Raw genomic sequence first — 67,184 nt, forward strand, 5'->3', positions numbered from 1 at the left:
TAGTGGTAATGGCTTTTTGAGGTGTGTTTGTTGAGATCCGATGAATTGTGAGTTTATGATCAGATCTATCCATGAATATTATTTAAGTTTCCTCTGAACTCTTTTATGCATGATTAATATAGCTTCGTATTTCTTCCCCGGTTTATTGGTTTGGTTTAGCCAACTAGATTGATTTATCTTGCCATGGGAGCGGTGCTTTGTAATAGGTTTGATATTGCAGTGCTCTATCCTAGTGACAGAAAGGGACATGACATGTATGTATCGTTGCTATTAAGGGTAAAAAGATGGGGTTTATTCATACGTGAGTTTATCTTGTCTACATCATGTCATCTTGCCTAATGCAGTACTCCGTTTTTTCATGAACTTAATACACTAGATGCATGCTGGACAGCGGTCGATGTGTGGAGTAATAGTACCAGATGCAGAATCGTTTTGGTCTACTAATCTTGGACGCGATGCCTATATGTTTGATCATTGCATTGGATATCGTCATAATTATTTGCTTTTCTATCAATTGCTCAACAGTAATTTGTTTACCCATGGTATGCTATTTTCTCTAGAGAAGCCTCTAGTGAAAACTATGGCCCCCGGGTCTATCTTTTATCGTATAAAAAACCTAAAAATATCTTGATGCAATTTTCTTTTATTTATTTTCTTTTGTATTTTTGTCAGATCTATCTATCAAATTCTATACAATTTAATCTTGCTCGTAACCATTGAGGGATTGACAACCCCTCTACGTGTTGAGTTGCAAGTATTTGTCATTTGTGTGCAGATGTTGTTTGCATAGTGTTGCTTGGTTCTCCTACTGGATTGATAACCTTGGTTTCATAACTGAGGGAGAAATCTTATCTCTATTGTACTGCATCATCCCCTCCTCTTCGGGGAAATCACAACGCAACTCATAAGTAGCAATGACTCAGGAGAATACCGATGCATCCCGGGTTTTGTGAAGTATCACGAAACAAAGGGAACGTCACATGATAACCAAAGCTTCACTCGAATATCATTCGTGTAATCATAGGGACCGATATGGATGTCCATGGTTCCGCTATCGGTCATTGAACAAAGGGTTTCGCTAGGGGGTGGGAGTCCAACTCCCCTCTAGGCCGGCGCACCAAGGGGGACTCCTTCCTCCTTGGTGGCTCCCCCTCCTCTCCCCTAAACCTATATATACTAGAGGATTTCCACCCTATGATGATACAAGTTTTGGAGCCTCCTCTAGTTGATCTAATTCTAGTTCTAGTTGGTCGTAGTTGACTAATTAGAGCTAGCCCTAGCCACCTCCAATCCTTATAATTATAAGCCTCGTGTGGTTCTAATCTCCTTCCTCTAATTCTCCGATGACGATTAGCTCTGGACGATGAAGCGCTGCTGGATCGTGAAGACCATATGCTTGCAACCAAGTAGAGAGGTCGTGCTTTCGTTCTTTGGTTCGAGGGCGGTTCGCTGGATCGACGTTCGAGGGACTCCAGGTATGATAGAAACCGACTCGTCTACTTCCGCTTCACTCCAGAGTCAGTAACGATAGTTGATCCCAACCTAATATGCATCTTCATATTGTTCCTAGGTGTTCGTAGGGTGAATTTTTTTGTTTTCTACTATGTTTCCCAACACACCTGGGTTGTGGGCCCATGGTTTCTCCCATGTGGTACATCTTTGCTTTAGTATTTTTTATTTATTCCATAAAAAATCACCGTAAAGTTTCGTCCAATTCCAGGAACTTTTATTTCTGCACAAAAATAATACCAATGTAGTTATGCTAAACCAACATTAGTCCGGTTTAGTTTCGCTCAAATCATACAAATTAGAGATAGAGTAAAGTGTTTGGAAAAGTAGATACGATGAAGATGTATCAGTGCGCGCGCTCTCTAATCGCACTATTCCAGTAGAGAAGAGACGGGTAGGACACTAGACGAGCAGAGCATGCATGTGCAAGCTTACGCTCAGGCAAGGCACCTCCGCGTCTAACCACGGCAGGCAAACTCCTTATCCAGGAAACATCCGACTTCCGACTCCATTGCCTGGGGCCGTTACTAGTCTAATCCGTTGAGCAAAGGCGTACTCCCATGCTAGTCAGTGTTGTGCCTTGCACAACAAGGAAATGATGCGAGCGACATGTGATATTCCTAACCACGACAATATATACAAACTATCCGTGAGTACACACATAAACAACCTGTGAAACCCAAATCATGCAGCAGGCTTGCAAAAAGCCCCGAACGATTAATGATACACATAGCAAAGGAGATCTACAACCACAAAGTTTCTTAAAGAAAAAACATCACATACCATTAAAAGCATTGAGAGCATCTAATGTATTGAGCGCCCACGAGAGGGCCCCACGGCATGCCGCCGCATGTTTGCTACTTATGGTATGCGTTGAGATTTACCCAAAGAGAAAGGGTGATGTAGTATAGTAGCAGATAGTATTTCTCTTAGTAGTGAACCAAGGTTAATCAAACCAGTAGGAGATTCACGCAAAAAATGTCAACGATACCTGCACAGACACAAACAAATACATGCAACCAACGCGGGCAAGACGAATGCCAATCCCATTGTACTCGTTAATTGCAAGGATTAATTCTGATAGTGGTACTCATATAAATTGCAAAACTAAATAAAAGTAAATAAATTGTAGCAAGGTATTTAGGGTTTTAGTAATATAAGATGAATGGGCCAGGGGGCCATAGCTTTCACTAGAGGCATCTCTCTCAAGAACATAGCAAACGGTGGGTACACAAATTAATTTTGGGCAATTAATAGAAAAGCGCATAATTATGATGTTATTCACGACATGACCAATACATACGTATTCCGTCCATCATAAGTAGACCGTTAAACTTACTGGCGCCTACTACTATTACTCCACTTCGGAGCGCTTCTATGCTTGCCTCTATACGTATTAAGCTCATGACAAACAGAGTAATACTTTTAAGTATGATGACATAATGTAGACAAAAAAAGATCAATCAATATGATCAAACCCCACCTGTCTGGGGTGTCGTGCGACATATGCCAATGGGTGGCTTATCATGGAGGGGGCTAATAATACGTCACCGGTGCCTGGAAACGGGATAAGGCGCAAACATGCCCGCCGACGAATCTTACCCAGGTTTGGGGCTCTCCTAGGAGATAACACCCCTACTCCTGCTCTGCGGGGTCTCCGCATGATCACTCAAGCAACAATGGTGGCTACAAGCTTGCTCCTTGAGCTGTTTCTCTAGAGGGGGAAGAAGAACAAGGCCAGCCCTAGCTTCCTCTCTCTATGTGTATGTATGGGTGGACTAAGGTCTGAACCCTTTGCATGGGAGCCCTGGGGGGTTTATATAGGCCTACCCCTAGGGATCCAATGGTAATCTGGCCGGGTGTAGGACCCGGCTGTCAGTGTCTACGATCGCCGGCTTCTTCGCCGGCCGCTGCGGCCCGCCGCCCGATGGGTCCCGCCGGCTGTCTCGTACTTGGCCGATAGACCGCGCTCGCCGCTGGTGGGTCCTGCCGGCTGCTTAGTACTGTGGCAATGCCACTGATGACGTGTGCTTTGTCGGGGAAAGCATGGCTATAGTACCACCACCTGGTGGGCGTTCACTGTAGCCACTCCCCGTCTCTTCTGATTAATGGCGCACAGACTTTGAGGGAGGGGGAGGGCCGCCTGCTGGGAGTCGGCCTCCCCCCGCGCCGACTGGTCGGGGCTTGCCGCCTTCTGGCTTCTCATGGACAGATAGGGCTTGCCGCCTGCGGGCCGTACCGACAGCCCGTAGTGGGAGCATGGCCTTCTCTGCTATGGGTGAGGTCAGGGGCTGCGTGGCAACAGTGCCGCGCCGGGCGAGGGACGTTCGCCCGGTACGTTGCACTGCGGCCATGCTCTGCCTGGGATTCAGGGGTGGCAGGCTGCACTGTAGCCACGCCCCGTCTCGTCGTAATTATGTGGGTGCTACTTTTGAGGGCGTGAGGGGCCGCCTGCTAGGAGCCGGTCTCTCTGGAGGCCGCCTGCTAGGAGTCGGCTCGTCTCATGGCTTTCTTCGGAGGACCGCCGCCCTCTGGCAGCCGGCCGCTTGGACCAGCCGGCCCCGAGAAGGCGGCTCTTCGGCCTTGAGGCTTGAGGGGCGCAGCTGGCCCCGATATCTTGAATCGCCATGGGGACCAGATGAGGCTACCCGTGATCGTTTACTCCGACGGTAGTCCCCGAAGCTGGTGGAGCGCCGCTGCTGAGAAGGCGAGAAGCCTCAGCAGCTTCCTACTCCGAGTGGTCTGATTTATCTTGCTCCGTCCGTCTTCTGAAGCGCCGACTGCTTGGAGCCGGCCGTGGCCAGGCAGGCCGCCTGATGATTTCGAAACGTCGTGGCGGGAGCCTGGTGGCGCGCCAGCCAGGCGCCAGGCTCGCCGCCTACTGCCTGCGTGCCACGCGGCGCCAGCCCACGCGCGCGACGGGACGTCGCCGCAGGCTGGGGCCCGCCACTACCGGGCCTCGGCGCGCGCGCGGATTTGGTGCGGCCGAGGCAAACAGTTAGGATTCCGTGGTGCAGTAACTACGCGCTGTTACTGCGCGGTAAATGCGGGGGCATGGGGTCATGGGCACAGTTAATCCCACGTTCTCGCCCACTCGGCTTCGCCGCCTAGGGCTATAAGTAGGGGGAGGGGGTAGCAGACGCACGCGCACCCTCCTCTCCCTTCGCCATTTCCTTCCCTCCTTTCTTCACTGCCGCAGCCCCCTGCCTCTTGCCGAAGCGCTGCCGCAGCTCATCGTCACCGAGCTTTCCCTTCCGCGGCGTTGCTGCTCCGCCGCGGGTTCGCTCTTTCTTCGCCGTGTCGTGCCTCCGTCGGCTCAAGTTCTCATGGCGCGCTTCGGTGACTAGGACGGCTCGAACGTCCACGATGATCACCTCTCCTTCCGCCACTAAACGCGGCGGCTGCCTGGTGAGGGCTACGTACAGGTACGCGCTCCGCCCGCGAGGGAGATCTCGCTGGCGCCGGAGGAAGGCGAACGCGTCATCTTCCGGTCACACTTCCTTCGCGGCTTCGGCCTGCCGGCAAGCGGCTTCCTCCAGTCCTTCCTTCAATTCTATCACCTCCAGCCGCACCACCTCACACCAAACACGGTGGTGCTGCTGTCCGCGTTCGTTACTCTCTGCGAGGGTTACCTTGGTGTTCTCCCCACCCTCGAGCTCTGGGGGAAGTTCTTCTACACCAAGCTCGGCGCCGTCGTCAAGGGGGAGGCGGCCCAGTGCGGATCCTTCATCGCAGTGCGACGTCCGAGCTCCGGGAATAGCTTCCCGTCCATCAGCTTGACACAGTCGGTCAAGCTGTGGGAAAAATCTTATTTCTATGTCAAGAATGTCCACCCGACGGCCGACTTCGTGAACCTGCCGGCTTATACAGCCGGCCCGCCGGCTGAACCTTGCACCAACTGGACTTTCAAGCCGAGGATGCTGTCGGCCGCCTCCAACGCCGCCATCGATCGGCTCAAGGAGATGACCGAGTCAGAGGGCCTCAAGGGGTCGGATTTGCAGACCGCCTTCGTGGTGCGCCGGGTGCTCCCTCTTCAAGGTCAGCCTCATCTGATCAGTCGAATGAGCGGGCATCAAGACCCGTGCTGGATGTGCACTAAGGAGATGCTGGACGCGGAAGTGGCCCGGCTGGTGAACTATATTTCGAACTGCAAGCTCTCGGAAGCGGAGTGGCAGTTTGGCAAACGACCCTACTCCCGCGCAGACCCGCCGTCCGCGGTGAGTCCTCAATTCTTTTCTCTTAGTTTGCCGGGTTCTGCTTTGCCACCTGATCAGTCGGTCACGATGCAGATCTTCACAACCCAGCTGGCAGACGACGCCCTAGAACAGGGTCAGGAGTACCAGCCAGACCGGTCAGTGAGTGATGTCGGTGTCAAAACCGGCGGATCTCGAGTAGGGGGTCCCGAACTGTGCATCTAGGATCGATGGTAACAGGAGACAGGGGACACGATGTTTACCCAGGTTCGGGCCCTCTCTATGGAGGTAATACCCTACTTCCTGTTTGATTGATCTTGATGAATATGAGTGTTACAAGAGTTGATCTACCACGAGATCATAATGGCTAAACCCTAGAAGTCCAGCCTATATGAATATGGTAATGAGTCTCTCTATCCAGACTATGATCTCCGGTTTATATAGGCACCAGAGAGATCTACGGTTACATGGGGTCGGTTACATAAGAGGGAATCTTCGGTCGCCAAGCTTGCCTTCCACGCCAAGTAGAGTCCAATTCGGACACGGGTACAGTCTTCGGCCTTCATGTCTTCACAGCCCATCAGTCCGGCCCATGGATAACAGGCCGCACGCCCGAGGACCCCTTAGTCCAGGACTCCCTCAAGTGATGCAGACGACCCCGACTTAGGGGCGGCCGCCCTGGAAGAAGACAACGCCACAGGTGGCGGTGGCAGAGCAGGCGGCTCGGGAGGAGGCGGCGTCGAGGACTGGCCCGACGACTACGAGGAGGAGGCCGAACCACGCCGCCCACAGGGCGTCGATAGGGTGGGCGCGAGCTCCTCAGCGGCGCGCCGAAGCGCTGAGCCGGCCCGCCGCTGTTCGGTAGCCGGCCGAAAAAGCTCAGGAACACGGCCGCTGTGACCAGGCGGCAGGAGGCCGCCGCCAAGGCGGCCCAGTTCCAGAGGGCCCTGAAGCAGCCGCCCACGGTGTCTTCGTTAGTGTTTGCTATCTCTTGCGCTTTCTTTTTCTTCTTTCTTGCAAACTCCTACTGAGTTTCTTCTTTTCCTTGTTTGAACAGGGCCCCGCTCTCTCTTGAGCAGTCGGACTCCGCCTCCGTGATTGGGGCGCCGGAAGGCTCCGCCAACACCCGCCGTGTTGACCCGCGCGCCGAGCTCCAGGCGACGACGGAGCGAAACGCGCAGGAGGCACGCGAGGAGCGGGAGGAGGTGGAGCGGCAGAAGGCGGCGACCACCAAGGCCGCATGGGATGAAGCTGACGCGGCTGCCAGAGCTCAGGCCGACGCCGTGGCCAAGGAGTGGGCGGACGCGGCCGCCAAGGAGCAGGAGGCGAAGGTGGCCCATAGCCGGGCTCCGCAACTCGTCGTCCCACTGCGCTCCGCGCCACCTGCGCCCGAGATCCCAGCGCCGACTGGGGGAGCCGGCAATGTCCAGACGGTCATGGAGAGGGGAGGGGCGACGCCATCATCTTGGGGGCGGAGGTGCCCCCGCAAGCGCCGACTACCGACGTGCAAGGCAGTCGACCTGAAGTGCCACTGGCGCCATCAGCTGACAACGAGTTGGTGGTGGGTTCGACTCAGGTGGTCCGCACTCCGGAGCGCCGTCGTTCGGAGAAGGCGGCGTCCGCGCCAAGGCCGCTGGACTTTGGAGCCGCAAGTTCTTCGGCCCCTGATGCCGAAGCCAGCAGCGCCGCCCCACCAGGGTGGACTCCTGGGGGCGGTACGGGCATGCTGAATCGGGCGGCGAATGACGTCCAGGCCCATCTTTAGGCCCAAGGCGCCGCCCTCCAACAGTACACAAAGGAGTTTTTGGCGACGCGTGCAGCCATCCGGGTATGTCTCTTGACTGCTTGTTTTTTATTCTTGCGATCTTCTCGAAATCTTCCGTGGGGGCGCGCCAGCGCACCCACTGGGTGTAGCCCCCGAGTTCCGGGCTGGCTGCTGAGCAGGCGGCTCGGAACTTAGAAGTAAGTTCCGGGCTGGCTGCTGAGCAGGCGGCTCGGAACTTAGAAGTAAGTTCCGAGTGCTAACCTTTTTCTTTTCTCTTCTGTTGTCTTCGGTGTAGGACTACCACAACAACCGCGCGACCGCCTTCAACTCCCATGTCCAGGAGCTGGCCAAGCGGACCGCCGACCTGTCCGACAGCCGGAGTGAGCACTCCGCCCTTATTCTCGCGGGGGCGCGCCAGCGCACCCGCGGGGTGTAGCCCCCGAGATTTGGGTCGACTGCTGAGCAATCGGGCCGGATCTTCCAGTAACTACTTTTTTCTTTTGTTGATCGCTGACTGTCTTTTCTTTCTTGTCTTCCGCAGGAGCCAACGCCGCCTTGCAGCAGCAGCTGGGCGAGGCCCAAACCGCGCTGCGTGCTAAGGAGGAGGAGTGTCGCAAGGTGGCCAAAGAGCGCGACCGTCTGGGCAAGAATCTGGCTGACCAGGCGGATCAGCACAAGGCAGCCCTCGAGGCAGCGAAGGACGGCGAGGCCAGCCTCCTGGCCGAGTTCGAGACTGAGCGTTCGAGCTGGGCCGAGAAGGAGAAGGCGTTGAGCGACGGCTATGGCTATATTGAGGACATGATTGACGGTGAGTTGCCTCTTCCTTTTGAACAGCCGCCGACTGCTGCAGAAGTCGGCTTCTGGTTTCTAATATTTTCTTCTCGTGCAGAATTCTTCCCTGGCTACGCCGTTGCCGCCGGTCAGGCCATCGAGGCACGCCGCGACGAGCGAAGGAGCGAAGGCGCAGAAATCGCGCCCAACGCGCCCCGGACCCTCAACGAGCAGCTTCTCGCCATCCGGGCGCGCCTTCAGCCGGCTCACCGAATGCTTCGCCGCCTGCAGCGCGTCGGAGCTCAGGTGATGTCCGCCCTCTGGCCAAAAGCCAATATTCTGCGCACTCCCCGTCGAACTGCCGACTGGCTGGAAGTGGCAGTTGGCTGTCTTGAGGCGTGGAAAGGCTCTTCGGCCCGGGCGGGTGCACACAGGGCCTTGGAATTCGTCAAGGCCTGGTATCCCGGGTTGAACCTCGACCAGTTGGCCACCTTCCGGCTGGAGGCTGCCGGGGAGTTGGCGGTGGTGGCAGCCAAGCTTACTCAGCGTGCGGCGGCGATCGCCGAGTACACCAACACCAATGACTTCATCCCCAAGCTGGACGAGGAGGGTGTCGAGCTGCCGCCCAACTGGTTAGGGCTGAACCCGGCCGATGGCAAGGACTCGATGGAGGAGATCGCCTCCAGCGACGAAGGTGAGGACGAGAAGGGCGAGGATGGTGAAGACGATGCGCCGGAGGACGGAGCGGATGGGGAAGTCGGAGCAGATGGCCAGCCTCAACTTGACCGCACCTCGAGCAACGAGCCGCGTGCGAGCACGTCGACTGCTGCTGAAGGCAACCAAGCCGAGACCCGCCAGCCAGCCGCTCCACCTGCCGGACCCGCCTACTGCTCCTCTGGCCTAGGCGGCCAGTTTTATCTTTAACTTTTCCTGCTTCGTAGTTTCTTTGAACAAAACTTGTCAAATTTGCGCAGTTCCACCCGTTGGGGGTGTATTCAAACTTTGTTGAATGCTGGCCAAGGGCCCTTTGATATGTAAATTAATGCTCGCACGAGTTGTGCTTTTGCCGAATTCCGACTTTTCTTGCTTTCTGTTCTTTGGCCTTTTTCCTTTGCCGCCCTCCCACGACTGCCGTCTTGCCAGGAAGACAGCCGCTCTGCGGACCGTGGCTAGGTCAAGTACTTAGTCATTTGGGAGGGCAAGTACTTTGGCCGATTAGAATGTAGTAAGCTAAGTAGGAAGCCGGTCGGCCGGCTGCTGCAGCAGCCAGTCGGTGAGGCGAGGAGCCGGCTTGGCCTATGTGAGTGCTTTGGTCCTTAGACATTTTTCATGTGGGCATCGTTTCTTGCCTTTAGCTCTTGCCAGCCGAACAGTCGCTCTGCGAACCGCGGCTTGTGGTAAGAGAGGGCTTAGATGCCGGCACATTACTTGTCTGACTGCAGGTAGCACCGGCATAGTACAAGGCGGCAAGCCCCCGGGCCGAATGGTCGAACCCGGTGCCAGGCAGAAGAATGAAATAACGCATTCATAGGCATAATATTTATCATATAGATAAAAAGGGTAGCCCCCGAGTGCTCCTCGAGGGACCCGATGTCTTGCGCTTAATACAAAAGGTAGCGTGGTACATACTGCATTAACTGTAAAATCTTCGGAGGAGATTTGCATTCCACGAGCGCTCTGATTCCTTGCCAGAGTCGTCTCTCTTGCGTGCCCTGGGCTTCTGTGCGTCGATCAGGTAGTAGGAGTCGTTGCCCAAGGCTTTGCTGATGATGAAGGGGCCTTCCCAAGGGGCCGAGAGCTTGTGCTGGCCGGCTGTTCGCTGGATCAGCCGAAGCACAAGGTCTCCCTCTTGGAAGGATCTTGGCTTGACCTTCCGACTGTAGTAGTGGCGCAGACTCTGCTGGTAGATGGCGGACCGGCTGAGTGCCAACAGCCGGCCCTCTTCCAGCAGATCGACGTCGTCTTCTCGTGCTTCCTTCGCCTCCGCCTCCGTGTACATGGTGACGCGAGGTGAGTCGAACTCGATGTCAGTTGGGATGACAACCTCGGCCTCGTACACGAGGAAGAAAGGAGTGAAGCCGGTTGACTTCTTTGGAGTGGTGCGCAGACTCCAGAGGATGGTCGGCAGCTTGTCGATCCAGCAGCCGGCCGAGCGCTCCAGAGGCTCGACCAGTCGGGGCTTGATGCCGGATAAGATGAGGCCGTTTGCTCACTCAACCTGGCCGTTTGACTGCGGATGGGCAACGGATGCTAAGTCCAGTCGGATGCCCTGCGTCGCGAAGAAATGGGCCAAGGTGCCTTTGGCAAATTTTGTGCCATTGTCGGTGATGATGCTGTGTGGTATACCGTACCGGACGGTGATATCTGCGATGAAGGTCACAGCAGTCGGACCATTGAGCTTCTTGATTGGCTTTGCTTCAATCCACTTGGTAAATTTGTCCACGGCGGCAAGCAGGTGGGTCATGCCTCCGCGCGCTGTCTTGAATGGTCCCACCATGTCCAGCCCCCACACGGCAAAGGGCCAAGTGAGGGGGATGGTCTTGAGTGCAGAAGCCGGTAGATGTTGCTTGGAGCTAAACTTCTGGCACCCTTTGCAATGCTTGACCAACTCCTTGGCGTCTTCCAAAGCAGTCGGCCAGAAGAAACCATGGCGGAAAGCTTTGGCGCCAAGGGATCTGGAGGCCGCGCGGTGGCCGCACTCGCCTTGGTGGATATCCTTGAGGATTGCTTGGCCCTTCTCTGGTTCTACGCAGCGCTGGAGACTCCAGTCACGCTGCATCTGACAAGCTCTCTGTTTATTATTGTGTAGGCTCCTGCTCGGCGCTGCACTTGCCGGGCTGAGTTCTCATCGGCCGGCAGCTCTCTGTTCACCAGAAACTTGAGGATGGGTTGTGCCCATGATGGTGCTTGAATTTCTTCTACTGCCAGTTGTACTAGGGCGGTTGGGTTGGGAGGCGGCGGGTTGGGGTTGGTTGTCGCTTGCTGCATTGTTGAAGTCCCCGGGCCGACTGCTGCAGCCCCCGGGCCGGGTTGTGAAGTCCCCGGACCGGGTGCGACTGCTGTAGTCCCCGAAACGCTTGGTGAAGTCCCCGGGCCGACTGCTGCAGCTCCCGGGACGGGTTGTGAAGTCCCCGGGCCGGGTGCGACTGCTGCAGTCCCCATGCCGCCTACCGAAGTCCCGGGGCTGGCTGCTGCAGCCCCCGAGTTGGATCTGACTGCTTCAGGAGGAGCCGGCACGAAGATGGACTCAGATTCTGGAGAAGGCTTGATTGACGGCTTGCAGAAGCACTGAAGGGAGACGCCGGCTGGTATTGCTTGACAGGTGGAGCCGATCCGTGCGAGAGCGTCAGCTGGCTCGTTTTCATTCCGTGGCACGTGAAGGAACTAGCACCCCTCAAAATATCCGCTGAGCTACTGAACGAGGAAGCGGTAACTTGCCATGTTTGCATCCTTGGCGTCCCAGTCACCAGACGACTATTGGACCACCAAGTCAGAGTCGCCGTAGCACAGGATCCGACGGATGCCGATCTCTTTGGCTAGCCGGAGGCCGTGTACTAGCGCCTCATACTCGGCCACGTTGTTGGAGGTGGCGAAGTGAATTTGCAATGTGTATCTGAGCTTGTCACCTTTGGGAGAGGTGAGGACAACGCCGGCTCCCAAGCCAGTGTGCATCTTCGAGCCAACAAAGTGCATTCGCCAATGAGTGGAGTCCGGAGCTGGCGGCAGGTACTGGGTCTCGGCCCAGTCGACGAGGAAGTCGGCTAGTGCTTGGGACTTGATGGCGGTGCGTGGCTGGTAGAAGATGGTGTAGGGGGCCAACTCGATGGCCCATTTGGCCACCCGACCAGATGCATCTCTGTTGCCAATGATCTCAGCAAGCGGGGCAGTGCAGACAACCGTGATTGGGTGCTCTTGAAAGTATGGCTTCAGCTTCTTGGCGGCAAAGTGCATGCCGTAGCACATCTTTTGGTAGTGAGGGTAGTTCTGCTTTGAGGTTGACCTCACTCAAATAGTACACAGGCCTCTGGACCGGCTCTGCCATGCCGTCTTCTGGGTGCTCTACTACCATAACAGTGCTGACCACCCAGCCGGTGGCGGCGATGTAGAGGTACATGGGTTCTTTAGCAGTCGGAGCCGCCAAGACAAGCGGCGTGGTCAACATCTTTTTCAACTGGAGGAAAGCTTCGTCCGCCTTGTCATTCCACTCGAAATGAGTAGTCTTCTTCATGAGCTGGTACAGGGGAAGAGCCTTCTCGCCCAGCCGAATGATGAAACGGCTGATGGACGCCAAACAGCCGGTGAATTTCTAGACGTCTCTCAGTCGGGTGGGTCTCTCCATCCTCTCAATGGCCTTGATCTTCACAGGGTTGCACTCAATGCCGCGTTCTGAGACCAGGAAGCCAAGGAGCTGGCCGACTGGTACTCCGAAAACACACTTCTCTGGGTTGATCTTGATTTCAAACCAGCGCAGATTTTCAAAAGTTTCCTTGAGATCTTCCAAGAGGGTGTCGCGCTTCTCCATCTTCACCACAATATCGTCTACGTAGACGTGGGCATTCCTGCCGAGTTGCTTGAGGAGGCACTTCTGCATGCAACACTGAAACGTGGCACCAGCATTTCTCAAGCCGAATGTCATGGTCAGGTAGCAGAAGGCTCCGAATGGTGTGATGAAGGCGGTCTTCAGGCGGTTTGCCGGGTTCAACTTGATATGGTGGTACCTTGAGTAGGCATCCAAGAAACTCAACAGCCCGCATCCGGCTGTGGAGTCTATCACTTGGTCAATCCGAGGCAACGCAAGCGGATCATTGGGGCAGGCTTTGTTGAGACTGGTGTAATCAATGCACATGCGCCACTTGTTGTTTTTCTTCAGTACAAGGACAGGGTTGGCAAGCCACTTTGGAAAAAAAACACTTCCATGATGAAGCTGGCTGCTAGAAGCCGGGCTATTTCTTCACCAACATTTCTTCTCTTTTCTTCCGACAGTCGGCGGATGGGTTGTTTGACTGGTTTGGCATCTGCTCTGACATGTAGCTTGTGCTCGGCGAAATCCGTCAAAACACCCGGCATGTCCTTGGGAGACCATGCAAAGATGTCCCGATTCTCACGGAGGAAATCGACGAGCTCGCCTTCCTATTTGATGTCGAGGTGAGCACCTATGACAGCAAACTTCTCCGGGTGGTTCGGGTCCAAGGAATCTTCTTGGTTTCTTTGGCCGGCTGGAAAGAGCCCTAGGTCTCTGACTCTTTGGGATCTGGTGACAGGTCCGGCTGCTTGCTAGCCATGGCCACCACCCGGTCCAGGAGCTTCTTCTCGGCAGCAATCACAAGGGACTCGGCCAGCCGGCTGCTGGCAGCAGCACAGGCGACCGACTTCTTGTAGTCTCCAGCTATAGTGATAATGCCCTTGGTGCCCGGAATCTTCATCTTGAGGTAGGCGTAGTGTGGTACCACCATGAACTTGGCCAGAGCAGGCCGGCCAAGCAGCGCGTGGTAGGGGCTCTCCAGGTCAACCACCTCAAACCAAATTGCTTCGCGGCGGAAGTGATCTTTGTCTTCGAAGAGGACATCTATCTTGGTCTTGCCGATTGGTGAGCAGGAAAGGCCAAGTACAATGCCGTGGAAGACAGTCCGACTGGGCTGGAGTTGCTTCTCTTTGATGCACAACTTCTCCATGGTGTCGCGGTAAAGGATGTTGATGCTGCTACCGCAGTCTATCAGAACTCGGGAGAAATGAGCAGCTCGCCTCTATATTGTGAAGGTGGCATCCAACACCAGGGCATAGGAACCCGGGGAAGGCATCACCTCCGGGTGGTCAGCTCGGCTCTAACTAATGGGCTTCTCGGACCAGTGCATGAATTCCGGGCTTCTGAGGCGACACCGTTCACCTCTCGGTGTTGCTGGCGTCGGTTTTGCTTGTTGTCGGCCACACTGGTGAAGACAACGTAGGCTCCATGCTCCTCAGGGAATTCGTCTTGGATGGCGCCAAGTGCCGGACGGCCGCCGGCTGCTGAGGAGGCGGCGCTGGCGGGCTGGAAGGCAGAGGAGGCAGCAGTCCTTCGCCCTGGGAGATTCGGGTGAGCCAGTGGCACTTTCGGGTGGTGTGGTTGGACGGCTTCGCGCCGCTATGGAACTTGCAGGGAGCATCGAGGGTTTGCTCATAGGAGAAGGCAGGCAACCAAGCCGGCTTGCCGCCCTTCTGACGCTTGGGTAAGGGTTGTCCCTCCGGCTGCTGATCCTCAACTGTCGCCACCTGCCGGCTGGTGAAAGCCAACTGCGGGGCCTTGCACTTGTTGTCGTTCTGTTGCTGGCGCCGGCTGTTGTCTCCAAACGGCGTTCTAGGAGCCGGTGGGAGCACTTTTCCGGAAGCGTCCACTCGGAGCTCCGACTTCATGGAGGAATCGGTAGTGGTGTACTTGTCCGCTGTGATCAGCAGCTCGTCGAGGGTAGCCGGCTCGTCGTAGAGGAGTCGGTGCTTGAGTAAGGTGCCCTCTCGGCACCCGGCGGTGAAGTACTCTATGGCTTGTACTTCGTGCACCCCTTCGCAGGAGTTGCGCAGTTCAGCCCACCGCGTCAAGTAGTCGCGGGTGGACTCATCCGGGCCTTGAACGCACAGCGAGAGCTGGCGAGGCTTGGGCGGCCGCTTGTAGGTGCTAGTGAAGTTCCGGATGAACACTTCGGTGAAATCTACCCAGCTGTTGACGCTGTAAGGCTTCAGGTTGTTCAGCCATGTCCGGGCCGTGCCCTGGAGCATGAGCGGAACGTACTTTACGGCAACGCTATGTTGACGGCCGTGGAGTAGTCGACCAGCCAATCTTCCGGATTCACGGAACCGTTGTACTTGGGCGTGTCTCGTGGGAGCGAGAACCCCATCGGGAAGGGCTCGTCACGAAAGGCGGGGCCATCGTGTCTTCTTCTTCTAATGCCAAGGATCGAGCGAGGCGGTCGTTCCGGTGGCGGGCATCATTCCCTCCGACTCCTTCACGGCGGCCCAACCAGTCGCCGAGAGTCGGGTGCTCAACAGGCGGCAAGGAGGCGCACCTCTCCCTACGAGGAGGAGGAGGAGGCGGGCGATCGCCCTGTCGTTCCACTGCTCGTGGGCGGCCGTCTTGGGCGCGCTCGATGGTGATACACGTCCGGCTGCGGCTAGCAGCCGGCTCTCGGTCTCTCTGGTCGCGGGCGCCGCCTGTCGGTGTCCGGGAGATCGTGCCTTGATCTCAGCGGGGGGGTCTCATCGTGCGCGCCAGGCTCTGACACGCGGCGGCCGGCTTCTTGCTGCGCGGCAGCCGCGTCGATGAGCTGCTGGACGTGCTTCATCATGCAGCGACGCTCGTCTCCTTCCAGGCGGTCCAGCTCGTCTGCCGCCGCTTGGGCAGCACGTATGTTTTCCACGGTCATGGTGTAGATCGGGCGATCCACCCCAAACATGCTGGCGATGGCGCCCCCACGTTGCCGGACCATGCCCACGCAGCTGGGTTCTCCAACAGCCGGGTTGCCGCTGATGGCGCGGTCGACCTCGCGCTGATAGGCCTCGAAGAGGCGTCTCTAATGGCAACCAACTTCTTGGCGCTTTCAACGAGCGCGATGCGGCGAGCTTCCAAGGTCTCGGCGTCAGCGTCTGCCGCGATGGGTGCAGACAGATCTCGCACCGCCGCTTGCAACGGGTCCTGAGCGGCTCTGCCAGAGGCCCCGTCGTGGCTGATGACGAGCGCCTCCGTGACGGTGCTGCCGCTGCTATCCGCGCGAGGGAGTGGGTCGTCGATGACCACCACGTTGGTGGGGAAAGCATCGAGGGATGCCGTGTCGGAGTCGACAAGCATCGGGTCGGTGGAGCCGATCGACTCTAGGTCGGAGAAGGGCTCGTTGGTGATGTGGAGCTTGCCAAGGAGGTCGATGAGGCAGCTCTCGGAGCTGGCTGCTCCCGCGTCGGGCGCGGGCTCGTTGGAGAGTCGGATCTCGCCGACAAGATCGGCGAGGCAGCTCGCCGCGCAGGCGACTTCCACGCCATGCAGCGCGTTGGTGCAGACGCCATCGGGCGTGCCGGGTTGGTTGCGCTCGCCAGGAAGGAACAAGGTTCCCGTCCAGAACAGATCTCCGGACGACGGTGCACCTAGCCCCATGGTGGGCGCCAAATGTCGGGGGTGTCGTGCGACATATGCCAACGGGTAGCTTATCATGGAGGGGGCTAATAATACGTCGCAGGTGCCTGGAAACGGGATAAGGCGCAAACGTGCCCGCCGGCGAATCTTACCCAGGTTCGGGGCTCTCCTAGGAGATAACACCCCTACTCCTGCTCTGCGGGGTCTCCACATGATCACTCAAGCAACAATGGTGGCTACAAGCTTGCTTCTTGAGCTGTTTCTCTAGAGGGGGAAGAAGAATAAGGCTAGCCCTAACTTCCTCTCTCTATGTGTATGTATGGGTGGACTAAGATCTGAACCCTTTGCATGGGTGCCCTGGGGGTTTATATAGGCCTACCCCCCCAGGGGTACAATGGTAATCTGGCCGGGTGTAGGACCCGGCTGTCAGTGTCTACGGTCGCCGGCTTCTCCGCCGGCCGCTGGGGCCCGCTGCCCGGTGGGTCCCGCCGGCTGTCTCGTACTTGGCTGACAGGCCGCGCCCGCCGCTGGCGGGTCCTGCCGGCTGCTTAGTACTGTGGCAATGCCACTGATGACGTGTGCTTTGTCAGGGAAAGCTTGGCTACAGTACCGCCGCCTGGCGGGCGTTCACTGTAGCCACTCCCCGTCTCTTCTGATTAATGGCGCACAGACTTTGAGGGAGGGGGAGGGCCGCCTGCTGGGAGTCGGCCTCCCCCCGCGCCGACTGGTCGGGGCTCGCGGCCTTCTGGCTTCTCACGGACAGGTAGGGCCCGCCGCCTGCGGGCCGTATCGACAGCCCGTAGTGGGAGCATGGCCTTCTCTGCTATGGGTGAGGTCATGGGCTGCGTGGCAACAGTGCCGCGTTGGGTGAGGGACGTCCGCCCGGTATGCTGCACTGCGGCCACGCTCTGCCCAGGATTCGGGGGTGGCAGGCTGCACTGTAGCCACACCCAGTCTCGTCGTAATTATGTGGGTGCTAACTTTTGAGGGCGTGAGGGGCCACCTGCTAGGAGTCGGCCCGTCTCATGGCTTTCTTCTGAGGACCGCCGCCCTCTGGCAGCCGGCCGCTTGGACCAGCCGGCCCCAAGAAGGCGGATCTTCGGCCTTGAGGCTTGAGGGGCGCAGCTGGCCCCGATGTCTTGAATCTCCATGGGGAGCAGATGAGGCTACCCGTGGTCGTTTACTCTGACACCACCGTTTATCCTTGGTGGCAACAATATAAATATGTGCCTCGCTACCCCTTCTGTCACGAGGTGACGACACCGCAAGATTGAACCTAGTAATATGCACCACTTTCCACTGAAGATCTAATCATCAATTTTCCCAAAGATGACTCATATATCGGAAAGCATTACATAGCTATAACAATCACACATAATAAAGTTAAGAAAATACTTAATTACTTTCAATGAATAGTCTGATCATAAACCCACAATTCATCGGATCCCAACAAAACGCACCTCAAAAAGATTACACCGAATAGATTAGGGAGTTTTGGAATAATTGTTTCGGGTCTCTCTCTAGGATATTTGGGAATTTATAGCACTGGAATTAGGTCAAACGGAGCCACGCAGGGCCCACTAGGTGCACAACGCGCCTACCCCCCAGGGCGCATTGTGCCGCCTTGCCGTCTCCTCGTATGATCTCTGGACTCCCCCCAAAATTTCCTAGATCTCTTTTGGTCGAGAAAAAATCATTGAAAAGTTTCGGCGTGTTTTGACTTCGTTTGGTATGTATTTTATGTAAAACCAAAAACCTGCAGTAGTTCTAAAAAATGATATAAAATGATGTATAAAACATATAAGATTGATAATATAACAATATGAATAATAAAAAATTATAGATACATTGGAGACATGTTAGTGATGCACAACTCGAAGGCTCTCTCCGCTCGGGCCAATGTGAGAAAGGGGGCCGCGCCCACCGCTGCCCAATGACGGTGGCCCCAGGCGTGCCCTATGGTCCACCCTTCATGGACCTCCCGGCCAGGTCGCCTAGGTCTGAGCCGTCCGGGGAGATCGAACAATTCGGATCCGCCCTGAGAGGTCCTCACAGGACGAATGGCTTGGAAGCGCTCTTCACTCGCGAGGTACCTAGGGAGGCGGGTACTCTAGCATCTTTTATAGGAGTAATGATGTAATCATTATCTCACTTCATAATAAAGGTAGAGGAAAGTTATTTAAAAATGCATAGATATAAATAGTACTCCTCCGACTCAAAATAAGTGACTCAAGTTTGTACTAACTTTATACTAAAGTTAGTATAAAGTTGAGTAACTTATTTTTGGACGGAAGGAGTAGTTGAGATAAAAAGAAGGTTTGTTTCTCCAATTTTTCGTAACATCAGTTTTTTTCCGTATGTCGTCTGCCTCCTCGGAATTCTCTATTTGAGGAATTCTGCATCAAACAACCGAGGCATCACACACGAGGATCGCATCAGCGGGCGCAATGGGCCGGCCCATTCAGAGGCATTTTGTTCAGGTTTTCGTAACCTTGCAGAAGGTTCCAAGCCATTTTTTCACTGTTTTGGGAAGCTTCTAGAAAACCTCGTTGTTTTCTTCTTCTTTTTTGTTGTTGTTTTTACTGGTTTTTCCAATTTCCTTTTTTGATTTTGATTTTTTGTTTTCTCTTTTTTTGTTTCTTTTTCTTCATAAATTTTAAAATTGCTCAAAATTTCAAATATTATTTGATTTCTCAAAAAAATGAACTTTCAAATTTTTGTTCGTGTTATTCAAATTTGTTCCTATTTTGTTGGAATTACAATTATTTTCATGTTTTATTTTTCCATTTTTATTTTTCTTTAAAATTTTGAAGCATGTTTACAATTTTCATTAATAGTTCAAAAATTCAAAAAATGATCAGAATTTCAGTTTTATGTTTATATTCTCAGAAATTTACAAGTTTTCAATATTTCATTCAACTTTTCAAAATTTATTCAAAATTTTGAATTATGTTCAAACTTTTCAATAATTTTTCGAAAGTTCTAAGTTTGGAATTTCATTTTCTATATGTTTACCAATAATGAAAATTCAAAAAATAGTGTTCACTCATTTTTCCAATTTCGTTTGCAATTTTGAGGGATACGTGGAATTACTTTTTTTAGGGATGCGTGACATAATTGGCTTGCGGCCAATAGGCCGGCCTAGTTTGCTGCCCGCTTGTAGCCTTGTGCTATACACAGCAGAATGCGTCATATAGGACGTCCCCGCCTCCTCTTCTGTGGAGCTCCTATATGGCGACTAACGCGCTGGTTATCGTCCAAGCGCGTACCCCCCTGCTCCCCGCGCACCCTCATGGGCCGACTCATGTGCGGGGCGGAAAGCCTCTTTGTTTTTTTTCTGTTTTCAATTTTTCCTTTTTTAATAATGATTCGGGATAACAAAAAATTGTGAATTGTGAAAAGAAGTTTGTCAATTCAAAAAATGATCATGATTTGAAAAAATGTTTGGGAAATGATAAATGCTCACGATTCAAGAAAATATTCATGATTTCAAAAAAATGTTAGGTTATTCAAAAAATGTTTTCAATTTCTTTAAGAAATGTTCATGAATTCTAGAAAAATGTTTGTGAGGTTTTAGAAAATATTTATAATATTAAAAATATGTACAATTTAAAATATTTTAGGAAATTCAATAAGATGTACAAGACTTTAAAAAGTGCTCACGAATTTGTAAAAAAAATATTACGATTTTCAAAAAAAGTACTGAATTTATAAAAATGTTCATCATTTGAAAAACTGTTCGCGGTTTCAAAAAGTGTTCACAAATTAACTAAATGTTCATCATTTTGAATTCGTTGAATAAATTTTGGATTAAAAAAGTTCACCCCGATTTGAAAAAACGATGTTCGAATTTCAAAAAATATTCACCAATTTGGAAAAATTGTGCTGGATTTCATAAAATGTTCTGGAAATTTGGGGAAAAATAAAAAAGGAAGAAAAAGAAAACTAAAAGTTAAACGGAAAAAGAAAAATTAAAGGAGTAAATCTGGAACGAAGTAAGACAATGAGAAAACCGGTTTGGAAAGGTTCAACCTTCCCAAAACCGGCCATTCGTGAGTTTGATCGGCCCGCATGTACACCAGCGGGGGGGGGGGGGGGGGGGGGGGGAGCCGGGTGGTACGCGCGCGGCGTGCGCGCCCTACGTGTTGTATAGGAAAGGCAAAAGTCTAAAATAAACCTTGAATTTGTATCTCGAGTCTGAATCAAACACTGAATTCAAAATCCTTGAAACTGGCACCCTGTACTCACTAATCCCGGTCTATCCCGGTTGATTTCTGCTAAATGCTTGTTTGGCGCACTGGAAAAAGAACGATCTTGATCACCACTCCCGCTGACTACACGGGCCCATGTGTCGTATTCATCTTTCCCTGCCCGGACTCTCTCCGCCAATCCTTCTCCTCTCAGATCCACTCTGCCGCCACATCTTCTCCTCACCTCGAAGTCACACCCATCGGGTCAAGGTCTCGGAAGAGGCCCGTCATCGCCACCATGGTCAACGGGAAGAGACCGGAGGTGGTCGCCGGTGGGAATGAACGCGCCGACGCATATACTCGTCGCCCTCGAAATCCTCTGCCATACCAAGGGCCACGATCATGGATGATGCCACATTGGATCCGCCTCGCCGTGAGCCCGTTGGCTTGTCGCCCTCGCCGCCGACCTGCCACCCTCGCCGTGGTTGATGGGGGTGCCGGAGCCCGTGATTAGATGCGGCAAACTGTCAGCGCTTTGCTGGGAGCAGCACGACCTGATGTGCGTGACGCGGCCGCGTGCGACACCTACTTCCGAGTGCTCCCATGTGTAGCCGATGCGCTCGTGCAGTTCGTAGCACCTCACCGCTAGAGTCTCCGTGCTCATGCTGCCCCCAAAGCTCCACTCTACACACCGGTTGCACCTGCATGGCCGAGGTGATGGAGCCTTGGCGCCCACCACGCTGTAGGCGGAGTACACGCCTGTACGGATGCCCAAGATCCATCCATGTTGGGCTAGTTCCGATTCCAAATTCTTTTGTCTCTTCTTTTTCCCGTTATCTGCATTAGCATGTTGTGATGATGGATCTGGACAGAAGAAAGATAAAGCAGAAAGAAAGAGAGTGTGTGGAAGAAGATGGATATGACTTGTAGGCCCTTGTAATCAGTGAGAGAAGCGGGTAATCCTGACCGGGATTGTTTCTTTCCCGGTTTGACGAAAGTATAGCATAAATCAACTGGAAACGACCGGGATTAGATAATACAGGGTGACAATTTCAAGGATTTTTAGTTTAGGGTTTGATTCAGACTTGGCTTATAAAATCAAGGTTCATTTCAGACTTTTCTCTATGGAAAAACCCCCTATTCTGACCGTTGGTGCGTGGCCTCCACTTACCAAAGTTGTTCTTCAACAAGAAAGAGAAAAAAAAAAACCCAGCCCAGTCGCCCACGAAGCAGAAAAACCAATCCACCGCCGCTGTCTTTTCCCTCTCTCACATCCCGTCGCTTCCGCCGCCGGCCGGTTACCGTTTCTTCGTCCGTCGCACGCACGCACGCACGCGCATACCTCCTCTCATCCCCGTCTGACGAGGAGCAGGGGATCGATGGATGTAAGGTTCGGCTTCCAATCCATCCAGGACGCCGGCCAGTCCACCGGGGGAGAGTCCAAATTGTGCACGCGAAAGCCCTAGGCGCCGCGCATACCATCTTCGCCGCCTCGCCCAGCTCTTGCTCGCCTTAGCTCGCGGAGATGGAGCAGGACGCGCCGCCCGTGCCGCACCAGGCCCAGGACGACGGCGCCGTGGACGGCTGGGCGCGCGACGACACGGAGCCCTCCCCTACGGCGTCCCGGCGGAGTGCTCCGAGGCGTAGATCCTCCTCCTTGCCGCCGCCTCCGTGCAGCCGCTCGTCCGCACCCTCAACTACGACTGTGCGTGCTCTTCAACCCTTTGTCTCGAATCCATGGATTGTATTGTCATTTGTTTCTGATTTGAGCGTCCATGGGTGGTGGCAGCGGTGGGGAGGAGCCCTGGGACGACCTCGACGCCTGTTCCCGCGACCACAACCACTGCGTCCGCCCCGCAAGAAAGGTACTAAACCAACCACACATCCCCCCTCAGGAATCAGAAACAACCATACATGCTGCCATGAACAGCCCAAACATTACATTGCGTTGTTAGGACCAGCGAATTCACATGGTAGGAACGGTTAATAAGATGAGCAGCCGTGGATACAGGGAAGTGGCTACAGAATTTCAGAATCCAGACTGTTTGCTGCTAGCTCTACTCTGCTCCACCATTTGGTAACTGATGGCAATGCAGCAGCTGTGTGGTTCCCACTTTATGCGGCAGCTGTTCTTCTACCAATCTGTTGCTCGGTGATCAATTGTGTGTGGTTGGTTAATTTACTGGGTAAACTGCACAGCTCAGTAGCATGCAATGCGCTGGGATGACCGGACAAGTCACATGTTCCGTCAGCCATTCCCTGCCTGCCTATGGCTGTGTGTTCCAGCGATTTCCTTCTAAATTCCACTTGTTATGTGCAGCCGCATGGATTGGGGATATGTACTTCGGTTTGGGTTCATCAAAAGGGGCAATTGTTGAGCATTTGTATCAACTATCGAGGATCTCAAGTTCACATGGATCACACTATGATCAAGTGCATTCTGGTGCTGTGATGATTGTGACGGAAAATGTTAGCAGCAGAAGCAATCGCTACGTAAGTGATAGCCTGTATGACGTCTCTTTTGATCCTGCTTTGTTTATTTTTCAAATCATTAATATTTCCATTGCTTTTCTTCTTGCATAATTGCTCTAATCTCCAGCAATTTTCTGTTGTTGATAAAAATTGGTAGTATATGCAGCTGTGATCATGAAATTGTATTGGGCAGAATAGGGAAAAGGTCATTTGATTAATGGAATAGATGATGCCTTAACTCTGTTCAAGATAGGTCTCAGCTGTTCAAGATAGGTCTCAGCTGTGATCATGAAATTGTATTGGGCAGAATAGGGAAAAGGTCATTTCATTAATGGAATAGATGATGCCTAACTCTGTTCAAGATAGGTCTCAGCTGTGATAATGAAATTGTATTGAGCAAAACAAGGAAAATGTTATTTGTTTAATGGAATAGACTATGCCCTCGTGGCAGGTCTCAGCTCCAATATTAAAAATCAGTGCACCTGAATTGCGACACAATTTTTCTCATTTGGAACTGTGGTTATAAGGTGTTTAATCTGAAAGCTATGCGTTCATGAAATCATCAAGTATGGAAATGCTTGACCATTTCTGTAAATTACATAGTACAACATTATCAGTTTGTTTTTTGCATCATTTCCCAGTTCTCTTGCGGTACTATTCAACAACCTATCTTCCTGTCTACTAGATGAAAGAGGGTTTTTGTTTACTTAACATGGTTGCCTTATTAACAAAGTCATGGTTTCTGTCAGTTATTTTTTATACACTACCTAAGGAACAACTCATCTTCCTGCCTACCAGATATACTACTGCTTGATTGCGTAGCTCCCTGCTTAAGAAGCTCCACCGTTCTTCTATATGTAAAAAATTGAGTTCTAATTTTGTGGAAAGACACGCACAGTGCTGATGTTCTGAGGGCCGGTGTTCATTTCTAGTGGCAAATAATCTCAGATTTCTATGTGAACTATAATCCCATCTAGATAATCCCTCTCGATAAAGCTCCCTTCATTTGAACAGCACAATCTAGCATACAACGGTTCTGATTTGGATTATGGGTGTTTCTCCAAAAACTAAGATTATATGCCTGAGAACAAACAAATAACATTATAAACTTACCTCAAAGCCTATGGGATGACTGAAGCTTGATAAATAGTTTAATATGCACTGTGGTCTTGTAACAGTAGAAATAACCTTCGAGGGAAAGAGAACCATAAGTATAGGTCACTGCATAGTAGAAGGCCTGTAATCGTGTCGTTCGTATGCACTATAGTCTCTTTATAGAAGCCGACAAAAACAGGGACATCCTAAATTTGGTTTTCTGCTCTTTCTCGTCAGTTAAGAAAAGAAACATTAACTCTTGGATTATCAGTAAGGGAATATGCCTTATTAGAATACTCTTATGGTGGTTATTATTGCTCAACGTTGTGAGGAAAAAGAAGAATATCACGTTTTTGTCTTAGAAAAGGGTTGTGGCAATCTTTTCATAAGCGCACCCTGTTATAAGAAATGGAAGTATAGACAATTAGATCAGCTGCATATTTCCTTTGTTATTATATATGTAATCCAGAAGTGCAGGTTCGTGAACTGAAAAAATGGTGGCTCCATGCAGGATCTTGACCTCCATACGAAATCTGCAAGGGTATCAACAACAAAGGAAACTGGTGTAAGATTGAGTACTAAGACTTGAAGATGAGCTACCATCAAGATTATGTCTCGACAATCAAGTATAGTGTGAGCACTTATTTTTCTTTTATACATCAATTAAAATTATCAATTAACTACAAAGTTATCAACATATTTGTCTTAGATATTAAGAAAACTTAGTAATGTCATGTGCTGTATGGACTTAACTTTGTGTCATCTAGTTAATCAGAGCACAAAGAGTGAATATCAAGTTGTCTAACTTGAATTATCTGGAACTTTCACCATACCACCTGTACAGTATCCATTAAAATCTGAAATTGGCTCAGTAGTGGCCTTCCCTACTGATTTTCAGTTTAAAAAAAAAATCTCAAACTTAAGACTGCAATGCAATATGGGTGCATGTCATTTTTATGATGCCCGAGTAACTGAGAAAGAATTCATATATAGTTCTGTTGTGAGTAAACTAAGAAGGGTAAAGTTGCGAAGAAGAAACACAACGATCAACAGTAGTCATATCTTTATTGTTGAATTATAAACTAAAGTTGCCATGGTAGCAATATTTAGAAAAATCTGATTTTGTAGCAGGGCGCTAAGTTTGACTTAACCTGCAAAAAGTTAAATAAGATTCTAGCATATTCTGATGGCCAGCAGATATGAATGTTTCTAGAATAATTATATTTGATAAACTTACACACTTTACTGGCTTGATTGATCTAAAAAATTATTGTTATGCAACCAAATTATATTTCTAAAGTTGGTACTATATATAAATTTGAGAAGTGATATAAACAAAGCAGTACGTAAACATGCAAAAAATGTCAGAAGAACTTTAAGGTATCATATTAGTTTAATAATCACAGTTATGCAAGAGAATACAGAAATAAAGTGGACTATTGCTTGAATCTCGAAATAACGCATGATCCATATTAAGTTAATTACCAATACGGTGTCACTTACATAAAAGATCTTATATTAGTTTACAGAGGGAGTACTTAAGATAATATTCCTCCAAACCTGATGAAAGTTCTTTTACAGTTAAGATCTTTGTTAAAAGGAAATACAAATTCAGTATTTTTGCAATATAACTGGTGTTGGCTGTTCTGCAGGAATTTTTTTACTGAACTCACAGAAGTAGATTGCGTACCCCATCCAGCGTTCAACCCAATGGACATCGAGGGAACCACTTTGAGTAGGCAATTGTTTGTGTGGAGGAAAATGCATGGTACTAAAACTAACCTTCCTCTGGTCCAGATGAAATCAAGGCAACTGGGTTTCTATCTTCAAACATCAATTTGTTAGTTCTTCTTGGCTTCAGTGTGTCCCCTCATATTACTGTGTTTAAACTACAATGCAGTGTGCTAATTATTTTCTAAAAAATTTAGAGTGTATTAATTAAGTAAAACTTATTTGAAGTAGATGTAGCACGGCCTTTAGGATTTTGCACATTTACCACACCAATTTCGAGTAGTCGTACTTCTACATACATATCTGCTCACCAAATAGCTGCATGATTATTATGAACGTGGTAAACTCTAAAGCTATTTTCTTTAGTAGTCCTAAAAGAAACTGAACTATTTGCGTGGGGCCAGAGAAGCGTACTTTCAATACAAACTGCAATTGCTTGGGCAAGAGAAATCAACTCAATACTGCAATTTTCCATATGAAGTAGTAAGAGGAGGCGTACCATTGCAAACCAATGTAGGCTGAAGGCTAGCTGCATCTTTGGCGTGTGGTCAAACCCGGCAAGCTGCAACTATGTGGAGCATCCACACTACTGCCACCACATGCTTGCTAAAACGCTTAATCTGACTGTCCCTGTACATCAGCCAAATCTTCGGCGAGCATGTTTGATGGCAAGCTCGGGCAACTGTTGTTGTATTGAGTATCCTGATGATAACCGTCATGAAAATCACTATATGGATCGATGTGCCCATCATGTCTGGTAGTAGCCCACTTTGGAGAAGAATACACCAACCATTTTGGTAGTGGGCATCTCAACACTTCTATTTGGGCCTCATTCCCCTAATACGCTAGTAATTGTCTCCTTTCCCGTATTTCTATTAGTCTCACTCCCATACACTTCATGATCCGAGAGAGGGAATGCTAGCAGCCATGGTGTCAGTGTCCCCTCCGGCCGTTCATGCAACTTGAGAGGATGAAGTCTCTAGCGATGTCGCGCGAAAGGCATCGGCGCTAGTGAGTTTGCTACCATCCTAGCCGCGACGACAATGCGGCAGAGCATATAATGGAGGGCAGAGCAAGACGGTCGAGGGAGATGGCTCATCAGAAGAATCCACAACATGTGGACGACCAGTGTAGTAGAGAAGGGAAGCCTCAGGGGATGAGCCAAGTGAGGTAATCTTAGGTAATGAACGAGGCGGGAAAGCCGCATGTGATGATGAGCTTGATAAGAAGCCATTAGAGGTAGAAGAAATCTCAATCCCTAGGAAGTGGCAAAGAGGACCAAGATCAGACATAAGAAACCCACTATGATGAGCCTTCACAAAGGCAATGTACTTAAGAGTCATCGCAGTGATGATCGACATATAGAAGAAGAGTTTGACCATGAGTTGAAAGGTGGGTAAGAAGTGTAGGATCATGAGCACTCGCCGAAAACTAGCCACAATCACCACTGAGACAAAACTCCAACTAGGCACGAGGGGTTTGCTTATGGCCATAAAAGAGCCATCTCCGGTGGTGGCTATATGTAGACCTCATGCAACAGGGAGGAAGAGAAATGATATCCCACATGCCTATGCATGCAAGAGCAACAATCTTCTCTACAATCGCATGCTGTAATTCATGATGAACAAATTCGTCATAGTAAGAAGTCGTCTCGAGAAAAGCGACGCCAGAATAACCAATAACCATAGCGGTCAATAGGCAGAAGCGAGCGAGCTCGGAAGCCATAAGTAGGCTGAGCTTTAGGTGGTGCGTTGCCACCAGGAAAGGCCATAGTAGTCGAGGGAGATGGCTCATTAGAAGGATCCACAACACGTGGACCACAAGTTTAGTGAAGATGATAAGGGGGACTCATCGGGGAAACCTCATGGATGAGCGAGGTGAGGTAGCCTCAGGTAATGAACGAGGTGGGGAAGCCGCAGGTGGCGACGTGTGGGATCTATAACAGTAGTACGGGAGGATAAGCTGGGATAGGTGGGCGAGGGCAATAAATGAGTGATAAGTGTATCAAGAAAATTGAGGGAAGAAATATCCTCAATGGGGGAGGCTGAAGGAGAGTATGGACGTGGATAGAAAGGAGGAGACTCAATCGAAAGTCACATCTCAAGAAATGCGCAATCGACGACTAACAAGATCCCAACACCGATAGCCCTTGTGCTCATCACTTTAAACTAAGAAGACACATTCAACAGATTGATCAAACAGTTTGGTGCGTGAAGAACATAGCAAACACAACCAAACAAATGAAGTTGACGCTCAACCAAATAGTTAGGAGAATGCTCAGAAAGATGCTCGAGAGGAATGTCACTCTGTAGAGTTGAGGAGGATGAATGTTGATGAGATAGGTGGCTATGATCATCAACGCGCTAGTTGCCTCACAAAGGTGACGATGCTTGCGCTCAACAACCCCATTCTAAGCATGAGCACCGGGACAAGAGAACCGAGCAAGTGTGCTTTGCTCAACAAGGAATCTGCGCAGCAAATGAGAGAGATACACACAAGCTGTATCTGCACGAAAGACAGATAGTAGTGGAAAACTGGGTATGAACCAAGGCGGCAAACTTCTTATAGATAGATAAGACTTCACTACAAGAAGGCATAAAATATATCGACTTGTGTCGAGAGAAATAATTGTAAAGATAATATAGTGGCGATGGCCTCCTTTCGAGGCAAAGGGAGCTGGGTCCCAAACATCATAGTGAATAGGATTGAAAGGACGCTGAGGCAGTCTTGCTATGAAGATATGGTAACTGAACGTGTTTACCCAGCCAACAAACTTGACTGTCTAAAGTTACATTGCGAGAGACAAATCCTAGAAGACGACATCGTTCTAAGGATGAGAGACGAGAGCCACACATGTAACTGAGATGATGATGCCACAAAGAGTCGGTAGACAAGGTAAGAGAGTTGAAGAGATTGGTGGATGTGGTAGCGGAGGGAAGGCGACGCCCGGCAAGCTTCGGAGGCCGTGCGAATCACAGCGTCGAGGGCCAACACAAAGTAGAGCACTAGTGTGCCGATCCTAAATCAGAACAAGAGTCAATGTCAAGAATATTGGAGTAATAGAAATATTGTTTGTGTTAGGTTCAATGATATATTTGCTTGGATTCTAGGTCGGAGTTAAACTTGAGAATGGGCACTTGGATTTGTGATATTTTGACATGAGCTTGAAACTGGAGAACTTGAAGGTGTAGCATGATGAACCTGAGATGTATTTGATTTATATAGGTATAGTATGATTAGCATGAATGTGGTATTAATTGACTATTGGATGGTCTTGGATATTACTAGTTGGATTCTAGGTTGGAGATAACTTGAGCACTTGGATTTGTGATATTTTGACCAAAGCTTAGTAGCTTGTATGTGCCCCATATGGTATGAGCATGGAGATGATACAAACGGATCGTAGTTGGTAGACTTTGATGATTTTGCTAGCCCTCCCCAAGAATGTTACGAGTACAGGATCATGGGAGGATGATTTGGATTACTTAGAATGGATGACAATTTCAGTGGTATGAGTCTTGTTGGAGCAGCTGATCTTGCTTTTATTATGTGTTTGTGCTCCTTTAAACGCAGTAATAGGAGGAGGGTAGTACTTATCAAGTGATATTATGTTCGTGGATAAATAGATCTTTAATAACCTTAGAACAGTTCTAATTTATTTAGATGATTCTGATCTTGAAAAAAATTCTGGTGGATAAGTACCTTCTAATTTTTGGATCTATAGTAATCAGGTGCAAGCTTGCTTTATACTGGACTTAGCTAACCATGATAGTGAGCTTGATTGTATCATAGTCATGATTTGTACTAGATGCACACCTTTAGAGATTGAAACTTGAGAACTTTAGGGTCTAGTATGATCAATCAGAGATATATTTGATTTAAATGTGTAACATGATCAGCTTGGTTGTGAAAATTGATGGACTATTACATCATCTTGGATTGAATTAGTACGAAGAAAACAAAGATATTGGCGTAATAGAAATGTTGTTTGTGTTAGGTTCAATGATGCATCTGCTTGGATTCTAGTTCGGAGTTAAACTTGAGATTGGGCGCTTGGATTTGTGATATTTTCACATGAGCTTGAAACTAGAAAACTTTAGGGTGTAGCATGATCAACCTGAGATGTATTGAATTTATATTGGTATAGTATGATTACGATGAATGCGGTATTGGTGGACTATTGGATCATCTTGGATATTACTAGTTGGTTTCGAGGTTAAAGATAACTTAATTACTTGGATTTGTGATATTTTGACCTATGCTTAGTAGCTTGTATGTGTCCCATATGGATATGAGCATGGAGATGATACAAATGGATCGTAGTTGGTAAACTTTGATTTTGCTAGCCCTCCCCAAGAATGTTACGAGTACAAGATCATCATGGGAGGATGATTTGGATTAATTAGAATAGAGGACAATTTCAGTATTATGAGCCTTGTTGGAGCAGCTGATCTTGCTTTTATTACGTGTTTGTGCTCCTTTAGATGCAGTAGAAGGAGGAGGGCAGGAGTTATGAAGTGATATTATATTGGTAGATAAATAGATCTTTAATAACCTTGGAACAATTTGGTTTACTTAGATGATTGTGAGCTTGAAAAAATTCTGGTGGACAAATAACTTCTAATTTTTGGATCTATAGTCATCCAATGGAAGCTTGTTTCATATTGGACTTAGATAACCATGACAGTGGGCTTGGTTACATCATAGTTATGATTTGTACTAGATGCACACCTTTAGAGATTGAAATTAGAGAACTTTAGGGTGTAATATGATCAATCAGAGATATATTTGATTTATATGAACATAATATGATCAGCATGATTGTGAAAATTGATGGAAGAAAACAAAGATATTGGAATAATAGAAATGTTGTTTGTGTTAGGTTCAATGATATATCTGCTTGGATTCTAGGTCGGAGTTAAACTTGAGATTGGGCACTTGGATTTGTGATATTTTGACATGAGCTTGAAACTGGAGAACTTTAGGGTGTAGCATGATCAACTTGAGATGTATTGGATTTATATAGGTATAGTATGATTAGCATGAATGCGGTATTGGTGGACTATTGAATGATCTTGGATATTACTAGTTGGATTCTAGGTTGGAGATAACTGGAGCACGTGGATTTGTGATAGTTTGACCTAAGCATAATAGCTTGTATGTGCCCCATATGGATATGAGCATGGAGATGATACAAACGAATTGTAGTTGGTAGACTTTGATGATTTTGCTAGCCCTCCCTAAGAATGTTACGAGTACGAGATCATCACGGGAGGATGATTTGGATTAATTAGAGTAGATGATAATTTCAGTGGTATGAGCCTTTTTGGAGCAGCTGATCTTGCTTTTAATATGTGTTTGTGCTCCTTTAGATGTAGTAGGAGGGTAGTAGTTATGACGTGATATTGTATTGGTAGATAAATACATCTTTAATAATCTTGGAACAATTTGGATTTACTTAGATGATTGTGATCTTGAAAACAAATCTAGTGGATAAATAACTTCTAATTTTTGGATCTATAGTAATCAAGTGGAGGCTGAGGTAGTTGCAGAGGAGCAATGAGAAAGCGCATCAGAAGTATTACTCGATTGCTTGAAGATCGACATTGCAACAATGGCTTGGCGCAAAGGCCGATGCGGCTGACAGGGTTTACACCCTCTCCCACACCTCCCGTGCATTGTTCATTTCCCGCCAATTCGGCTTGATGTCCTTACCTTGTTACGGGTTCCGTGCCACTGACTTGATCCGACATCACACGTTCTCCCGCCGTGCGTCCTTGGCCTTGGTGGTAGGTAACGTCGTGCTCTCGGGCTGTGTCTCGTGGGTTAGCCATTGCGTTGCCGACTGCCTGTGTGGCTATGGTGGCGCCCAGCAGGGAAACACGGGATGTTGTTGGATTGAGGCATCGCACATCGCACCCCGAAGCCAGGCAAAGGATGCCGGTCGGACTGACATGGAGCGTATTGCACATGAGGTATGGTGGAAGGGATGAAATTGTTATTGGGAGCGGAGTGTCATTGCCGTCATTCATTGTACTAGGAGCCAAGCGTCGAGGGGATGACGATTGGGGAAGGTGGGAAGATGGTTGGATCATAGTTATGATTACTACTAGATTCACAGCTTTAGAGATTGAAACTTGAAAACTTTAGGGTGTAGTATGATAAATCGGAGATATATTGGATTTATATGTGTAATATGATCTGGATGATTTTGAAAATTGATTGACTATTACATCATCTTGGCATGAAATAGTAGTAAGTAAATAAAGATATTGGAGTAATAGAAATGTTGTATGTGTTAGGTTCAATTAGGATTCTAGGTCGGAGTTAAACTTGAGAATGGACATTTGGATTTGTGATATTTTGACATGAGCTTGAAACTGGGGAACTTTAGGGTATAGCATGATGAACCTGAGATGTATTTGATTCATATAGGTATATAGTATGATTAGCATGAATGCGGTATTGGTGGACTATTGGATGGTCTTGGATATTACTAGTTGGATTCTAGGTTGGAGATAACTTGAGCACTTGGATTTGTGATCTATTGACCAAAAGCTTAGTAGCTTGTATGTGCGCCATATGGATATGAGCATGGAGATGATACAAATGGATTGTAGTTGGTAGACTTTGATGATTTTGCTAGCCCTCCCAAAGAATGTTACGAGCAAAAGATCGTGGGAGGATGATTTGGATTACTTAGAATGGGTGACAATTTCAATGGTATGAGCCTTATTGGAGCAGCTGATCTTGCTTTTATTATGTGTTTGTGCTCCTTTAGATGCAGTAATAGGAGGAGGGTAATGCTTATCAAGTGATATTATGTTCGTGGATAAATAGGTCTTTAATAACCTTGGAACAGTTTGGATTCAATTAAGTGTTTGTGATCGTGAAAAAAAATCTGGTCGATAAATAACTCCTAATTTTTGGATCTATAGCCATCTAGTAGAAGCTTGCTTTATACTGGACTTAGATAACCATGATAGTGGGCTTGGTTGGATCATAGTTGTGATTTGTACTAGATGCACACCTTTAGAGATTGAAACTGGAGAACTTTAGGGTCTAGTATGATCAATCGGAGATATATTGGATTAAAATTTGTAACATGATCAGCTTGATTGTGAAAATTGATGGACTATTACATCATCTTGGATTGAATTAGTTGGAAGAAAACAAAAATATTGGTGTAATAGAAATGTTGTTTGTGTTTAATTCAATGATACATCTGCTTGGATTCTAGTTCGGAGTTAAACTTGAGATTGGGCACTTGGATTTGTGATATTTAAATATGAGCTTGAAACTTGAAAACTTTAGGGTGTAGCATGATCATTCATTGTAGTTGGAGCCAAGTGTCGAGGGGATGACGATTGGGGAAGGTGGGAATATGGTTGGATCATAGTTATGATTACTACTAGATTCACACATTTAGAAACTGAAAATGAAGAACTTTAGGGAGCAACCCGAAGCCAGGCAAAGGATGCCGGACGGACTGGCATGGAGCGGATTGCACATGAGGTATGGCAGAAGGGATGAAAACGTTGTTGGGAGCGGAGTGTCATTGACGTCATTCATTGTACTTGGAGCCAAGCGTTGAGGGGATGGCAGGAAGATGGTTGGATCATCGTTATGATTACTACCTTTAGAGATTGAAACTGGAGAACTTTAGGGTGTAGTATGATCAATCGGAGAAAATTTATATGAGTGTAATATATGGAGTAATAGAAATTTTGTTTGTGTTAGGTTCAATGATATATCTGCTTGGATTCTAGGTCGGAGTTAAACTTGAGAATGGGCACTTGGATTTGTGATATTTTGAGATGAGCTTGAAACTGAAGAACTTTAGGGTGTAGCATGATGAACCTGAGATGTAGGTTGGACTCTTGGTTGGAGATAACTTGAGCACTTGGATTTGTGATATTTTGACCTAAGCTTAGTAGCTTGTATGTGCCCCATATGGATATGAGCATGGAGATGATACGAACGGATTGTAGTTGGTAGACTTTGACGCTTTTGCTAGCCCTCCCCAAGAATTTTACGAGTACAAGATCATGGGAGGATGATTTGGATTAATTAGAATAGATGGCAATTTCAGTGGTATGAGCCTTGTTGGAGGAGTTGATCTTGCTTTTATTATGTGTTTGTGCTCCTTTTGATGCAGTAGTAGGAGGAGGGTAGTATTTATGAAGTGATAGTATATTGGTGGATAAACTGATCTTTAATAATCTTGGAACAATTTGGATTTATATAGGTGATTGTGATCTTGAAAAAAATCTGTGGATAAATAACTTCTAATTTTTGGATCTATAGTCATCCAATGGAAGCTTGCTTTATACTGGACTTACATAAACATGATATGGGCTTGGTTGGATCCTCGTTATGATTTGTACTTGATGCACTCCTTCAGAGATTGAAACTGGAGAACTTTAAGGTGTAGTATGATCAATCGGAGATATATTGGATTTATATGAGTATAATATGATCAACAAGATTGTGAAAATTGATGGACTCTAACATCATCTTGGATTGAAATAGTAGCAAGAAAACAAAGATATTGGAGTAATTAGAAATGTTGTTTGCGCTAGGTTCAGTGATATATCTGCTTGGATTCTAGGTCGGAGTTAAACTTGAGATTGGGCATTTGGATTTGTGATATTTTCACACGAGCTTAAAACCAGAGAACTTTAGGGTGTAGCTTGAAGAACCTGAGATATATTGGATTTATATAGGTATAGTATGATTAGCATGAATGTGGTATTGGTAGGATGTTGGATCATCTTGGATATTACTAGTTCGATTATAGGTTGGAGATACTTGAGCACTTGGATTTGTGATATTTTGACCTAAATTTAGTAGCTTGTATGTGCCCCATATGGAGCATGAAGATGATACAAATGGATCATAGTTGGTAGACTTTGATGATTTTGCTAGCCCTCCCGAAGAATGTTACGCGTACAAGATCATCATGGGAGGATGATTTGGATTAATTAGAATAGATGACAATTTCAGTGGTATGAGCCGAGTGAATTGCAAAAAACATCGACATTGAAGGCTAGGGTTGCAGAAATCACAAGTCTCTAGTTTTGTGCCCAAAAACACTAATTCCCAGGCTAATTTTTTGCAGAAACCACAAGTCGCTCGGTTCGCTCGTTTTAAGTGGGATTATGACAGGTGGGGCCCGCTTTTGTCGATGTGGCATAACTGTTCATCCGTTTCACTCGTTAGACGCCGTGCGCGGGCCGACTCAAGCCGGAACCCTTTTGACTGGTCCCTCCCCGCCAGCTCTTCTCCATCTCTCCATCTCTTTCCCTCCCCCACACCTAGGGGTGGGCGTTCGGTTACACCGAACCGTTCGGTTCGGTGCTTCGGCCGCTGGGAATATTCGGTTCTAGGAAATCAAGCACCGATCGGTCAATGGTAATTAGGCTAACCGAGGCTTCGGTCCACCGTTAGAATCGGTTCGGTGTCGGTTTGGACCGAACACACCCAAGAAAGCCCATGGGCTGGGGCGCTGCAGCGCTGCCCAATGGGCTGGTCGGCTGGAAAAGGAGCTTCCTCTTTTTTCATTTTTTCTAGCGACAGAGACATGTTCAGGCTGGGAAAGAACAAGCAAACAACGGCGTGTTTCTTCAGAGTAGTTTTCTGTGCGTCGGACCCTGCTGCTGCATCGTTTGTCCCCATGGTCTCCTCTGTCGTTGAAGACATCTAGAATACAACGCAAATGTCAATTACCAACGATTCAGAGAGGAAAACTAATCAAAGCACGTGTAACCATTGAACTGAACAGTACGCTAATCAAATCACCATTGAACTGAACATGTACGCTGTACACATGTTGGGTGAGGAATTCCGCTGCTGGGTTACCGTGCTTGCAGTAGCCGACCGCCGTTGTTCTTCCACAGTTCCGCTACCAATTTTCGTCGGACGGCGCCGTCACCTATGGCTAGAGTTCAGAGCTGCGGATGGGGATGGGGAAGCTGATGCAATCCCTATTATATATAGGGATTTCGGCAGGAAACAGATCGAGCGAGACTTGCGGTCTTCGGAGAGGAAGGTATCATCCACGCCGAGATTTTTGGAGACGAGATTTGGGAGGCGGCAAGGACGCATCCCTTCCGCGCTTCGTTGATTTTGGAGGAGGCACAGGCGGGGGGCGGCGACCAGTTTCAGTGCGTTGAGGGGCTTCGGTTGCTCGGTTAGTTCGGTTGACAGAGGGCCACGACCGAAGGTTTTCCACCAATGCTAACCGAGCATGGTACCGAGAATTTCGGTGTCGGTCAGTTCGGCTTCGGTGCAGGTTAATACGGTTCGGTTGATCGGTTCTCGGTTTATATGCCCACCCCTACCCACACCCTCTCCTCTCAGACATGGCGACGGCGAGTGGCGGCGGCGACTGCGGTGGGCCTGCCGGTGGCGGAGACGACAGGCCACTGGAGGCGGATCTCTGCGGTAGCTCAAACCCCGGCGCCCCTTCGGACAACAGCCCCAACACCAGCCCCCAGCACTCGCTGGAGTTCGCGGCGGCTAGATCTTGGGCCAGGCCGTGAAGGCGGATCCGACGGAAAGCCGGTGGGGCTTTTCATTCGGCGGCGTCTAGTAAGTTAACCTCATTTGTACAGATTCTAGGGTTAGGGTTAGGATTCGGCGGCTGGATCTTGGGATGTATGTATGTGTGGTTATTTTGATTTACAGTGTTAAACCCTAGCTTGTGTACTGAAACACTCAATTTGATTTTGGGGGAGGGGGCAGGGGAATAGCCCACTGTCATAGACTCATATAGTTGATATGTAGCAATGTGAACTGTTAATTAGAGCAGTGCCAATACAGAACACATTAGAGTAGCTTATATTGTTAATATGCTGTGTTAATTAGAGTACATTAGAGTATCTACATCTATAGTTATGCATTGTTAATAAGAGCAGTGCCAATAAAGGGCAAATTAGAGTACCTTATTTTGTAGTTATGCATTGTTAATTAGAGCAGTGCGAATAAAGGGCAAATTAGAGTAGCTTCTTTTGTAGTTATGCATTGTTAATTAGAGCAGTGGCAATAAGAGGAAAGTATAGTAGCTTCTTTTGTAGTTATGCATTGTTAATTAGAGCAGTGCCAATAAGAGCAAAGTATAGTATATTTTGTTAATATGCAGTGTTAATTATAGCATATTACTGTGAACTTTTTTATAGTAATTATGCAATGTTAATTAGAATTGTTGTTTTATTTTGTTGTCTAGTTTGGACGATGTTGTTTGGGAAGTTAGAATGCACTTTCATGAAAGAGACAACTTGAAGAGATCCCTCTGCATTTCAGACATCACATATCACAATTTGGTAGCATTAATAGAGACAGAGGGATATGGGCTGAATGATTACATTTACTTTGTGAGGGAGCCTGGTGTGGGTATTGAAGGATTGGTAGAAATTTCTGATGATGACAAGGTGGATGAAATGCTTGACCATATTGCTAATAAGGATCAGACTGTAGTGAATTTGACAGTGATTAGGGCCACTGATCCAAGACCTGCAGATTTGAATGCAGGATATTTGTATGAGGAGCGGGTTCCTTCGAGTCAATTAGGAGAAAAACTTGTCTATGAAGTCAATCCTTCTGGAGTTCTATTCAGATCACCTGAGAAATCAAATAAACAGAGGCAGTCAGAGCCACTTCAGTTCTTTTCCACACAGCAGAGCACAAACTTAGATATTGCTATGGAGCAAGATGAGCAGGAGACACTAATGGAGCTAAAGAGGAGAACCAAGATTGAGAACTTTAGGAAACATAAGGAGGCATCTGAGCATGTTCAAATGGTTAAGCAAAAACTACCAGTTCTTCTAACTGAAGATGACTCTGATCTGGATGCAGCAGATGAGGACTTTGTTAAAAGGCTTAATGATTTGAGGAGGCAGAGAGAGGATCCACTCCTTCATTTTGAAGGAGACACTGATGTGGATGAAGTGTATGGGGAAGATGAGCAAGTGGAGCAAGTGGAGGAGGATGAGCAGATGGAGCATGAGGAGGAGGAGCAGGTGGAGCAACAACAGGAGCCACCAAAGAAGAAGGAAAAAAGAAAAGGGCCAACCAAGAGGTCACATTCAAGCTTGGAGCAAAGATTTGAGGATGTGTAGGTACCATCATCAGATGAGGAGATAGATGTAGGTGATTTGAAGCAGGAATATGATGATGGAGCTGAGAATGCACCTTTTATTTTGCCCAATGGAAGGAAGAGCAGAGCATATAAAGCACAACCAAGGAAGTGGTACAGTAAAGAAAGAGAGAACCCAGAGGAGCAGTTATGTAGAAAGCTTTGTTTCCTTAATGTGTACCAATTTAGGAGAGCACTTCAGACATTTCACATAAGTCAGAATAGGAACTATGACTTCCACAGAAACTGCAATGACAGCATCATAGTTGTGTGCACTAATGTAAAATGTCCTTTCTACATTGCAGCTTCTGTTGTTGCAAATGAAACTACTTTTTGCATCAGAAAGGCTAATTTTCTGCACACATGCCCAGCACTAGCAGAGAATACAAAGGTCACAGGAAAATGGGTGGCACACCAGTGTGAGGATATGCTGAGAATTGATATTGGCACACCAATCACCACAATAATGCAGAATTTGAAGAAGAAATATGAAGTAGAGATCTCAACCCATATGGCCTATAGGGCTAGGAAACAAGCATTGAAGGTTGTCCAAGGAGACCAGAGAGGTCAATACACTAGGATTAGAGATTATTTGCAGGCTGTTTTGGACACAAACCCAGGAAGTAGATGTGTTGTGACCACTAAGCATTTGCCACAGCACCCAAGCAAGAACCCAAGGTTCCATGGCCTGTTCTACTGTCTTAATGCTTGCAAAGAAGGGTTTTTAAATGGATGTAGGCCATTCATAGGTACATTGTGTTGTAACTTGTGTAGTGTTTTTGTTATTTGACCATATTAAATACACTATCTTCTCACATTTGTCACTTTGCAGGGGTAGATGGTTGTTTTATCAAGCTGTCAACAGGTCAGCAGATCCTTGCTGCAACAGGAAGGGATGGAAACAACAACATATACCCTATAGCATTTGGAGTTGTTGACAAAGAGGACACAGACAGCTGGACCTGGTTCTTAACACAACTGAAAGATGCACTTGGTGGAGAAAGTGGAAAGTTTGGGTATTATACTATCATTTCTGATAGGCAGAAGGTAAACTTCTCTTCTCATATTTCTATTGTACTATTAATTTTTCATATGCACATTGCTTTGTGAACAATTCAAATGGACCAATATTTAGCTCTAGTTCTTATTGTGTCAACAGGGCCTTTTAAATGCAGTAAACCATGTTTTTCCCAATTGTCCACAAAGATTCTGCCTTAGACACATTTATCAGAATTTCCAAACTGCTGGTTTTAGAGGTGATGAGTTAAAGAAACACATGGATGCAGCTAGCTACTCTTATACTAAGAATGAACACCTAGTTGCAATGAATGATTTGAAAAGCGAGTGTAAGGCAGCTTGGGCATGGCTTAATAAAGTACCAGTTCATACATGGGCTAGACATGCAATGGATTTTACATGCAAGACTGACCTAGTTGTGAACAACATCAGTGAGGTGTTTAACAAAATGATCCTAGATGTTAGAGGGAAGCCAATAAAGACCATGCTGGAAGGAATTAGGACTAAATTGATGGTCAAATTTAACACCAATAGAACTAAGACAGAGACAGCAAATTGGGAGATTTGCCCAACATATGCAGAGATGTTAGAGGAGGCAAAGTACAACTCAAGGTGGTGCCAATCTTTGATGGCTGGTCCTAACATTTACCAAGTTAGTGTAGTGGAGATAACACCTACTTAGTGAACTTGCTGCACAGAACATGTGGATGTAGGAAATGGGATATGACTGCTATGCCTTGCAATCATGCAGTCTCTGCAATTGTGAAAGCTAAGTTGCAACCTGAAGACTTTGTTGATGATTTCTTCAAGAAGGCAATGTACAAAAAAGCATATGGCCATATCATATTTCCTGTCCTTGGTCCAAATCTGTGGCCAAGGTCAAGAACTCAGGACATAGAGCCTCCAGTTTTCAGAGACAAAGTTGGGAAGCAACAAACAAAGAGGAGGAAAAACCAATTTGAGAAGCCAGCACCAAGAGATACATCTAGGATGGCATCCATTACTTGTAGCAACTGCAAACTTGTAGGGCACAGATACACTGTGTGCTCCAAGCCCTTGAAACCAGCTCTTGCTATGAGACAAAACCAGCATCAGGTTAGCTTCATCTACAGCTCATGATATTCATAGCATCTTTGTTTCTGTTTTTGTAGTTATGTCTCAATTGATATTCATAGTTCATGATTGTTTCTGTTTTTTAAATGCAGCCAAACAGGTCACATGCTTCTGCTTCATCTACGGCTGCTGCACCAACAAGGAAGAGGCCATCTCCATGTACAGCAGATGTTGGGACTGCTCCTCCCAGGAAGAAAGCTGCACCTGCTGCAACTACACCTACTGCTCCTCCAAGGAGGAGAGCTGCACCTGCTGCTATTGCACCTACTGCTCCTCCCAGGAGGTCTCCCAGGAAGAATGCTACCCCAGCACCTACTGCTCCTCCAGGGAGGTCTCCCAGGAAGAAAACTACCCCAGCCGGTACATCTTCTACATCTGCTGCAGGCCATAGGGGAACATTTCATGCTCCAAGACAGACTGGAAGGAAGAGGACAGTTTCCTACAAGATGAAAGAGTACCTATATGCTTATGGTAACTAGATGTTGCCTTTGTTGGCTGTTGAACTAGATGCCTTTGTTGGCAGGTTTGAACCAGATGTTGAACTAGATGCCTTTTGATGGTTGTTGAACCAGTTGATGCCTTTTGTTGCCTTTTGATGGTTGTTGAACTTGAATGCATGATGTTGATGCTTGTTGAACTTGATGCTTGTTGAACTTGAATCACCTAAATGAGTCTAGGGTGCCTCGACGTCGAAAAAACCACCTAAATGAGTCTAGGGTGCCTCGATGTCGAAAAAACCACCTAAATGAGTCTAGGGTGCCTCGACGTCGAAACAACCACCTAAATGAGTCTAGGGTGCCACGACGTCGAAAAAACCACCTAAATGATTCTAGGGTGCCTCGACGTCGAAAAAACCACCTAAATGAGTCTAGGGTGCCTCGACGTCGAAAAAACCCACCCAAATGAGTCTAGGGTGCCTCGACGTCGAAAAAACCACCTAAATGAGTCTTGGGTGCCCAGACGTCAAAAAACAACCTAAATGAGTCTAGGGTGCCTCGACGTCGAAAAACCACCTAAATGAGTCTAGGGTGCCTCGACGTCGAAAAACCACCTAAATGAGTCTAGGGTGCCCCGACGTCGAAAAAACCCACCCAAGTGAGTATAGGGCTATTTCAGATATACAAATCAACATCAAAATTCATCACATTCAGCATATTGGGAGATCCATACATAAGCAATACATAACTAATTAGTAGCATAATTGGGGGATCCATACATGACCATTACATAACTAATATGTAGCATAACTGGGAGATCCATACATGAACATTACATAACTAATAAGTAGCATAATTTGGAGATCCATACATGACTAATAAGTAGCATAATTGGGAGATCCATACAAGACCATTACATAACTAATAAGGAGATCCACACATGACCATGAACTCCATGACCATTACTGCCCAGTGTGGCTCATTCATCTAAGATTGCCTTGATCCCATTCAGCTTGGCCTTGGTCTGCTCCACAACCTTCTCAAGCTCATCAATATGGGCCTGCAACTTAGTCTTCTCTTCAGCAAGCTTCAACTTCATGTTCCTAATGACACTGGCTTGAGATACTGTCAGGTTCTTAACCATGTCATACTTCTCCTGGAGCTTGCTCTCATCAGGCTTCCTTTCCATCTGGGCCCTCCTCTCATTCTCATCCAGAAGGGCTTGAACATCTCCAACCAACTTGTCATAACTGGCCTGCAGCTTGATCTTCTCTTGTGTCAGTTTGTGAACAGCAAATGAGTTCGTCAGATTGTCCTCAGTCCTGTTTCTCTTGGACTGCTCATACATATCCCACAACTTGGACAGTGCATTCTCCATTGTAGCTGGCCAAGATGGATCAACCCATTCAACTAGTCCACAGTTTTTACCATCCTGTTAAATTACAGTGTTAAACAACAAGATATGAGCTACATGCCAAGATGAGTTCTTTACTAATAACAAGTAGGCACTCCAACCAGTACCAACAATTAGGCAATCTAAATAATGAGTGCTTACTAACTAAAAGCAACTAGGCCAGCAATACTTAATAACAATTTTTAATGAGTGCTTCCAAACCCATGCACATGCTTGACATATAAACAAACCTCACTTGTCCACACTGTCACATGCTGACATATTAACAAATGACCTCACTTATCCACACTGTCATATGCTCACATATAAACAAATGAACATGCCACAACACTCTGCACATATGCTCACATAAATACAATGACTTCACTGAGCCAACAAGACAGATCTGCTAACTACCAAAATCAGTACTAAACAATGACCAATATGGATGCCCACAGCAGCTAATTAGCAGAAATTTGACACATACCTTCACAGCACAAGCAAGGAACCTCCTGCCAGTATGGATGCCCTCGAAAGCAACAAATCTTTCTGCTCGCTTCCGGTGTTCATGGCACAAAACATAATCATTGCCCTCGAATTCGGAGTCATCCGTGGTAGCAGGGATCTGCACGTGCAAAGGAAAGCAAGAGATTTGGGAAGGAAACTTCAGATCTAGCTCAAGAGGAAAATCCCCAAATCCAAACCGTAACCCTATTTCTACCAACTCACCTTCACGATGCCGTCGTCTGAACCTGAGGTGGCGTACTGGTAATACCTGCCGTGCTCACCTTCACTGCTGTCATCATCCTCACTCCAGGAAACCATGGCGACGCGGTGGCGGCGGCGGCGGTCGGAGATGTGGACGGGTCGACGGCGGCGAACGAGTGGGAGCAGAGAGCGCGAGCGAATGAGGGTTGGGGTGGGTGGGCCTGTAACGATTCGAGGGAGGGACCGGTCAAAAGGGTTCCGGCTCGAGTCGGCCCGCGCACGGCGTCTAACGAGTGAAACGGATGAACAGTTATACCACGTCGACAAAAGCGGGCCCCACCTGTCATAATCCCACTTAAAACGAACGAACCGAGCGACTTGTGGTTTCTGCAAAAAATTAGCCTGGGAATTAGTGTTTTTGGGCACAAAACTAGAGACTTGTGATTTCTGCAACCCTAGCCTTCAATGTCGATGTTTTTTGCAATTCACTCGTATGAGCCTTGTTGGAGCAGCTGATCTTGCTTTTATTATGTTTGTGCTCCTTTAGATGCAGTAGTAGTAGGAGGGTAGTACTTATGAATTGATATTATATTGGTGGATAGATGGATCTTTAATAACCTTGGAACAATTTGGATTTACTTAGGTGTTTGTGATCTTGAAAAAATCTAATGGATAAATAACTTCTAATTTTTGGATCTATGGTCATCTAGTGGAAGCTTGCTTTATACTGGACTTAGATAACCATGATAGTGGGCTTGGTTGGATCATAGTTATGATTTGTACTAGATTCACACCTTTAGAGACTGAAACTAGAGAACTTTAGTGTGTAGTATGATCAATCGAAGATATATTGGATTTATACGAGTGTAATATGATCAACATGATTGTGAAAATCTATGGATTCAAGAAGATATATTGGATTTATACGAGTGTAATATGATCAACATCATCTTGGATTGAATTAGTAGGAAGAAAACAAAGCTATTGGAGTAATAGAAATGTTGTTTGTGTAAGGTCCAATGATATATCTGCTTGAATTCTAGGTCGGAGTTAAACTTGAGATTGGGCACTTGGATTTGTAATATTTTGACATGAGCTTGAAACTGGAGAACTTTAGGGTGTAGCATGATCAACCTGAGATATATTGGATTTATATAGGTATAGTTTGATTAGCATGAATGCGGTATTGGTGGACTATTGGATAATCTTGGATATTACTAGTTGGATTCAAGGTTGGAGATAACTTGAGCACTTGGATTTGTGATATTTTGACCTATGCTTAGTAGCTTGTATGTGCCCCATATGGATATGAGCATGGAGATGATACAAATGGATCGTAGTTGGTAGACTTTGATGATTTTGCTAGCCCTCCCCAGGAATGTTACGAGTACAAGATCATCATGGGAGGATGATTTGGATTAATTAGAACAGATGGAAATTTCTGTGGTATGTGTGCCTTGTTGGAGCAGCTGATCACGTTTTTATTATGTGTTTGTGCTCATTTAGATGCAGTTGTAGCAGTAGGATAGTACTTATGCAAATATGAATCCAAGGGCGAATGTTTGGTCTTGCTAATTTCGATCGTTATAGTTCATTATTTTTTTTCTCAAATCTTATTGGATGATGTTTTGTTGTCGAACTGTATTTTTGATCCCTCTGAATCTTTGGATGATCGCAAATTCTCGGACCCTCTTGATTTAACTTCTTCCCTTGCTCAGTCCAATAATTTAGTCTCGAAAGATTCTGATTTGGATTTGTTAGAGTTATAATATAAGTCATGTACCCCTTTGTATTTATCCCGTTGTATAAGGGGTTTTCTGCATATGTTCCACACCTGTACATGTATATATATCGGCCTATGGCCTCATGGGAATACAAGTTGCTTATTCCTAACATGGTATTAGAGCTAGGTCAATTTTTTGCATGCTGCAACTCGTGCGTTTGATCCGTCTCTACATCCCGATCGATCTCCAACCCCGCTCGATCTCCTCTTCGTCTGCTCGATCGAAGCAGGGGGCTCGTCCCGCAGGCCCCCGATCTCCTGCTCCTGCCGCTCGATTGAAGCAGGGGGCTCGTCCCGCCGGCCCCGATCTCCTGCTCCCGCCAGCCCCGGACTCCCGCAGGCGCCCCCGATCTCCTGCTCCCGCTGCTCGATCGAAGCATGGGGCTCGTCTCCAGCCGGCCTTGATCTCCTGTCGATCTCCTCTCCAGTCGGCCCTGGCCCCTGCGGTTCTTCAGCCGCCGACTGCCAGCTGCCCCTTGATCGACTGCTTGCCGCTCCCCGATCCCCTCCCGTTCCCGATTGGAAGCTCTCTCGTCGGATTCTGTTGATTTCGGATCTCTGCTAAAAAAATGTCTGCTGCATCGGGCTATGTTGCTGTCCCTCGCTGTCCGGTGATCTTCGATGGTACTAACTACACCGAGTTCGCTGGCTTCATGCGCATTCACATGCGTGGCATCCGTCTCTGGGGTGTTCTTTCTGGCGAGGTCTGCTGTCCGCCACGTCCGGTTCCTCCGGTGGCCCCTACTCCGCCGACTCCACCGGTTCTTCCTACGGACGCTAATCAGGCCGCCAAGGATGCGGCTAAGCTTGCTGATGAGGCTGCTGATCGTGCTTATGATGAGAGGGTTTTGGCTTATGAGGAGGCTCTTCAGACGTATCATGGTGCTTTGTCTGTTTACACCCAGTGGCTTGATGATGATGCTCACTGCCAGTGTTTTGCCTCAGTTTGCTTCTGAGTTTCTGGGTCTTCCTACTGTCTTTCAGATGTGGACCTGTCTTCGTCAGCGCTATGAGCCCTCTGGTGATGCCTTATACCTTTCTGTGGTTCGTCAGGAGCATGCTCTTCAGCAGGGTGACTCTACTGTTGATGACTTTTATGCACAGAGTTCTGCTATCTGGCGCCAGCTTGATTCTCTCCGCAGTGCTGGTCGTCGTACTTGCCCCTGCTGCCAGGCTGTCCAGGCCAATTTGGAGTTTCATCGCGTCTACGAGTTCTTGTCTCGGCTCCGTAAGGAGTTTGAGCCCCGGCGTGCTCAGTTGTTTGCTCGTGGCCGTATTTCTCTCATGGAGGCGCTTTCAGAGATTCGTGCTGAGGAGACTCGCTTACGTGGTGCTGGTTTGCTGGAGGTTCCCTCTGTGCTCGCTACTCGGGCTTCTTCCACTCCACCTGCTGCACCGACCCATTCTCGCTCGAGTGCTCCGCCGCTCTTGCCCACTCCTTCTGGAGGCTCAGGTCGCCCCCGTCCACATTGTGACTACTGCAACAATGATGGTCATATTGAGTCCCAGTGCTACACAAAGCGGAAACACCTGCGCAAGGCGCGATCATCCTCCTCAGGGACTTCGTCATCTCCCTCGACAGCTTCAGCCATTGCTTTGACTGAGCAGGATATTCTGAGACTTAAGCGTCTGCTCGCGGCTTCAGGTTCTTCCTCGACGGGTACTGCTGGTTCTGTGACTGATGCTTCCCGCACTGAGCAACCGCCCTCTACACAGTCAGGTACATCCCCATGGGTTCTGGACTCTGGAGCTTCTTTTCATATGTCTTCTCATTCTTCCGCTTTGTCCTCTCTTCGATCGCTGGATTCTCCTGTTCATGTCTTCACTGCTGATGGTACTCCACTTTCTATTGCTAGTAGAGGCAATCTTTCCACTCCTTATTCTGTTCCTGATGTTGCTCATGTTCCTCGACTTACCATGAATCTGTTTTCTGCTGGTCAACTTACTGATTCTGGTTGTCGTGTCATCCTTGACGTTGACTCTTGTTCTGTCCAGGACCGTCGCACGCACACTCTGGTTGGGGCTGGCCCTCGCCGCCGTGATTCTCAGGGTCTTTGGGAGTTGGACTGGCTTCATGTTCCTTCCGCTGCCACCACCATCGCCAGTCCCTCCGCTTCTGTCGCCTCTGTTACTGGTTCCTTCAAGCAGTGGCATCATCGACTTGGTCATCTGTGTGGTTCTCGGTTATCGTCTTTAGTTCGTCGAGGTCTTCTGGGGTCTGTCTCAGGAGATGTCTCTTTAGAGTGTCAGGGTTGTCGTCTTGGCAAGCAGATTCAGTTACCATATTCACATAGTGAGTCAGTGTCTAAGCGTCCTTTCGATTTAGTCCATTCTGATGTATGGGGTCCGGCTCCTTTCGCTTCGAAAGGTGGTCATAAATACTATATTATTTTCATAGATGATTTCTCTCGTTACACATGGCTTTATTTCATGACTTCTCGTAGTGAGGTGTTGTCTATTTATAAGCGTTTTGCTGCCATGGTTCATACTCAGTTCTCTTCACCCATTCGTGTTTTTCGTGCTGACTCCGCTGGCGAGTATATCTCTAAGATGTTGCGTGGTGTCCTTGCTGAGCAGGGTACTCTTGCCCAGTTCTCTTGTCCTGGTGCTCATGCTCAGAATGGCGTGTCTGAGCGCAAGCATCGTCACCTTCTTGAGACGGCTCGTGCGATGATGATCGCCGCCTCTCTTCCGCCTCATTTTTGGGCCGAGGCTATCTCCACTTCCGCCTATCTCATCAACCTTCAGCCGTCCGCTGCTTTGCAGGGTGGCGTTCCTTTTGAGCGTCTTTTTGATCGTTCTCCCGATTATTCGATGCTTCGCTTGTTTGGTTGTGTTTGCTATGTTCTTCTTGCCCCTCGCGAACGCACCAAACTGACCGCTCAGTCTGTTGAGTGTGTCTTCTTAGGCTACAGTGATGAGCATAAGGGCTATCGTTGTTGGGATCCTATCGGTCGTCGGATGCGTATCTCTCGAGACGTGACTTTTGATGAGTCTCGTCCCTTTCTACCCACGCCCATCTTCCTCGATTTTTTCAGTGGAGGATATCTCTTTCCTCACTTTTCCTGACTCACCTATCACCCCCGTCGCGCCTGTGCCTATTCGTTCCACTCCCTCTGCTTCTCCACCTCTAGTCGATTTGCAGCCACCATCTTCTCCGGTCTCCTCGCCTAGCATGTCACCGGATTCTACACCTTCATCTCCGGTGACTTCTTCGTCACCACCCCCCGATTCTACCTCGGCGATTCCTCCTTCTATTGTTCCATCCTTTCCTCAGCATTACACTCGTCGTTCACGACCTGTGGATGCCTCCTTGGATGAGTCGTCCTCTTCCTCTCAGCCTACTTATGGCTTGCGTTCTCGTCCTCGTCCGCCTGTTGATCTGGATTCCCCACCGCTGGTGCTGCTGTTCTTGAGCCGACTTCTTATCGTCAGGCTGTTGTTCATCCTGAATGGCAGTTTGCGATGGCAGAGGAGATTGCTGCTCTTGAACGCACTGGTACCTGGGATCTTGTTTCTCTTCCTCCCGGAGTCCGTCCCATCACTTGTAAGTGGGTCTACAAGATTAAGACTCGCTCCGATGGTTCTCTTGAGCGTCACAAAGCTCGTCTTGTGGCTCGTGGTTTTCAGCAGGAGCATGGTCGTGATTATGACGAGACTTTTGCTCCTGTGGCCCATATGACCGCTGTTCGTACACTTCTTGCCGTTGCCTCTGCACGTCACTGGTCTATATCTCAGCTTGATGTTAAGAATGCCTTTCTTAATGGTGAGCTGCGTGAGGAGGTGTGCATGCAGCCACCACCTGGGTATCCTGTTCCTGATGGCATGGTATGTCGTCTTCGTCGCTCTCTCTATGGCCTTAAGCAAGCCCCTCGCGCCTGGTTTGAGCGTTTTGCCTCTGTGGTCGCTACTGCTGGTTTTTCAGCAAGTGCTCATGATCCAGCCTTGTTTATTCACCTTTCTCCTCGTGGTCGGACTCTTCTTCTTCTCTATGTTGATGACATGATCATCACTAGGGATGACCCCGAGTATATTGCCTTTGTAAAGGCCCGTCTTAGTGAGCAGTTTCTTATGTCTGATCTTGGACCTCTTCGCTACTTTCTTGGGATTGAACTCTCTTCTACCTCTGATGGCTTTTTTATATCCCAGGAAAAGTATATCCAGGATCTTCTTGCTCGTGCTGCTCTCACTGACAAGCGCATTGTTGAGACTCCTATGGAGCTCAATGTTCACCTCCGTGCTACTGATGGTGATCCTCTCCCTGACCCGACGCGTTATCGTCATCTCGTTGGCAGTCTTGTCTATCTAGCTGTCACTCGTCCGGACATCTCTTATCCGGTTCATATTCTGAGTCAGTTTGTCTCCGCTCCCACATCGGTTCACTATAGTCATCTCCTTCGTGTTCTCCGATATCTTCGGGGCACGATCTCTCACCGTCTATTCTTTCCTAGCTCCAGTTCTTTACAGCTTCAGGCCTATTCGGATGCTACGTGGGCTAGTGATCCTTTTGATCGCCGTTCACTTTCTGCTTACTGTGTTTTTCTTGGCGGTTCTCTCATTGCCTGGAAGACGAAGAAACAGATTGCAGTTTCCCGTTCGAGTGCTGAGGCTGAGTTGCGAGCCATGGCTCTTTTGACGGCAGAGGTGACCTGGTTCCGGTGGTTACTTCAGGATTTTGGTGTTTCTGTTACTACACCGACTCTGCTCTTATCTGACAGTACAAGTGCTATTAGCATTGTGCGCGATCCTGTGAAGCCTGAGCTCACCAAGCATATTGGTGTTGATGCTTTCTATGTGCGCGCTGGTGTGCAGGATCAAGTTATTGCTCTTCAGTATGTGCCTTCCGAGTTACAGTTGGCGGATTTCCTGACGAAGGCCCAGACTAGAGCACAACATGGCTTTTATCTCTCCAAACTCAGTGTTGTTCCTCCATCATGAGTTTGAGGGGGGGTGTTAGAGTTATAATATAAGTCATGTACCCCTTTGTATTTATCCCGTTGTATAAGGGGTTTTCTGCATATGTTCCACACCTGTACATGTATATATATCGGCCTATGGCCTCATGGGAATACAAGTTGCTTATTCCTAACAGGATTATTATTATTATTGGTTGTTTCTCTAAAACATGGGATTATATGCTTAGGGGCAGGGGTGACTTATCTTCTTGATGATCTGTGTTTGGATGATCATTATTTTCTCTATTTTAATTTCTTCCCCTTCACAGCTCATCTTTAATCTCACAATTCTAATTTGCATTTATTGGGTTTTCTAGAAAGTGGGGGTTATACGGCTTAGCGGGGGCACTTATCGTCTCGGTGATCTATGTTTGGAGATCATCACTCTTTCTATTTAATTTCCTCCTCTCGACTGTTTAATTTTAAAGTCCTCGACAATTCTGATTCGGATTCGTTGGTGGTTCTCCAGAAGTTGGAATTATACGGCCTAGCGGGTGGTCCTATTTTGCCTCTGCGGTTCTTTTTCAGTCGCTTGACTTTTCTGACCTTTCTTATTCAATAATTAAACTCCCCAGACATTAGGTTTTCTCTATCCTTGGCTGGTAATTCTCAACTGTTGCAGAAGGTTTTTCCTATCCTTGGTTGGTAATTCTCATCTGTTGCAGAAGGTTTTCCCTATCCTTCGTCGCTAATTCTCAACTACTGCAGATACCGGCTTGGATAATTGCATTTTGGAACCAGTGTTGTAACCCGTCATCCCTAACCGAAACAGGCTTATTTACCCTTTACCTCCTCTTTGTTTGACACATGCTTTAGCTGAGCTTGACTGACTTATTGAAAGGTATCTTGCTCGTTGCCGGTCGTAGTTGACGAATTCAAGTACAACCTGCTGCTGAGTTGCAGCTTTTCTAAATCTACTATTTTCCAATTCATCGTAACTTTGTCATCCTTTAAAATTATCTTACTGGGCAACATTTTGAATCCAGATTTATCTGCAAAGTTGCAACAATGGAGATTCAAACTAATGTTGCATCCTACAACCAAAAAAGACTATGCTCCAGTTCTAACTCTTACCACTTATTTTTATTTCATGCAGCTACTTGTTCATGTCTTTGATTTAGGTTATTTGCTTCTGCCCTCCTTGTGATTGCAAATTTAATTTAAGCCCAGACCATGTTGGCAGTGAGTCGGAATCAGTTAAAATCGTTATGTTCTCAAGTTGTCTCTTGCTCTGTTTCTCTTGCCTACAGATACATTTATTCATTTTCGCTGACCGGCTATGTTCTATTGTAATTCGAGTTCGAATGTTTATTTTGTAGCCCTGCTTTGTGCTGTCCTAATTCAAGTTGCGCCGCCACAAAATGCTGCTAGTTTAACTGCTGTAAGCGCAGCAATAGGAGCAGCGCAGGCGGCCGCTGCAGCTAAGCTCGCATGGAACGTATGCCCTGTTGCAGCCTCGCAGGTACCCACAGTCGTCTCTCTCTCTTTTGATCTGATCCCCACAAATTCTCAGCTTTATTTCTGTGGATTCTGTTTTATCTATGCTTGCTATGTGTTTGATAAAAATCCAAGCAGGCTGAGGCGAAGATTTTGTGCTTAGGTTTTTACTCAAGTATTTCATCTTTTTCTGAAGTTTAGCTTCAATGAACTGAAATTTTTTGGCATCCCTTTTTCTCCTGCAGGTCATTATCATCTCATCTCACCACACTCATGCAACATAACCTGGCGAGTTCACTCCTTACTCATTCTATGTACCAGTTCCATAGCTTTATTCACTGAACTGAGATGATGTTTGCGTTCAGTTAGATGCTGCTTGCTCGATTTTGACTGTGCCGTCGGCCCCCTCCTTTCTCCCCGTGCCGCCGGCCCCATCCTTTCTGCCCGCGCTGGAGCAGAGATGCCTCAGTAGGGGCAGAACACCGGGGCTTTATCTCTCCTTGTCTAGCACCGGCCGGTGAACAAGACGGAGGGTAACCAAGGTCGCCTCAAATGGCCGCTGCTCTTCTCCGGCTTGGACCAGAACCCCGGCGTATGGGTAAGTACAGGCGTATGGGTAAGTGCAGAGGAGCGAGCAGAGAAGATGGTGCAGCCAGCCTCCTCCTCTCTCCCCCTCCCCTTGCCGCGAGCAGAGCAGATGGTGAAGCCGGCCTCCTCCTCTCTCTCCCTCCCCTTGCTCTCACTAGCTTTCGGCACCCTCCTCGCCATTGGCTCCATACCCAGGTTCATCTTTCTCTTTCTCTGCCCCTTTATCTCTTATTTATTTGATTTGATCTGAGAATAGAATCACTAGCGATATGTATTTTAGATTTAGGTCTTCAGAAAGAGTATGGGATGTCTGAGGCAAGCTTTTTATCCATGCATTTTTTCCTATTGCAATATTTAGCTGATTTCGGAATAGAAGATCTGGAAATATTCCTTACAGATTTAGGCCTGCAATTCATGTGTTTGTTAAGGAGCTCCTTCAGTTAGTATGCTTGAATATCTGAGGTAATTCTGCATTCTGACATGTTCTCCTTCATCTCTCTTTTTGTTCTACAGATAATTGATGAAAAAACTTTGATAAATAAATACCGGCGCCGTCTCATCGTCTTCATCGACATGAGCATCACTGTCAGTCCACGCGTCCATGCCTCCCCATGTACCATGCTGGAGTGGCCGCCACCTGGTTGAGGTATCGCGCCGCCGCCGCCGCCGCTGCCCGGGTCATCCTCTCCACCTGCAAGACACCTCGGTTTTCTTTTCTTTTTCACTATTTCTGTTCTTCCACTTGTTTCTTCTTCCTGGACCTCCCTGTCCGCTGAAATTGCAGGCTGAGGGGAGCACCATGAGGATGAGGAGGTCAGTGGCTGATATAGAGAGCTCCTCGAACGAGGAAGTAGGAGCAACTCGAAGATGTCATTTTTCAGGTATGTTCACCGGAAGAGGGGTTACTATTTTGGCATGTCCAGTTAGTTCATGTAACCTTTGCATCTAACTCTTGCTAGCTTGTCCAGATTGCATACATGGTATTGATGTGTTGGTAAAGTCCTTTTAGATGAAAAGAAAGTGCCTTTTTCTTTCTATATAGTTGACCTGTGAATATTTATATTAATGAACGCCTTTTTCTTTCTATATAGTTGACCTGTGAATATTTATATTAATGAATGTAAGAGTTTTCTGAATTTTATCTTCTCGTTTGCAGTTTAGATGGGAATCACTACAAATAGTTATGTTCATGAATGTAAGAGTTTTCTGAATCTTACCTCTCATTTGCAGTTTTGATGGGAATCGCTACAACAACAATTAGAAGAGACTGCATTGCGCGTTCAGAACCAATTTCTAGGGGTATGTACAAGCTGTTTTTATTCCATCTTGGTTTTAAATTGGTTAATTAGCATAGCATATTGATTGTTGAGCTTTATTTCATCTACATTTGGTTCTGAACATGTGTGCTTTTAAGAAACTTTGTATTCTTCCCTATTTTGAAGAGCCCACAAAGAGACTAAAAAAATGGTGATAGGCATGTCCAGAATGTCGAAAGCTTCATTTTGGTCCATTGGATAGTTTATAGCTTTGTCACTGGAGGGTAGGTTGTCACATAGGGGTTGCTGCTTGTGAAAATTATATACAGCCATGAGTCCCTGACAAAATAATCGCAGCTTGTGAAAATTATATACAGCCATGAATGCGGAAGCAGCGATTCGGTGCTCGAGCTCAGCTGAGCCCGAAACCGCTGGCGTCCGCCCCTTGCTTGGGATTCGAGTAATTCGCTCTGAGCAGCCTGACAGGAGGCGCTGGAAAAAGGATGTACGGTCTGTATACGGTATGGAATAGTGCGTGGTCGTGGGCCCAAATCGTATGCGCGTGCAGGCCATGAGCGCGCGGGCGTCTTGGTCCGTGGCCCAGATAGTTGTGTTCAATTCTGAGCCGCTGAGGCCCCCATCCGAAACACACACATGCGCATCCCCCCAATCCCATTCCCCCGCACCGCCCCCAGCCCCAGGACAACCCTACCAAAATCCGTTCATTAGCTGCGGCGGACGCTGTCCTTCGCCGGCGACGAACTAATGGAAGACGGTGGTCGAGAGTTTTTGCTGGATTTCGTCGACAGGTTAGTGCCTCCTTCCTCGATTTAGATCTGGAGATTCCATAGATTTAGATCTGGAGATTCCACATCCGTCCGTGTGCTGTAGGTTCCCACTCCGGGGAGGAGTTCGCCGCCAGCCTAGAACACCCAAATCCGGTCCCTCTCGTTGTGCTGCGGACGGGCGAAGCCAACCCTGCTGCGCCGACACCCGTGACTGGTAAGACTTGAGGGGGAACCGAAGGTGTCTGTGGTGTGGTGCTTTGAAGTTGGCCGGGCCAGTACTTTGGCTTGTTAACTGGATCGGGGACAAAGCAGCAGGAACTGTTGCTCTTTCTCACCCCCCTCCTTCCACCTGTTCGACGCATATCTTCTGTCTCGGACCCACTCAAGAACAGAGCAGGAGCGGCTGCGTCCATGGAAGGCCTCGAGTTCTTCTTCGAAGAGGTCGATTGAATGGAATAATGCTTGTACTGTCCGGTTAAATATGGCATTGGCAAGGCATTCAACACCCTCCCCTTGGTGTCATGAGCTTTTTATTTACCTTTTGCTAGATCCAGGGTAGCTGATGCCTGATGGTTGGAGTCCTGCGTTTGTAGGTTGCCGAGGAGCGGTTATATTGGCAACATGTTTGCCGTTGGAGTTTTAGCTCAATGGCATCCTCGAGAAAGATCTCGCTCTCCTGCTGCTAATTCCAAAGCATTCAGAAGATGCTGGTGAGCAAGTTGTTCACCTGGTCGTGGGGGGCGGAAGCTACTCAGGATGCACAACAGAGACAAAAAAGCTGGACGATATGTACTCTAGGGACACTGACATTGTGGCTGATTCAGATGTGCTGCAGCATTCATATACTATGCTGGAAGAGGGGGGTGAGGAAGGAGTTGGCCTTGGAAAGTACAACGGTGGCTCTTGGACGAAAAGGTATTGTTGCGACTAGGCTAATCTGTTTAATGGTTTAGCAATCTTTACATGTGAAAATTGAACTCACGCTCTTGTGCAGAAATCAATTCCATGAACTTGGTATATGATATACATCGTTACTTCTGGCCTATGTAGTTGTTTTTTAGATGAAGAATTCGATTTTAATTGGCTTTAATTGTTCTTGCCGTGCTTTTTGTCGCGCCTGATCTGGATATGCAGTGTTAGTGTATCAATCAAAATTTTAGTCCGATGTTGTATTAGTTAGTTAATTTAGGCATAGTAAATCTAGGAATATTGGTCTAAATGGGTGGCACAATTTAAATTTAATGTGTCGCAACAAAACATTTTTCCTGGGCGCTTGATTTATAGTCTTTCGTTATGCAGGGTAATGGTTGCCAAAAATCATGATGAAAGAGACAGGGACCCAAACAGGTTCCACAGTGGAGCCCTCTCTGCCAGCTTATGCTGACAAGAAGTCGGGGGCTGTTGTTAATCCAGCCACCGGAACGAGTTTCAATTCTCTTGAGGCTTATGATTTCTACAACCCTTACTCATGGGAAAGTGGATTTGGTGTTTGATGCCCAAGAGCAGACTTAATGTTCATAGGGAGAAGTGCATGCATGAAATAGAGTACGGCTATGTGGTACGTCAGTTGTTAGTTTTCTGAATTTTGTTTCGGCACAGATTCTTTTTTTCTTCTGGTCCTTGTGCTTTTTTTTAAAAATAATTCAGAATGCTGACGCTCATGCGCATGCTTGTATTTGTATGATGTTAAGGGCAATCTGTTAAGGGATAACCGTCGATCATCACGTTGCGGCAACACGGCGATGATAAGGTTGCTCCGGTCAGATGACAACAGGTATTATGTGGCCGAGCACATGATAGATCACAATCACCGAGTGATAGTTATTAGAATGGGTTTGGAAGGAAATTTGCGAGGAGCCTGGCTCTGCTTAACTTGTTGTGGACGAGACGGCATATATGGTTGACCATAAAATTGCTCACGGTGTACAGCTCCTAGTTTTTGTGAGCCAAAAAAAGTAAGCAAGTGGAGTGGCTCCTCAGAGTGAAGCGATCAAGAGCTCTTGTGTGACCATGGCATCCCTGTCAAGCTTGCGTGCTTCTGATGCAAGTCTATTCCTCTGATTTTTGTTGTTTCATTATTCTTTATATTGTGTTAGAAATGATGCTCTGTCTTTTAACATATTTCTGGTGGTGTGGTGTAGGGTGGTGTACGAGGTGATAGTAAGAGACGAAGGACTGGAATTTGAGTGTGAGTGCGGACAATTTGAGCACACAGGGATGTTATGCTGCCATGTACTAAGGGTAAATCCGCTACTAGATTTTGTACTCTGCCACTCTGCGCGTTTTCAGATAGGGTTCTGATTTGCCTGCCATTTGTCGATCTTGTCCAGGTGATGGATGTTCTCCACTTGGAGGAGGATCCCGCAAAGCACATCGTGAAGGATGGACCAAAGACGCAAGGATCATACTGCCCGCGCACCTCGTTCATTACCAGAAAAAACAGTCGGTAAATCTGTCATTCACATGCAGGTATTCGACTCTGTATATGCAAGCAATGGATGTTGTTCGCCTGGGTGACGCAAGTGCGGAAGCGTTTGAGCATATGTGAGCTGGTCTGAAGGCGTTGATGGTGAGTGGGGCACCATTTGCAGAGAAAAGGGATGGTTTGGGTTTTTAGGACCATTTGGCAAATCTGCCACTAGGGAAGCTTCCTGGCAATGGAGGGGTTGCATTTTTATGGAATGGCGCCGCAGAGCATGAAGACAGTGGGTGCCTCTCGGCGAATGTGAATGCACTTCAAGGACTAGCTGCTCCAGAGAAGCAGAGGGGTATCGGCAGGCTGACTAATAGCTAAGGGATTTTCGGTGTGTTCTGGTGAGCAATGGTGCACGCTTGTTCCTCTGTTACTAGAGTTGAGGCCTCGTGTATAGTTGAGTAGACTGTACTATATCTTTAATGTGATTTACTTTGTTTGGATTGGGGGAAGCACAGTGTTTTCGAATGCTGAGGAGCACGCAGCATCCCAGCTGTGTGTTTTTAGTGTGAGGTCGAGTGGTGTACAGCTTGCATGAGATTGGTGATGAACATGGTTGCTGGTGATCTGCTCATGCGGCGAGTTAGTGTGCCGGAGGCGGCTCAGCCTGGCACAGAACAGTGCCTGATCCGTTCTCGAATTTCCTGTTCTGCCTCTCCCTTTCGGTTGTCTACTCATTTAATGCGTCTGCTGGCTGGCTTTATTTTCCCCTCCATACAGCTGCTATACAGAGCACAATACAACACTGGTCACACATCCACATGCCACCTGATGGTTGTGATTTCAGGATCAGCTGAGCCTGGGCTCAGAAACCAATATTCGCATGAATGCTCCATAGTTCTACATGCAACACAGCTAATTACTGAATCTGCAATGCATGCTTATTTCTGGCAGAAGCTTAGTGGATGAATTAGCATTTTGTAAGTCTGTCTAAGCTCCTGTCTCTTTTCTTTCTATAAACTGGAAGGCCAGGATAGATTTCTTAATACCATTTTGGGATTGTTTGAGCACTGAATAATGTTAACAGGTTTCCCGTTTCTCATTTCTTAATACCATTTTGGGATTGTTTGAGCACTATACCAATGTTTTGCTTTCTGCTAAAGTCAAAGATATTGTATCCAATGTTTTTAAATTGCCAACACATGCCAAATTCTGCATATTCGTTCCATGGAGAGTGCGGAAGTAATGTAATAATGTGGCACCGAGATTGGCGAGTGACGCCTACTTCCAGTATATAGAGTTTATCAAAATGCACATGAGTTGTCCTGTCAAATGTTCAGAAAACTGTTATGTGTTAAAACTGCTGCCAGATTAGTTCACATGTGTCTTTCTCTTTACATAATTTGTTGCTTCTTACTGAACTTTACGCTGCATTTCTCTGAACTTTCTTGCTTGCTTGACTGCGTCGCCTCAACTTTGGCTTGCGTTCTTCCCTCTCCCATATGGTAGCCGTCTAGGCTCTCTTCCAGCGCTTGCTCGGATCATCCGACAAGGCTCTCTGCCAGATGCCTAATTCTTATTTTCTGATGTTTTGTGTGCAGGATTATGGCAAGGAGCAGTGGTCGTTCGGGTTCTTGGGGAACGGCATGCACAGGTTAACTCGGAAATTCAGAATTTCAGTCTTCGTATTGACATCCGAGAGGAAGAGAAGTGCTGCAGAGACGTGTTTTATTTCAAAGTGACGATACTTACAAAGTAAACCATGCTTTGTCAACCGAATATGTGTATGTATGTATAGGCAATAAAGGCGTAGAACAGAGTCTTTACTTCTCTTCCAACGGATCTCCTAGCGAAATGAAGATATGGATAGGTGCTACTGAAGTAGCCAACATATACTTATTATGGAGGATAGCTTGTGGGTGTACATAATAGGGAAGCAAGTGAGATCCCGAGAAAATACGCATACAAGTATATCACAAGGTGAATGCTATATTATTCTTAAATGAAAATTACACTAGGTTGACTTTTAATATAGTTGGAGCATCCTTTTTTCAACAGTCTAATTACTCCATGTAATTACTGCATCCATTTTGGTATGTGATACTGCAAGTGTAAATTCAAGAAAAAAAAACTATGTTGTTTAGTGTGAGCTGCAAATTTAGTTTTTGTTGGTGGATTTCCTCAACCATATTTTCGTTGCATAGAGTGGACTTGGCAGGAGTCTATTATTCAGCTCCGTTCTATGTTTGGAGAGCACTCTCTCTTTTTCCCTTTTGTGGGAAAAATATTTTATAGAGAACTCTGCACTAACCCATGATTAGTAGCTGTGATATATGATGATTATCCAATGACAAAACTGTTACAGAAACCTTCATTTTGAAAAGGAATCATGACCTAAGGTCTTTCTATACATTTTCCTGGCTAATTTGATATATATTTTGCATTTCATCTTCTATTTCAGCTAAATTCTTGCCAGCATGCTATTTACCACATATACGCACTTTAGCCTGCACAATTGACGGACCTGCTACAGTTCAGTAGGAAATTTCAAGCATGGACCAAGGAAACAAGATGCTGATGGAGTGTCATGTATTGCTGCTACCTGATTTTCTGTGAGCTTTCAAATTAGTTCTACGCTGTCCTTCAACAAATGCTTTGTATAATCCAGAAGAATTGGTATCTGCATAGGCAATTGGTACCGCGGTGCGCTTGCTTAGGCCATCTAACATATGGGTAGAGATAGAGTTTACCCGGATAAAGGGATATAGAGATTGTAGGCCAATGTATCATTAACTATACAATATGAAATAACTCAAGTGTCAATATCAAATGTTCTTCTCTTTACATAGACAAAAGGGATAATGTGGTTTACTTAATATATATAAATTGACATGCCATAGATATTTATGGTACTCCCTCCGTTCCAGTTTACAAGTCCTGTGCGTATACCTAGGTTGCCAATTTTATCACCCTAATATAAACTATATAACACAAAAATTATACTGTGTGAAAATAAAACATCTAAAGTTTATATTGGTATATTTTTTGTAATATATGACTTGTATTAGGTTAGTCAAATTGACGACCTAGGGGTACGCGCACGCCCTATAAACTGAGAGAGAGGGAGTACGATGCCTTTCCCACACATTCAATGGACAGTCCACTTCCATGTTTATTTCTTCTTACACCCAGAATATTTCTCTCTTGCAAGTATTGACTGAAAGATTAGCAATAAAATTATTAGAAGAGTTTATTCTTGCGTACATCGAAGCACTATAATGTCTACCATTCAGTTACAGTTTAAAGTTCATATATATTAATAGTATTATAGGTTGTTTTTATATTTTTATCAATTGAAGCTTTCTTATTAGATTTTTTTCGAGCTGGCTTCCTTCTCAACATCCTATACTAATATAGGTTATTGGATAAAGTTCTGTACTGATAGGCCAAAACTTTGTGGTCGCCCAGGCTATTCAGCCTTTAATCATATTTAACATCATCAGGTAAGTAAAGATGTCATGATCAGAAGTTATTGGCTATCTGCTATATATATGCGCATAATTTGATAAACTACATTGCGCATTCGATTGGTTTCAGGAACAATAGATTTTCTTAAATTCTTTTAACTCAATGTGAAAATGAACATTGATGTTTTTTGCCCCTCGAAGGAGACGAGGTTTAATATTTGCTTACATGACCAGGAACATTAGGAGATGTTCAAATGACTAGTTAAAGATGAAGAGTTATTTGCATAGATGATAGCTTTCTTTTCTGTACAAAGATGATGGCTATACCCACAGTATTGCTCTTATTACCTTCTTTTGATGTAGACCTTAGCTCATTTTCTTAGCAACAAAAATTCTGAACTTATTGTGCGCACATGCTTATTTGGCCAATCAGGATAATAATAATTTTGCGGTTTTTCTACAAGTTTTATCAGTTTATTGTTTTCAGAATTAGAATCTTGCTGATTAACCTATCTGCATTTTTAGTTCAGTAGCTACCTACATGAGGTAGGTCCATTAACTCTTTTGTAGAACCAGATTGTTGATATTTCCTCAGAAGTAAAAATGTTACCTTTTCCTTTACTTGCTTACTTGAAACCAGACTATTAGGTACTCACCTTCCAAGATATATAAACAACCAAAAATATCACGTGAGGCTATTCTTTGGTTCTTGATCAAACAACCAACACTCTGGTGTATAGGGTCTCTGGACAAACAAGCTCGAGGAGGCCATTGTTTGGTGCAGCCCACGACGACAACCACACCATTGACCACTGAAGCAAGGTCCTTATATGGTCACTGAAGAAATAATCTTTTCTTCCGACAGAAGGGCACTTTTCTTGAATCTTTGTCAGTGTCTGTTGTAATTTACTATCATCCCTAAGACAAACTTGATTCTGTGTTGCCGTTCTTTATCTATATTGTTTAATCAAAATTACTCCCTCCGTAAAGAAATATAAGAGCGTTGATCGTAGGGAGTACTACTGTGACATGATAACATATACTCCCTCCGTCCAAAAATAAGTGACTCAACTTTATACTAACTTTATACTAAAGCTAGTACAAAGTTGAGTCACTTATTTTGGGACGGAGGTACAAAGTTAGTACAAAGTCGAGTCACTTATTTTGGGACGGAGGGAGTATGATGCAATGAACAATATTTCTAAGAACTGCACGGACACAGTGCTTTATCATGTCTTGAGCACATTTTATTTATTGTGTTGCCCATGTGTACAACTGCTTGTAAGCTACTAATGATTACATTCTTACATTATTAAGAAAATATTTGCATTTAGCTCTTGGTTTGAATTGGACTTTGCGTCATTTGGTGCAACGGGATACAGAATATTGCTACATTGGAAATCATCTTCTCTCAAATAACCAAGGGTCTGACATGGTATCTTGCGCCATTTGGCGCAAAACAACATTTGTTTTCTGGATTCAATTTTGGTTCTTTAAAAAAATAGTCCGATAGTATTGCATTTTTCAATTCAAGTTGCTTGTACAATTGGCAAATAAATTTGTATCACTATCTATTTTATTTTCTGGATTCAGTTTGGTTCTTTAAAAAAAAATAGTCGGATAGTGATCTTAATGAAACATTGCATTTTTCAATTCAAGTTGCTGGTACAATTGACAAATAAATTTGTATCACTATCTATTTTATCAGGTAAATATACCGGCATGTTGTTTGTGGTGTATGTATGGTTGTAGTGAAGATGTGCGTACGACGATGCATTGCTGATCATGGAGCACTACAAGGCTTCAGGATATGTACCGCAACTTAGAGACTGGACACAGTGCCACTTGCTCCTATCACCATGCAAGTTGTCGATGCTTTACTGTTGAACTATTGATCGGTCCCTTTTTTTTCTTTAATCTATGTGATGGTGTCCCTTACCATAAATACTTGTTATGTGGATTCAGTAGAAATGATGTTTTAGGCACGTTTGGTAGTTATGAAACAAATATCATAGACTACCTATTGCTATTATGGGGACGTTTTGAAAACTATTGTTCATCTGCTATTTATTGTTTGATGCTCCTTCATTATTTTCATACACAAGGGCTAAAGCTCAATCATACATGTTTGTTTAAGCCTAAAACTCCTAAGTAATGAAATATTTTGAAAGCACTCATGATTTTAAAGGTACATATATTTTTAAAGAAGAGCCTATGTATTTTTTTGCTCAAACGCAAAGTCATTGAAAAAAGCAAATGTTTTCAATGAGGACATGATTTCGAATGGGTCTATGCGAGAATGGTAGCAAGTATTTTGTGCTATCAAATTAAAATGTGTATATACGTCTCATTGTAGACAACAATCCACCATGATTCCTATTAATAAAGGGTATTAAACCATGGATATTTTTGTCATCGCGAACATGGATTTAGCGTGCCTCTGCGCCATTTGGCGCAACGGGTCCACTAGTTCTTTGAAATAAAGATGAAGTAAGCCACCATTGAGCCTACTTCGCAGACCATCTTGGTGTTTTAGCAACAACAGCTGCACATGTTTGTTTTATCTCTTTCAACTTCTCTTCAACAATCAGTGGCACAGGTTGAACCTGATGCTTTATAATGCGTTTGTTTTGTATGGTTTATCATACATGCATGTGTTTGATGTTATTTTGACTCCTGTGCGGCCGTTTTATTCTGAAAGTTACCAGTCGTCGTCTTTAGCCCCCACGTAGATGCTACGAGGGGTGTTTCGTCCTCCGCACTATGACCCTTAGCCGACGTCTCGGTGCTCGAAGGCGGTAGTGCGGGAGGGAAATGAGGCAATCGGACTATGCGGTTTTATTACTTTCACTTAGCCATAGGAGCTTGACTGCGGGGGCTGGTGACTAGCCCCCAGTGTGTCGTGATATTCGAGGTATATACATGTATCACTTGGTTTGCTCGAAGACAAACCCTTCGTATTACACGGTGTAATCTCCAGCGATTTTAATACTTGTCATCGAATCGCCGACCAGTTCTCGCTTATTATGACAGCCAGTTTTCGGCTTTCTCCACTGAGGTACTTGACCGGGCTCGGGCTCGTTTTCTTGCCTCTCACGTCTTGACGGCGGTATGCCCTTCGGCACCTGTTTGATCTTCGGCTGCCAGAGCCGCGGTATGCTCCTCCGTCCGGAGTGAGCGCTCCATATTGCCATTGACTGTGATGACACCCCTTGGTCTGGTCATCTTTAACTTTAGATAGGCGTAATGGGGGAGGTCGTTGAATCGAGCGAATGTCGTCTGGCCGAGCAGGGGGCTTCAACGCCTGGGATTACCCCTTTGAATGTGGTATTATTGGGTTTGATCCTTGATGGGTCAATACCCCTTTCCTTACTGTATCTGCATAAATCAGATTGAGGCTGCTGCCTCCGTCCATGAGGACTCTAGTGAGGTGGTACCCATTGATAATTGGATCTAGGGCCAGGGTCGCCGATCCTCCATGACGGATACTGGTCGGGTGGTCCCTTCAGTTAAAGGTGATCGGACATGTCGACCATGGGTTAAATTTTGGGGCTACAGGCTCTATGGCGTAGACGTCCTGAAGTGCGCGTTTTCTTTCCTTCTTGGGTATATGAGTCGTGTAGATCATATTCACCGTTTTGACTTGGGGGGGTGGGGGATTGTTTCTAGCCTCCATTGTTTTGCCTACGAGGTTCCTCACCGTCCTCGCTGCGGGGGCTTTTGCCCGTGTCCTCGGGTGTGAGCTAGCGGCCTGTTTGATTACCCAACAGCTACGGTTGGTGTGGTTGGCGGGCTTGTCGGAGGTGCCGTGGATCTGGCAAGGCCTATTCAGGATTACGTCCAACTTGGTGGGTCCATCCTGGTTCCCTTTAGAGGGTTTCTTTCGCGGGCCCGATTTGGAGTTGCGGAATTCTTCATTCACTGCAGTGTCATCGACATCGGTGCCATTGTGTCGACGCTTATTTTTATTGCGCCGTGGCTTCCCTTGGCGTCCCGGACTTCTGAAGTGCCGGGGTCCTAGGGGTTGGTGCTTCTACGAGCCAACCAACAAAAGCGGGTCATAAGGGAGGTAAGTGCTACCATTGTCCTCGGCTTATCTTGGCCGAGCTGGCGTGCGAGCCATTCATCCTGGATACTGTGCTTGAATGCGGCAATGGCTTCGGCGTCCGGACAGTCGACAATCTAGTTCTTTTTTTGTCAAAAACCGATTCCAAAATTGTCGGGCTGACTCTCCGGGTTGTTGGACCACATGGCTCAGGTCATCGGCATCGGGAGGTCGGACATAGGTGCCCGGAAAGCATCCCCGAGCTCTTCCCAGCTGCCTATGGAGACTTCCGGGAGGCCGTTCAACCAATGCCGGGATGGTCCTTTTGAGCTTTAATGGCAGATATTTGATGGCGTGGAGGTCATCTCCTCGAGCCATATGAATCTGGAGGAGAAATTCTTCTATCCACACGGCCGGGTCTGTAGTCCCATCGTATGGCTCGATGGTTACGGGTTTAAACACTTCTGGGAATTGGTGTTGCATCACCTCATCAGTGAAGCACATTGGGTGAGCGGCGCCCCTTATTCGGGCTACATCGTGTCGGAGCTCGGCTTCCATCCGGGCTCGGTGTTGCTCTCGATCTCTATCATTTTGGTCGAGCCACGCTTGCTATTCGTCCCGTCTATCGGGAGGGTATCCCCTGGATCCGTAGATGGATCTTGTATTACCCATTCCGGCGTCCAAGTCGCATCACATGTCATATGGGTCTTTGGGCTCTACTGGCTCCTTTCCCCTTCTATGGGCAGGCGCCGACGGGTCCTCGGGCCTTCCAGCCGGCCAGTCCCTTCCTCGAGAGGGATGGTAATTTCACCGTAATTTAATTGATGCTATTTCAAATTGTATCGGATTTAAATTTGAATGTATGCTATAGCTTTATTCATACCCATCAGGTTCAAACAACCAATGCATTATTCGATTCATAGGTACATATGTTCAAGAATTACATAAGAACCAAATAAAAAAGGATGAACCACAGTTGTATACTTGTACTATTAAAGACGGTAAAGAAAGAGGCGAAATACATTCTGGTTGCTGAACAAGGTGAAGCGGAATGCCCATATTGTGCCCTCCTCCATGCAGAAGGCACGCACGACTCTAGTCCAACCCCTTGTGATGGCCGACTGCCCATCCTTCACGGTCTTCATGAAAACATCTAGATAATCATCGTGTTCTGGTAGAAATACTTTAACCTTTGCATGCCCACCAATCATGTAGTTTGAGAGATAATCTTGAGTAAACTGCTTTGGGAACCACTGCAAAGGAAAAAGATTCAGACATTGTCATCTAACACAACTCATTATGGACAATAAAAAGAAGGCTGCAGAGTTCTTACTTACCATCCTGCAGTTCGCTATTGTCTTGGATAAAGTGTAAACAAATAGTTTATTTGTCATCTTTTGACCGATTTTACTAACAATCTTTATTAGCTTCCTCACTTGATGCTGGTTCATCGATATCTCATTGCCCCATACGTAGAAAGGGTCGAAGTGCGGATCTTTACCAATGACATATGTACCTAAAAGCACCAAGTTAATATTAGAAGCTAAACAACAATTGCACAATGATGTAGTCCAACACCCTTTTATAATATCTTATAACATCCAATATACTCACATATTAGATGAATTAACATCTTATATTATGGACCGGAAGGAGTTTATTGCATTCTTACAAATTATTGGTTGATTAACTGCTGTTGTATCCATGGGTTAGATTTAGTTTGAGCTAGTTCGGGCTCAAATAGCCCTAAAGTATATCCAAACATGAGGGCTAGTTTGAGCTAGTTGCATCTAACCCACCCAAAAAACTATCCGACCCAAGAGGTGCTAATTAGAGCTAGTTCTCCTAGTGCATTTATTGTCAATCTAACCCTGTCATCCAAACACCTCTTTGGATGGAGTTAGTTCAGGGTTAGTCATGAGCTAGAAACTAACTCTAACCTCTAGCTAAGTTGTTGTTGTTGTTGTTGTTGTTGTTGCATATGATACTCTTTTACGTAGCCTAGGATTCCATATTTAGACATTAAGTACAGTGCATGTTGCTATGTAGCCTCAGATATATTACATATGGCCCTAGTTAACCTAACGATAAATGGGTTACAGATATATTCAGTTAAAAGTCCGATTCACCGATTAGTCCCTTATCAGCTCCCGGCCTATATGGTACCAACTACCGATATCCTGAACAATGAGTATATATAAGCCATGGGATGAAACTAACCTCGATGGAAAACAACAGTCGTTCCCAAAATTGTCATGTGTAGGTACATCAAGAGGCATGTTAAGCACAACAGGCTAAACATCAACCAAATATATCCATGGTAGACAAAATAATCTCCAAAAGATAGCTTCAGTGTGTAGGTTTAAGCACGCTAGTAAAGCAAAACAAGTGGAAAGGTGTGTTAACTGCAACATGCCTAACATTTAACAACAAGCAAACATAGTCATTCAAACTGGTATTGTGCCGGTCTAAGTACACTAGTTATTGTTAAATAAAAATGGAAAGGCGTGTTAACTACAAGATGTAGCAACCAAATGTAGTCATTCATAGTGGTATTGTTGAAACTGGTATTGATGAAATTGAACTGCACAGTTCATACTTGCACATATAGAACATCACGTTGTGAATAATTGGAATAAACAAGGCAAACTACGAACAACCAAAGATAGCATTTGAAACTGGACATATGCTAACTACAAACAACCAAACAATAAAAAAACTTTAAAAGAGGCATATGCTAGCTATAACAGGCTTAACAGCAAGCAAATATATGCATTCCTATCGGTATGTTTAAAACTAGATTGATGAAATGCACACAGTAAATAATTGCACATATAGGGCATCACATTGTGAACAACTGAAATAAAAAAGACATACTACAAACAACCAAATATAGCAATTAAAACTGGACATATTCTCACTACACTACAAAAGGGACTCGACAAAACAAATCATGGGTTCCCCCCTGTGAAGAGGCACGGCAAAACAAATCATGGGTTTCCTCACTTGTCACAGATGGGCTCGTTCCCGTGGGAAGAGCACGAACCCTGGATGCGCTCCATGTTGTCGCAGATGGGCTCCTTCCCCTTGGAAGAGCACGGCTGTAGGGTGCCCTCCCTGATGTCGCAGACAGGCTCTTTCCCCTTGGAAGAGCAGATGGGCTCTTTCCCCTTGGAAGATCCGGAGAGGGTGCCCTCCTCGTGGTTGCCGTTGATGAGGTCTGACTTGGAAGCTGTGGATCCCAAGCCAGCATCGCAGAACGTGTCCTTCAGAAATGACAAAAGGGGCTCGATGGCGATGTAGGATGGCAAATTATTGACAACGAGCGAGAGGAGATCAGCGGCGGGGCCATCGATGAGATCGACGGCGGTTGAACCCGAGGGTTGGTGGTGGGCCCCTTAACCTGTGACATAGCCCGCCTCAGGCCATCGCTGTTGACGACCTCGATGTCGTAGTCGGTGTCCACGACATACCCGCATACTCTAGCCCGCTGATTGAGTGCCTACGTCTAGTAATGATCGTTAGCTTCCTCGGCGACGTCGGGCGAAGAGACCGCGATACCCGGTTAGTGTGAGTGAACCGTGTCTGTTGCGTCATCCGACTTGTCTAATATTCATAAATTTGGCGAAAAATGACGCGGGAGAGGGTCAGAACACAAACACACTTGCATGTGGACCAAATATATGTATGAAAAGGGTGGTTTGATGTTCAAATACCAAATGCAACTTCGATGTGGCACCTATCTCGCAAAGCGCACGGTATTGCTTGCCCCCCCTCATGTCGGCAGGAAGGGAATCCTAAGCTATGAATGCATGCCCCCCCCCACG

General features: G+C 46.8%; 1 protein-coding gene across 8 annotated transcripts; it reads left to right on the top strand.

Moving 5' to 3' along the window:
- Nucleotides 1-21,748: 21,748 nt before the first annotated feature.
- Nucleotides 21,749-60,324, top strand: LOC123180472 (proteoglycan 4). Of its 8 annotated transcripts, XM_044592525.1 has the most exons (16): nucleotides 21,749-22,228; nucleotides 22,313-22,388; nucleotides 22,844-23,016; nucleotides 24,602-24,723; nucleotides 25,743-25,858; nucleotides 37,049-38,706; nucleotides 38,790-39,004; nucleotides 40,180-40,558; nucleotides 50,683-50,825; nucleotides 51,046-51,583; nucleotides 51,902-52,269; nucleotides 52,619-52,687; nucleotides 54,026-54,347; nucleotides 54,732-54,990; nucleotides 55,124-55,673; nucleotides 55,763-60,324. In XM_044592525.1, exons 6-10 carry the CDS (start codon nucleotides 38,385-38,387, stop codon nucleotides 51,082-51,084), a joined length of 1,098 nt encoding a protein of 365 aa, XP_044448460.1. In that variant the 5' UTR covers nucleotides 21,749-22,228; nucleotides 22,313-22,388; nucleotides 22,844-23,016; nucleotides 24,602-24,723; nucleotides 25,743-25,858; nucleotides 37,049-38,384; the 3' UTR covers nucleotides 51,085-51,583; nucleotides 51,902-52,269; nucleotides 52,619-52,687; nucleotides 54,026-54,347; nucleotides 54,732-54,990; nucleotides 55,124-55,673; nucleotides 55,763-60,324. The 8 variants fall into 8 exon arrangements, 5 of the variants coding, with proteins under 5 accessions (XP_044448460.1, XP_044448462.1, XP_044448461.1 ...); XM_044592527.1 differs by lacking the exon at nucleotides 37,049-38,706 and having other exon boundaries at nucleotides 24,602-24,716; nucleotides 51,166-51,583; XM_044592526.1 differs by lacking the exons at nucleotides 50,683-50,825; nucleotides 51,046-51,583; nucleotides 51,902-52,269; ... (3 more) ...; nucleotides 55,124-55,673; nucleotides 55,763-60,324 and adding an exon at nucleotides 39,117-40,069 and having other exon boundaries at nucleotides 40,180-41,429.
- The last annotated feature ends 6,860 nt before the right edge of the window (nucleotides 60,325-67,184 follow it).

The sequence above is a fragment of the Triticum aestivum genome, chromosome 1D (assembly GCF_018294505.1).
Source record: "Triticum aestivum cultivar Chinese Spring chromosome 1D, IWGSC CS RefSeq v2.1, whole genome shotgun sequence".
NCBI classification, from domain to species: Eukaryota; Viridiplantae; Streptophyta; class Magnoliopsida; order Poales; family Poaceae; genus Triticum; species Triticum aestivum.

Excerpts from the sequence above, each read along its gene's own strand:
- LOC123180472 (XM_044592525.1), top strand. The coding sequence starts at position 38,385 with ATGCTGAGAATTGATATTGGCACACCAATCACCACAATAATGCAGAAT. Across the intron at positions 38,707-38,789 it reads TGGATGTAGGCCATTCATAG|GGGTAGATGGTTGTTTTATC; the intron begins GTACATTGTGTT and ends GTCACTTTGCAG. Across the intron at positions 40,559-50,682 it reads AGAGTACCTATATGCTTATG|CCCTGCTTTGTGCTGTCCTA; the intron begins GTAACTAGATGT and ends TTTATTTTGTAG.